Source organism: Ceratotherium simum, chromosome 4 (genome assembly GCF_057802395.1).
Source record: "Ceratotherium simum simum isolate JZ-2026a chromosome 4, ASM5780239v1, whole genome shotgun sequence".
Classification (NCBI taxonomy): Eukaryota; Metazoa; Chordata; class Mammalia; order Perissodactyla; family Rhinocerotidae; genus Ceratotherium; species Ceratotherium simum.
Genome location: NC_141903.1, coordinates 54089540 through 54161628, shown reverse-complemented (window position 1 = coordinate 54161628; position 72089 = coordinate 54089540). Strand labels below are relative to the sequence as shown.

At 40.9% G+C, this 72089-nt stretch overlaps 1 long non-coding RNA gene across 2 annotated transcripts; it reads right to left on the bottom strand.

The window, feature by feature from the left end:
* Window positions 1-51247: 51247 nt before the first annotated feature.
* On the bottom strand, window positions 51248-70598 carry LOC147917294 (uncharacterized). Of its 2 annotated transcripts, none has more exons than XR_015552083.1 (3): window positions 70478-70598; window positions 66206-66412; window positions 51248-51368 (listed from the first exon to the last, which is right to left on the bottom strand). It is a non-coding gene; the product is annotated as an uncharacterized LOC147917294 (long non-coding RNA). The 2 variants fall into 2 exon arrangements; XR_015552084.1 differs by lacking the exon at window positions 51248-51368 and adding an exon at window positions 52875-52954.
* Between the last annotated feature and the right edge of the window lie 1491 nt (window positions 70599-72089).

Sequence of the window (72089 nt, the reverse complement as noted above, 5' to 3'; positions counted from 1 at the left end):
CACAGCTGTAATACTACCACCCCAACCCACCTCCACCATGTCACACTAACCTCAAACAACACCCCAGCATGTAACATTTATGTGTGATCCTGTACAAAGGATCAACCAGCTTTACCGCATCAGGGAGGGCCAGGAGCCAGTTTATAGTGACTGAATCCTACTGTGCAGAGACTGGGTGGCAGGCATGGGCCATAGCACGGGTCTCCTAACAGGGCAGCCTGCCTCCACCTCTGCCTCATACAGTCAAGTGTCCACACAGCAGCCAGAGTAATCTCTTCAAAACATACATCAGACCACGTCACTCCCCTTGTCAAAATCCCCTAATGGCTTTCCATTATGCCTAGTATTAAAATCCAAATTTGTCAGCAGAGTGAATTGGATTCTTCTCCACACCCTGCTAGGCACACCCTTAGGCCTACATCAGTGGGTTCCTATCCTCCTGCTGCTGGTTGGTTTGGTCAATGGGAGACATCTATGGGAGCTCTGGAATGTGGAAGGGAATGAAGGGACGGTATTCCCCCAGCTTCCTCCCTGTTGGGTCACTATGCTTTGGCTGCATCCCTCCACCGTCAAGAGCTGTCCCCTCCCCTTGCCCACCTCCCTAACTCTTGTTACTTTTCCTAAACAGTGCCCACATCAAAACTCTCCAAATAACTCAATTTAATTACACCTTTGGTTTCCTGCCAGAACTCTAGCCAATACATATGGACTACCAGGCCCTAAATTATCTGACCTTTGCCTCCCACTCTAGCTTCATATTATTAAACTCACTACCACTCACTTCCCTCACAGATACTCAGGCCTTCTCTCTGGTTCTTAAGCACTCCAAGCCTGTCCCTATCTCCGAACATTTGTCTTTGCCTAGACTTTCCCCTAACCCCACCCCTCATTGACATGGTTGGCTCCTTCCCATCCTTCAGAGGCGGTTCAAACATTCCCTTCTCAGGCCATCACTCACCACCCACCCTGTCACTCTCTAGAACATGATGCTGCTATTTTTTTTTTTAATTATACACAGCACTATCTAAAATGTCCTTGTTTGCGTATTTTGTTTCTGTCTCTTTCCTCGTGCTCTCTGGACAGCAATGATCTTGTCTGTCTTGTTCATCCCTTTAAAGCCTGAACCCAAAACCATTCCTGATACATAGAAATAGTGATGCAAAATCATTTTCTGTTGAATTAATAAATAGCATCTAATATGTTCCATCCACAATGGGAGAAGCAGAATATGACTACAGAGAGGCCAAGTAGAAGAAAAACATTAAACTTATGCTGGAAACTTTAAAGTAGACTTTCAAAAGTAGCAAATTAATATTATTTTAATTATCAATGATTTTTTTCAATCAATAAGTACTTAAATCAATAAGTGCCAGTCATTGGGAAAACAATAGTAAGCAAGATAGATCTGACCCCTGTCTTCAGGGGGCTTACAGGAACTTGGGAAGAAACTAAGGAATCAGGTGTATATCAGATACAGTAACTCCCCTCAGGAAGTACAGTCAGTTATTATCCTTCAGGAGGTATCATCAGTTATTATCAGATACAATAACTCTCCTCAGAAAGTACAGAGTGACTTGGAACACACAGAAAGAGCACTTCATTTCATCCAGAGAGGGTCACGAAGAATCAAAATGCAGAGATTTCTAGACTGAACTGGGCTGAGACACCACGGGTACTCTCACTGGGCAGAGCAGCAGAGGAAACCAAAGCTTCATAGACAACTCCTCTACTGTGTGTAGTGATGCTAAAAGAACTTCTCTATTGGGGCCGGCCCCGTGGGGTAGTGGTTAAGTGTGCGTGCTCCGCTGCTGGCAGTCTGGGTTCAGATCCCTGGGCGTGCACCAACACACCGCTTGTCAGGCCATGCTGTGGCAGCATCCCACATAAAGTTGAGGAAGATGGGCACAGATGTTAGCCCAGGGCCAGTCTTCCTCAGCAAAAAGAGGAGGATTGGCATGGATGTTAGCTCAGGGCTGATCTTCCTCACAAAAAAAAAAAAAAGAAGAACATCTCCACCTACTCACATACCACCCAGTCCTTACCTGGGCCCCTCCACACCTGGGAGCCTCACATTTTTTAGTGAGTAATCTCCTTTGTGTATCATCTAATTCATTCTTGTTCATATGTCTTATCTCCAATACTCTTGTCACTCTTTTAGAATAGAAACCCGTTTTATCTCTCTCACCACATGCCGTAAAACCCAGCACAGGAAAGGAGGCAAAAGTCTCCCTTATCCACCTCCACCCAAAATAATGTTTAAGAACAACAAAAGGTGCATTAAACAGAGCCAACTATACACATAGCCTTGATATCTTATCTAGGAATAATGAGTTGAGTCTGATCATACAGCTCTTTTTAAAAATTAATAGAAATATTACAATATTGTGTTGAAATATTCAATACTTAGAAAGAAGAAGTCCAAGATCTATTTTTTAACTCCAAGAGAAAGTATTCTTAGCTCTACTTCTCTGAATAAGGAATCTGCGTGCAGTTCTGGTCATTTATCGGCAGTGAGAGGCAGGGTAGCAAAGGTGCTGAAACCTGGATGTGTCTTCAGATGCCAAGGCCAGAACTGGCAGTCAAACTACCTTGGCCACCACGGCTCGTTGGTGACATCACAAAGCCAGACCCATAGTAAGGCTAAAAATCACCCACATATCCACTTTACTGTCCATCAACAGAAAAGAAGTCAGAAACCTACAGAATTGTAGCTCATGTGGGCCTCCAGCCTTAGCCTGCATTCTGCCATTTTATAAATGAGGCAACTGAAGAGCCGTCAGGTTAAACGACTTGCCAAGGTCGCACAGCCTGTGAGTTGTAGAAGGGGAACTAGAGTCACTAGGTTAACCTCATGACTCTCTTGAAAAAACAGCTCAGTTATTGGGTCACTGGAAAGCTCTGTTGAGCTGGGAAAACAATTTCCCATCACTCATAGTTTTCCTCTAAAATCAGCAGCCGCACACCTGAGGTAAATTGGCTTAACAGAGCTTCTTCAGGCACGGTTGTCACCTTGTCTGAATAGCATGAGGTGATTCTCAGAAGAGGAAAACAAATGAGGAGTTTCTGGCTCAGTGCTGAGGAAAGTTGAAACCCATTCAACCATCGGCTTTTCAGCATTGCTAGTGTAGCCTTTTAACCGTGATTGCTTCAACAAGCATTGCTGAACCGCATTAAGTTGGGATCAATCCACCGCACAGCTCTGGGCCTACAAATGCATGTTTCAGTAGATTTCAGAAATGACTCACTAAATCAATCTTTTCTCCTCTAAAAAGTACTGCTTGAAAACAGGGGAGTCAGTCTTTTCCTGAGATGCACCCACAATTTCAGCCAAAAACCGATCCCCATTTTATACTGATCACCTCCTCAATTTCTCCAGATATTGTCCCTTCTTTATTTCAGCAAGAGTCCCCATAACAACAGTGGAAAGGAAAACTCATCTTCCTCCCAGGCTGTGGCTTTGACTATGACTCCTGACCCACTATGAATTCTCACTGCAATCCTTGTCATGTGTTAAAGACCACTTCAGGTAATGACGGGAAGAGAGATTTGAGGGTGAGGAGAGGAAAATGGGGTTAAAGTGGAAGGCAGAAAGGAAATAATGTTTACAGAATTTAGCCTTGAGAACGCTAATAGAATCAGAGGCAAGACACTCCAAGGCCTTGATCCTGCATTCCAGTAAACTAGGAAGAAAGAGGCCAGACATGGGTGGGGGGTTGGTCAGGGAGCCAGGTCAGAACGTCTCTGCATCATGCTCTGATCTACCATAATATGGAGCTATTGTGGGGAGGGGTGCAGCTAAAGCACCTCTAGTGCACATGGAAGTTCTACCTTTCCTAAGACTGGCTAAGTATATTTTAAAAGATTACCTAGGGGGCCGGCCCTGTGGCTTAGCGGTTAAGTGCACGCACTCCGCTGCTGGTGGCCCGGGTTCGGATACGGGCGCGCACCGACGCACCACTTCTCCAGCCATGCTGAGGCGGCGTCCCACATACAGCAACTAGAAGGATGTGCAACTATGACATACAACTATCTACTGGGGCTTTGGGGGAAAAAAAAAAGGAGGAGGATTGGCAATAGATGTTAGCTCAGAGTCGGTCTTCCTCAGCAAAAAGAGGAGGATTAGCATGGATGTTAGCTCAGGGCTGATCTTCCTCACAAAAAAAAAAAAAAATTACCTAGGACTCTAAAGCAACCCAGCTATTTTGCATTGGTGTACCAGGCATTGGATAGCAACAGCTGTAGCTGTTTAATGGAACAAGCTACACACCATAGGGTACAAGCAGGAAACAACTGATTCTTTCATTTACTACCCATTCAAACCTCATCTGCAGACTCATCCTTCCCTGCCTCTTGGATGAAATCTCTGGCAGATCCCTTAATTTTTTTCAGTTGGTTTTAGGCACAAGAACAGTTTCATTTTGGAAATAATTGCCCAGTAAACATGAAAATCAAAACTCCATCTCTCATCAATTTTGAGTCCCTTTCCCTCCCCAGCGTGTTAACTGTTTTAGGCCTAGAAACTTAACAAGGGAGGAGGCCTATTGGGCTGCTTCCCTTTCTCCCAGCTTTACTCTTCCATTCCTCCTCCCTCAGCCCATAGGCAAGATATTTGACCCCTTCAGGACTGGGCAGGAAAGAGAAAGGCTTTAAGGGAAGGCACACAGTCTTAGCATGGCTGGTTCTTTTAGTGATCTGACACTTAACAAACATTAACCCAGCTCTTTGTCTCATGAGGCCTTTGGAGGGTAACGTGGAGATGACCCCCTTCTCGTGTCTCTAACCGAGGCTCCCTGGATGTGGGTGGTGCCTCCTCCAGCAGGACCATTCTGACCCTCTTAGCTCCTGGGCCCCCAGCAGACTCCCCATATAGACTCTCCTGTGTTGTCACATCCATGTGGGCTTCCTGGGCCGAGTCCAGGTCAGCTTCCCTCCACCACCATCGTTATAGATGCACATGCCCCACAGGAAAACTAGCGCATTTTTGTCCTGCTATCAAAGGAGGGTGACATGGCTTCCAGTGTAGCCTTTTGTGTGTGTGCCATTGCTGCCATGCACACAGCTCCAGCTGCCTCCTCAGGAATGTGTCAGACATCCGTCCCTTATGCCCCTACACACTCCACAGGAGAGTTGGAAATTCTCAAGTGGACTTCTTAAAGCCCTTCTCTCTCAGCTTGAGGTGAGGGCAGCATGCGAGGAGAGAAGAGAAAGCACAACTCCCAGACAATCTTTTCCTAAGGCATTCTCTCCTTTTCAACCCCAATCTCCTAGGTATCCTCTAGGTAAGGATGCAGAACTGATTTTCAGCCACTTCCTATGCCAGTCCTGCATGGGAGATCTGGCACTCACTTTGAAACATAGGTTCTGAGGTTTTGTTCCAGCCTTTAGGACCTCTGCAAAACCGAGAGGAAAAAAATCCCATTTTGACAAGTGATTACATGATCATGGTACTGCTCTGATGTCAAATGGATCCCTTACTTGAGCCAAGGTGCGAGTGAAAAGGAGAAATCTAACTTACATAACCAGTCCCTTCCACTTACATATGAAAGTTCTTGCCTTTGAAAGGGTTCCAGGCCCTATCCTTTTAGACCTCACTGCTACAGATGTCACAGGATAGCATCGAGTGCCTAACTGAATCTAATGAGATTTTTTTTTTTCCCATTTTCCCAGCTTTAATTACTAAGGACCATGGCTATGAACTAAAGGCACTAAGCAACCCACTTTCTCAGTGCAGAGAACTTTATTACTTGTGGCCAGCCACATAGCACCTTGCCTTGCCTTCTCTCTCTCTCTCTCTCTCTGTCTACACATGCACACACACACAGAGAGAGAGAGAGAGAGAGAGAGAGACTGCTATAACAAATTACTATAAACTTAGTAACTTCAAACAATACACATTTCTTCTCTCCCAGTTCTAGAGGCCGAAGCCCAATATCAGTTTCACTGGGCCAAAAATCAAACTGTTGGCAAGGCCGTGATCCTTTCCGAGGCTCCAGGTGAGAATCTGCTTCCCTGCCTTTTCTAGCTTCTACAGCTGCATTCCTTGGGTTATGGCCCCTTCCTCCATCTTCAAGACAGAAGCATGTCATCTTGCTTCAGTCATCACATGACCTCTGTCTCTCCAGTCAAATCTTCTTCTGCTTCCCCTTGGATGAACACTTGTGATTACATTTAGGTCCCAGGTGGATATCCCAGATAATCTCTCCATCTCAGGATCCTTAACTTAACCAACCATATCTTCTAAGTCTCTTTTGCCATATAAGGGCTAGAAGGATTTAAGGACAGCTCCTGGGATTAGGACCTGGATATCTTTGGGGGACATTATTCAGCTTTCTACAAGGAATAATAGCATTCTTGGGAAGAGAATGTCCATTTCCTGGCACCTGCCCCAAAGCCAAATAAGGGAGACCTCCAAGAAATCAGGCCTGGTGGAAGACACTGTCAATGGTCTCACCCCACAACCAAGCCCAAACCACTGCTCTTTTGCCTGTTCAGTTGTAAAGGTTACAAAGCCAAACACTGACAATCCCAGCTTCCTCTAGAGCTAGAGATGGCCATGTGGCAGAGCTCTAGACAGGGAGACCTACGTGGGAATCTCACAATACCAGTCATCCCCATTCTTCCTCATTTGGAGGGTAGGATGTGATAGCTGAAACTACAGCAGCCACCTTGGAGGGAAAGCTCGAGAGACTGGCAGAGGTGTTGGCACTGACACACCTGAGTCACCAAACTAAGTCCAACAACCAACTACACCAGACAGGAAGAGAATCCATGGGTGAGAGCACTGGCTCTGGGGTTAGATTGATAGGGACAGATCCCAGCCCACTTCCCAATAGTTGTGACCTTGGGCAAATCACTTACCCTCTCTGTGCTTCATCTTTCTCTTCTGTCATCATAAAGACTAACTGAGATAATATAAACAAATGCTACTACATGATAAGCGCTCAACAAATATTAGCTACTGTATTCTTTTAACCCTACCCTATTAATTGTTTGTGCCAATTCCTTATTCAGAAGGAAATTCACAATTAATATAATCCTCTGCGAATGGTGCAGAAACTTAAGACATATGGGCCTGTCCATGGACAAGAGGGAGCCAAAGAGTACATGGAATCACAGAAGTCCTGACACCCGCAGTTGAATTGGGGTGAGAGTGAGGTTTTCTATGTGCAGCAAAGCAACTATGCTTTTCTGCTGCCCACCCACCCCCAGATGCTGAGCACAGCCCCATACTTCCATATGCCACCCAGACCAGTCAGGGTCCCTGAACACCTTCTCTTATTTTGCTCCAACTACAAATTTCATACTCACAGGAATGAGATGAGATTGTTCCTAGGAGGCAAGACCAGTACTTAATTTTCTTGTATTGCTGAGCATCTTGCTCTGCTCAGGACATGAATGCTCTTACTAAATATTATTCAAAAATTAGGGCCAGAAAAACACAGTCAAGATGACTGCCTAGGTCTTAAGGATCATTAGAAGGAGTATATCATTCAGATGCTCTTTCTATTTATGGATTGCTGAGGCAGGGCTGCAAGGATTCAAGGACATGATTTCAAAGACAGAATGGGGACCAAAGGAGGACAAGTGAAAAATCTAATGTGGACCATTATCATGACATCTCACTACTGTCCCCTTTTGGTAAGATTCACTGTAACCCCCTAGGAGTATTTTCGCCCCTGACATCCTGAACTGCATCACACTGGGAAAGACAGTGAGCATTACAGAGAGTTCATGTGTTGGAGTGAAAATACCAACCTGGACCCTCACCTGCAGTGGGCAGGGGCATGAAACCTGACAGTTGAGGGGGTCAGAAAGGGAAGTATGAGCAGAGGCTAGAGTACGGAAGATCATGACAAGTGAACCACCTGGAGAAGAGGACACCCAGGCTGGTGGAGAAGAAACAAGTCCAACGTCAGGAGACATAAGCCTGGACAGATGGGGGGCCAGATGAAAACATGCAGTAAATTACAATAAAAAATTTTTTCAGAGAATGAGGAAGACAGTCTGACATTTTGGGCATTTCTCATGTGGTCTTGGGATTGCTGACATTTTTCTGAGTCTAAAAAGATGGCCAATATTGGTGTGACTTGGTAAGGGTACTGGGAAAGTTCCCATGACTCCAAACCAATATGTAGAACTTCCAGGAACAGCAGAGCACTGTTACTTTGCAGTTTGTTCAGAGAAATTTTAAAGTATCTCACAACCATCCTCTGCAATAATGTGCCCCAAACACTTATTGTTTTCAATATTGTAAAACACTCTCCTCTTATCAAGGGAGCTAACTCAGCATCCACTCACCTTATCTGACTCCTGTCGCTTGGAAGGGCAAGAGTGCTCCAGGTAGGAAAATAAAGATGCTACTAATAGGAACTGCCCATGGAGGAGCGGGATGTACTGGGGCCTCACCTGATTTATCTTCAGTAATAGCTTCGAAGGGAAGAGAGACAATGATGAGAATGAATTGCATCGTATGTAATGTTTTGCTTCAAAGAATGCTTTGCCTCATTTTCCTGCTGCTTGAACATGCTGCAAATGAGAAAGTACCCAGCTGACAACTTTCCTTCTGATTTATAGGAAAGGTCATTTAATCCCAAGTAAGCATTTTACTAAGTATTAAGCTCTCCCATCCTCACCACCCCTTCCCCATTCCCTTTATGTTTTTTCCATGTACCTTGAGATTGTGATCTGTACCCATAGCAAGAGCAACACAAATGTTCTAATGACTATTGCTCAAGGTGATTTGTTGGTGTGAATATGCAAATTTTTGAAGAGAGTAATTCAGGTTATATATCTATGACTTTCATAATTACTTTGAATATAAATATGATGACACTATATATTTGTCATGCATGTAGCTAGAATAGTCACAGAATTAACCAGTAAATACTATTTGAATCAATGATATTTTCATCTAATATTTATGGCATTGCCAAAAAAAGAGCCTGGATTCTGAAAAATACAACAATATTAGGAAAACATAATCTATTCTCCCTTGTTAACTTCTGAATTTTAAACTATTTTCATATCATATTGGTTCAGGTTAAAAAATTGTGCAGAATTATCATATACAACTACTATATTTTTTGAAGTATATGCCTTTAAATGTAAATAATGACCTATTTCTCCTTCCAAGTATTTAATGACATCATTTGCAATTACCAGAGACCCCCAAGGATAGAAAATAACAGAATCCCCAAACAATTATCTTCCTTAGAGGAAGAAGCAAAAAACAACCACCACCACCAGAGATATCAGAAAATAAATTAACAGAAACAGAGACATTTACATCTCCTCAATAAAGGTACATCAGCAGGAAACCGGAGCATAAATAAAAGCAGAGGAAAAACTCTTGCACTTGCCCTCAAAAAATTTTGCTGAAGTGTCCAGACCCTCATACTCTATAACACTTGCTATATTAAAATAGTATATCACACCTGCCAAGAGACCAAGGTGAAAGCAGAAGGTCACTGGCGATCTTTGCTGCTGTGTAATTGTTCGCCCAGTAGCTCGGTTATCAAGGAGTGGGTCCCGCGACTGGGACCTGGCAGAAGAGGTCTGACATGGTGGACTGGTATATGCACCTGTCAAAGTCTCAAGTAGGGACACCAGCCCTGCCCAGGAGACTAGAAACGGTCAGGTGAAACCAGGCTTGCCACCAAGCCTCAGTAAAGCCCCAGACTGTCTGCAGCTCCACCCAGCACTATCATAATTCCTCCTCAGGTTCTAAAGGCTTATTTTCAATTCAAATGGCTATCCTCAAAATTAAATTGAGCCCATTTCGCAAGCAAAATTTCATGAGACACTGCTTCCAAGACGATACTTCACCCTGTACAAATGCATTCCTTCTCCTGCCTTCCCCTGATCCAATTCCATCAAAGCAGTTCAGTTGTGCAATTCTATTAAGACCATTATTTGTCTTATATTTGACATATCCACTTGGCTTGTATATTAGCTAACCTGGGGGGAAGAAACCTTCCCCGAAGGCATTCCTGCCTTCTATAATAAATCGTTTCAGATTTCCCTTTGATATCTGCTCTGATATTTTGTTCATTTGGACCTCAGAATATCTTGTGATTTCTGGGGTCATTTTTCCCTTCATAATAATGCAGTTGCTTTGTATCAGAACAAATAGATTTTGTTCTCTATAGATTTCTAAAAATACGTTCAGTTTTAGCATTCACTGAGTTATGCTAATTCCCTAGCACCTGAGAATTTTGGTTGTTCTCCAAAAAATGGTCATCTATCATGTTTAACTTGCCTCTCAGATATTTTCCATGTTAAAAATATATGAGTTTACTCTTTCAGCCATGGCAGAATCCTCATCTTACTTCAGGTGCCTTACTGCAAGAGTAAGCATCCCAGACTGCACAGTAGAGCACTGCTCATTCTGGTATCCCTCTTTCCTGAGCGTGAGCCTGAAAGAGGGGTGATATTTTGCTGAAATACATCTCTGCCATGTTTCCCGTACTGAACGACAGTGGTCTTCAAAGTAGGGTATGGACAGCCCTGAGGGTAACACAAAGACATTCTAAGGAGTGTGAGGCCGCCGTGCAGATCCTCAACTTCTCTATGTACACATTCCTAAAAGTGATTTTCTTGAGACAGTGCCTGAGGTCGTACTGGTCCTCACCCGCTTCACAACACACCTTTTGTTACTTAACAAAAGAAAAGAATTCATGGCAAATCTTACCTTGATGCATCTTCCCAAGTGGCCAAACTGGGTGGCCAAACAAAGGGCCAAGATGTATGCTCTTTCAAGCAAGGCATCTTAACAATTTCCCCCAATCCATTTCATTACGGGATGCATTCCCAATAAAAATTTTACTTTTGTGTGTAATAACTGGTCATAATTTGTAACAACTGCATGTTGTTTGATCCATTGTATATGAATAATAATTGTTATGATAACTCAGTCTAGAAGAAAAATATTCACACTTTAGAGCCTTAGGGCATAGGAAATTTTTTTAATTTAAATTTATATAGTTATTTTTGTTCTAGAGAGGTACGATGAGGTAAAAGATTTTCAAACGTAACAATGTATGACATTAGAATACATTTCTGTATAGGAAGTGAAATAGAAATATGATTGCTAAGACAAGAAGAAATGATGCAGATTTCCTACTGTTAAAAATGAGCTGCTTCATGCCTTTTTGAAAAAGATGATAGTGAGAATCAAATTAGTATGAATGTCATATTTGTTGGATATATTTAAAAGAACTTTCTAAAAGTTTTATTTTAAGATGTCAATATTTACAAATACTGGAAATTATATCCTTTGAACATCTAAACATATAATGAAAAATTTTGTGACAATTTAAAAATGTAAAAGGTAGTACTTAATCTGAAGATTATTGTCACATAATATCTAGGTATCTGAGAGAGAGAGAAAGAGAGAAAACTTGCAAGCATCCATACCTGCAGAGTGACTGACAGACCATCTCTGACATCCACCTAGAGGTTGAAATACTGTGGCCTTTCGGTCTAGAAGGATTAAATAATTTTACATTGGTATTTTTCTTATATCAAATAACCCAATATAAATATAAATAATTTGAAAAAGCCATATTTGGTCAAATTCCACTTACTACATCCAAGCCAACAGATCCAACGTAACACGATTTGTTACCACCCAAGGTGGGGGTCATCTGCCCACCGCAAGACATGCCAATAGTCGAGAGGCAAGGTGGTAGGAGAAAAAGGGATTTATTACAGCTTGCTGGCAAGGGGGAAGACAGCCGACTAATGTCCAAAAGAACCATCTTATAGAACAAAGACTACAGGCCAGGTATACACGGGGCTGGTCTCCAGGTGGGGGCAGACATCTGATCTCTGGGTGGGGGCAGACATGCAGTCGTAGTTCCATAAGGCTTCCCTTATGTCAACCTTGTGTTGAGCCAGTATCAAACTCACTGTTGGGTTAGACCTCTGTAGTTCTGACAATACCCATGAGGAGACCATACTAAAAGAACAGTGAGCAGGCCAAAGTATAGGTAAAACCAACTGAAACACCAAATTTACAAAGGAGAAATGAGGCTATGAACTTCTGCTTAAAAGGCTATTTAAAGATGCAAAGACAGAAAATATGCCACAGAACAGGGATGAATCCAAGCCTTGCTTCCTTTACTTCTGAACATCTCAGCTTAGCTCTCAGACCCTCATGGTGGAAACCTGAGTGTGTCAATTCAAGTAAACCGGGCCCATCCCAGAGGTTTATTCCTCCTCCCTCCCCACACTCAGACTCATTTGGATAAACACACAGTCCTCATCCCCTCTCACTCCTCCTTCTCTTTCCTTTCTCCCTGGGAGTGATCTATGGTCTGTGTCTCTTCTGCTGGCATCAGGAGGAACGGGGCATCTTGTCCATGAAAATTCTCTGCCCACATTGCCCTCTGCTGAGATGCAATTTGCCTCTTGTGGGTCTCAATATTCCACATTGGCATGCAGTGTGAAGTCTGCAATCCAGTCATAGCCTTAGATGGCCAGATCACGCTCTCTGAGTCCTTCTCAGCCAAGTAGGATTGGGCAAACTTGTGTCTTGCATCACCAGAGAGATGCTTATATGGCTTAGACTCATTAGGACTTACCCTTGAAGTGGGGACTGTATTAAACATTCTTTTAATTTCTGTAAATCAATGCCCTAACATCTACAAAATGGCTAGTAACTTTTCCCAAATAAACCCTGGCTCATTGCAAAACATCTGGAAACTTTAGATAACCCCAAACCATATACTCTCAGTCACAGTGAATGTGAATTTCATGGAGGCACCACTTTTAAATTTAGGTAGCCAATCCTAAGACCACCTATCCTGCCTTTCCCATTCCTTCCCACGAAACCACAATAAAGGCACTTGACCACAGTTCTGCTCCCTGTCTCTGCCTCATGAAGGACCTTGATGCTGGCCCTGAGTATCCCTGTGTGGTGGGCTGTATTCTCCTCAGGGAACTGCAAGTCTAACAAAACTATAAAACTCTTTCTGGTTTCTCTTGATTGGCATCTGGCCTCATCTTACCTCACCCAAGGTACCATGGTTAAAACAGAGTGGGGTCAGTTTTCTTAAGGTCCCAAGGCTGTGAGGGAAGGATGGATCCCTAAAGAAAATAAAGGTTCTGGGGCCAGCCCGGTAGCATAGCAGTTAAGTGTGCATGCTCAGCTTCGGCGGCCCAGGGTTCGCATGTTCGGATCCCGGGCGTGCACTGAGGCACCGATTGTCAAGCCATGCTGTGGCAGCATCCCATATAAAGTAGAGGAAGATGGGCACGGATGTTAGCCCAGAGCCAATCTTCCTCAGCCAAAAAAAAAAGAGGAGGATTGGCATCGGATGTTAGCTCAGGGCTAATCTTCCTCACAAAAAAAAAAGAAAGAAAGAAAGAAAAGGAAGATTCTATTATGAAAAACATGGTGAGGCAGAGGGGAGGGTAGATGCTGAGTTGTCAGACAGTGTCAAGTTCAAGTAGCAGGGAACTGAGGCAGAGACCAATTTAACATTCTTTAAAATGCTGTTAGGAAGACAAAATAAAAGACTGTTGACTAAAATTAAATAGTGAAAAGAAACAGGTAAATTAAGCAAATTGGTCGTTCACTGAATTGTCTTTCAGCAAATTAACCTAGAGTGGATATAATTGGTAATAAAGAAGGAATGGAATTTAACAAAGATTTAGTAATTGTCCCTGGGGGATGACCTAACAATTGCAAATGTTGGATATCGTTGTAAACAAGCCATTTAAAGATCACTTTTAAAGCAATACACTGAGTGGTTAGAGTGTGGTAATCATAAATACATACTCACTGGACAAGGAAAAAAAAAAAGCCTGTCCTAATGTTACACAAATGGGTTCTAGTGGCTTGGTATAAATTTCCAGTGACAGCATCATGCATGATTCAAAAAGTGTTGTATCTCGAACAACTTGGATGGAAGTGAAGGTGACAGGCTTCACAAAACTGCATTAGAAAATTCAAAATGTGACTTTAGTGATGATGAAGACATGATGTCAAAGATGAAAGTAAAGAGTATGGAAAAAAGAAAGTAGAAAAAAGCATGTCTCTAAATTCACATTATTTTCCATAATGTGATTTTAAACATGTAGTACTCCTAAATGAAAGATAATTAGGCTCTTGGTTGTTTCATCTATATCCCTTAGAGTTCACTAATACATGTGTGAAAAAAACTTTTAGATCTTCTCATTGAGAAAATAAAAGATCTAGGTCACTCTACAGATGGATGTTAACAGCAAGCGCTAAGTGGGACGGGACCACAGTCCTGTATAACAAAGCACATGACATGACCTTGGGAGTCAGGAAGGCAGCTCTGGAGAAGCGCTGCTTAAGCTGCCGGCAAGATAAAGGGGGAGTAAGGGGAAAAGAAAAGATATTCCAGATAAAGTCACAGGCAGGTACAGAGTCCTGGGGCAAGAAGAGGCCCAGCACCAGGGAACTGAAAAGAAAAATACGGCTGGCGTAGAGGGAACAAAGGGAAGTCTAGAACAAAATGAAGCTGGAAGGTCAGTCAAAGGACAGACAATGCAGAGCCAGGGAGGGATGCTAACCATTTTGTTTTCATCTAAGAGTGAAATGAAGCCAATAAAGAAGTGGTTCTTGCAGTAACCCAAACAAGAGATGTTGGCACCTTAGAAAGCAATGGCCAGATCCCAGATCACACAGGGCCCTGCAGGCCATGGTAAGGATTTAATGGCTTTTGGTTTTGGTTTGGTTAGGTATTTCTGGTTTTCAAGCCATTGAAAGGTTGTAAATGACAGAGCAAAATGATCTGACTTGTATTTATAAAACAGCAATCTAGTTGCTGGAATGAACAGCAAAAGGGCAAGAATTAAAAAAGGGAGGATGACTGGGTGGTTATTATCCTGGTCCGGTATTACAGGTGGGCCCTTGGTCATTGTGGTAACAGTGGAAATGAAAACAAGTAAATGCACTGATGAGAGGGAAGGAGTTTCAAAGACGCCTCCTAGGTTTCTATATTACCAGGATGCTGATGCATTTCACTGATATAGGGAACACTAGGAGAGAACCAGCTTTGGGTAGAGAAAATCACATGACAGGGCAGCACATATAGAGGTGGAGTGAGATTTCCTTCCTCTGTACTTTTCTTTCACTGGCAAAATGGACAGTAGCATGTTAATGTCCTGTATATTACAGGCATGGAAACTTTCATGTTCCACATACTGCATTAACAAAGGAAAGTTCCAGGATACATTGTAGAATCACCCAATTTGCTCCACAGGATGTGGAGTTTAGAATGATTGTCACCTGACCTGTTTGGGAAGAAGGAAGGTACTTACAGTGTACTGAAGGAAGCCCCGTGGTCATCACCATGTGTTGGTGCTCTGTTGGACACCAGTGGATTAAGAAGCTAATCCTGGGATCCTGAATCCAGGAAAAGGTGCTGAAAGGTTAAAACCATTGTGGCTAATTAGAGAGGATGTCCTCATACTCCTAATGACCCTAAAAGATAGTATCTTTTTTCAGAAGAGAAAGCTGGTTTTGATATAGAAACCTGATGCACAAGAAGGAAGTTCTCATGTTTGTTACCTGTTCTGATGACCTCTCATGTGGTTCAATACTATTTCTCCTCCATTAAGAATATTGTAAGATGGAGCCTTAGGAGCAATGTTATCTACAACATTGGAGCCACAGGGCAGTCAGCCAGCACTAACACCGGGGACCAGCACCATTCAGAACCCCAGGCTATATCACCTACACTGATGCTGAGCAGACAACTTCCAATGTGGATTTGGGTAAATACCTTCTCATGTGGGAGAAGAAAGGGAGAAAATACATCTCTGACACATCCAGCAAACAGGGAGTTAAGTGTTCTGGGCCATCTTCCCTAATGAGTGGGTAGTGAGACAGTCAAGGAGGTCACCATGGATACATCTGGCTGCATCTGCCTGAGTTATTTGTATTGAACAGATTGCTACAGGGTGTTTTTTTCTGGTCTCATTATGTGTGTGTAATGCCAATTAAATAACAGGAATGAAAATTAAAAAGGAAAATATCTGCCCCTGCTAGGTTTAATCTCACTAGTGCAAAGTCAAATGATTAGTCCTAAAAAAGGCTCCAACAGGCAGGAAAGACAGCATTAAAGTTGCAAGTATCTTTTGCATCATAAGAAAATGAATCAGAATTACTCACTCTGTTGAAGACACCAGAGCCATCCTATAATAAGAGCACACTATGGCTTAAGTAGTATTGAACCTAAATGAACAGCAGGGAGACAACCATGACACATCCCAAACTTCAAATCCATAACATAAAATTACCATGACAGGCATTTTAAAGACAGGTGTCATGTTTCCCTGGGTTGATTGTGAAACATGGTAGATGCTTACTTTACAGTGCTCAAAGGCTTACATAATCTTCAAGCATCAGACTTTTTTCTAATTAGCCAAACCATCCAGCTATAAATTTGCCACCAGCACTGGGTAGCTCTCGGAGAAAAATGCAAAATGGAAGAGTCTGTCCAATTTAAGCCTCAGAGTGCATTTAAAATGAAGGGCTTGAGCAGCTGGAAAGTACACCAGCAGGCAGCTAGTCCTTAGCTAAGCCTTAGGTGGAATACCAAATTTTTCCTTCCTTCAGAAATTTTGAGAAATGTCAGCTAAGCTGTTTTGAATCAAGATGATTCAAGAAGATTTGGAATGGTAGGCTTTGCAAAAATGGCCAACCCCAGAGGATTTTCCTCGGTGACACACTGACATGTAGCTTTACTTTCAAAATGTCCTTACATCTTATTCCATTTTATCTTCAAACTGAGAAGCATAGAAAACAGGAATCATGCCAATATTTCAGGTGGAGAAAGTGAAGCACAGATACGGACCCCAGCCGTATTAATCATCTTCAGTTAATTGCCTCCCTGAGCTTGCCAGTCCAAGGAAGCCAGGCACACGTGTGCAAACATCAATGTAGAAAAACTTCACCTGGGATGAAGCATGGACACCATGTCCTTGCATGGTGCTGAAAAATGAGTTACTTCACTTACCCAGGATACAGAAAATTGAACATTTCCCCAGCCCCTGACCAGTGAAAAATAATCTTTCTGATCAAACAACATTTAACAGGGTCCAGAGTTAGGCTTCAAGGGGCCTCTGAATCCCCTGTAATTATTATACAAAAGTGTGAAGTGTGTGAATTCACAAGGATAACTTTCAACAAATTGTCTACCTCCATGATCTGTAAAAGGTTAAGAATCCTGATCTCTACAGATGAAGGGATCCCACGCTTATTTTGGCGAGGCTGAAAAGAAAGTTAGAACTGTCTAGCTTAGTGTGGAATTAGAAATAGTGAAGAGAGAAGGGCCCTCTGTGAGGCACCAAGATCCTACTCATCAAAGCTAGAACACAGTGGTCAACTCTTCAAAGCAATGGAAACCTGGGAGGCAGGACACTCTCAAAGGGAGGCAATGCTCTGCAACAGGAAGATCATAGGGTTCTGGACTTAGATAGATGTAGGTTTGCCAATATTAACCATGTGACTTTGGCAAAGGCATTTAACACCTCTTCAGTTTCCTCCTCCTTAAAATGAATTAATAAAAATGATGAAAAAATGAAAGTAATTGGTCCCATTGCTCAGCATTGTTGCAGGGATTCAGTGACATGATATAGGTCAAGTTCCTGGCAAATAGAAGACCCTCAATAAATGTTGGTTCACTTCTTCCCTTGTTTGGGAGCCTTGAGCAAGGATAATAACAAAAAAAAGAGAGAGAAAGATATTGACCCTGCCTCTGGCCTGGAAAAATTATAAGGAATCAAAGGAAGAGGGTCAACATGTGGCCTAACAAGAAAATAGAAAAACGACACACAGGGACTTCACAGAATGAACCAAGCAGTGGACAGAGCTTCAGATATTCTTGGACCAGCCCCAGCAGATGGAAACCTGGACAGCCGGACTTAAAACGCAAACCTTGGGATTCCTAGTCCAGGGATCTTCCCGTTGTTTCTCCCTAAATCCTGCTCCCCCACATCTTTGTTGTTTCATGTTTGTATTCTGTCTCTCTCCATTTACTTATAAGACTAAACATAGTTTGCAATTAAATGGTAGATCTATTAGCTCTAAACAACAAAATGTAACGTACCTGTATAAAATAATATCCATACCTCAAGCCAACTGTCAGAGCAAAACGAATGACCCAGCAAAGAGTCTGTTAGCACCCGTAAATAATGCCACGTGGAATGGTCAAGGCACAGTGACTGAAGCACTATCGGGAAGGACTCCTGTCAAAAGACACATGACAGGTAGCCTTCCTCCCCACCCCAGCTTTGGTGGCTAGCCATAATCTAGTGCAGTACATTCCAACATTTCCTAGCTTCTGTGTCCTGGATTCCCTAGGACAGCACTGATTTTAAGTTACATAGTGTGACAGTTCCCTTGAATTCCTTGACAGAGCAGTAGAAGCTAGAAGGTCCTTCACATTGGGCCTCACAGCAGTTGAAGGCCAAGAGGCTGCCCCTGGGTGGGTCTCATGAAGAGAAAATCTCACCTTGACCAGGGGGGAGAGATGGTGCAGAGCATGCCCAGCAGCCCTGGCTTCATGGCTTCTAAAGAGTATAAACTAGGGTAAGCACTGAGACACAGACCAAGAGCGTGTCCCCACACACTGTTGGGGTGAATTTACTTTTCTTGGTCAAGATAACCATCACTTAACACAATGCTATAATTTATAAAGCTTTTTTTAAAGAAATACAGATACAGATCTCCCTTTCCTTCCTCTTTCCACGTTCTGATGGTGATTTGTTTCAACTCGTGCATGTTTGTATACTTTTACTTTATCTGCACATCTCTTTAAATATTTCTTACCAGAAACAATCAAATCAGCCCATCAAATAGAATAATGGATAAACTGTTTCATCATAAAAAAAAAAAAATATATATATATATATATATACCCAGTCAACATTTACTGTCCTAGCTTATTCAGAGGAAGAACAACAACAACAAAAGTAATAGCTAAGGTGCCTAGATTTATTGGAAGCAACATAAGAGTTACTCACATTCTTCCCTAAATATATATTGATCATTACCTGTCCCAACTCATACAAATGCATAGACACACGCCTACCCTGGAATTAAAGTGACCTCGAGGTAGCCAGTGTAACACTATTCATTTCCCTGGTGACTGTCAGAGAATGAAGACAGCAGAGGGACAGAGCTTAATAAGGTTTGGATTGACTGGAGAAGAAAAAGTCTGAAAGCACTGGGTTCCCCAAGAACCGGGGTGGAGACAGAGGACAGAATGGCGGGCAGGGTCTGAACCCTCAGTCTCCTCCTGGTGAGTGTCAAGTTGACAGAAACTACAAACCAAGGGGAAAAGGATGAAGGGCAGCCCTATTCCCTGTCTCCATACAGCCTCTAAAAACAGTGCAGTCCGGACACCATGTTTTTCTCCCCTTTCTCGAGCTGCCCTATTCTTGGTACTCTGATATACTTGGATATTTCCTACCAGGTGAAACTGAGAGAAATTTACTGTCTTAAATTTTGTTTTGTGTTTTCAACACAGTACTCAGAACATTCCCTTTGGACCTATTCTGGTGCCTGACACGGAGAAAATTTGACACGCGATGCTTTCTAATTTGGAAATAAATATTCTGAGGGTAAACGGGTATTTTCTCCCTTGCACATAGCAGGTGCTAAGGAAATATTGACAGTCCTGGTGGAATGGGAGGTAGCTCTTGTATCAGAACACTGACATCAGTTCAGTTACAATCTATCTAGAGCCAAAGAGGATCCTTTAGACCCTGTATTAGATTTTTCAACAGAAATTCCACACTCAGCAAACCCGCCACAGATTTGCCTCCAACAAGAAAATGATTGTGTCACATTTGTTCAGCCAAATGGTAGCGGAGAACAATGAGGTCTCTGTAGACAACTGTAAAACGACCCCCCAGGAAATGCCAACGCAGCTGGAGGACTTAGACCTCTAATGAACACTTTGAATCCTTTTTGGAAATAGGGAATACATTATGTACAAAGTAAATAAAGGGAAATTTATCCAACGTGTAGCATTTGGGAAAGAAGCAGAGGTCTTGGGAATTAGCTGAGGCCGTCACGTAAAGAATCACAATCATTCCACGGCCACTAAAAATGTTTCCGGTTCACAAAGTCAAGCAGCCACTGACAGACATGAAGCGTGGTGGCCTCTGCATGATATAACAGCAAATGTCTAGGGTTTGAGATAACGACAATCACAACCACAAGCACTTTTTGAGCACTTGCTCTAAGGCAGGAATACTCAGGATTATTTCCAACACATGTTAAACACGTACTAGATATACAACTTAAATTATCATTAACTTATTTAATTCCCACAACCTTACGAGTTAGACCTTTAAAGCACAGAGAGGTTAAGTAACTTAGCCAGGATCTCACAGCTAAAAGTGTCAGAGGCAAGATTCAAAGCCAATCTGGCAGTCCGATTCCAGAGGTATACTTTTGTCTACTATACTATTTTGGGGTCATTTTGTAACACCAAACTTGCATTTAGATCCTATTTAGCATCCTGTTTATTCCTCTAGAGCGATCCTTTCAGAGGTTTAGCTGTGAGTAACTTCAAAGAAACTGCTTTTTAAAAAAAAAAAAAAAACTTATTTCCCAGTCCTGTTTATTCTTCCCAGGAGCACCATCTTCTAGAAGAGGAACATTGGAAATAACCATACAAGAGACACCTGAAGCAACCACACCTCAGAATGTAACACCATTAAACAATCTCACCGTGGGTTAGTACTCAAACATTCAATGTTTCATTACCGGCAACTTTAGTCTCTATATAACCTTCTTTGGAACAAATATGAACATTTTGTCTCCTGGAAGTATAAAGTATTATGTTTAACATGTATCGAATATAGCCCCATTTTATCCTTCATTTCTTTCATCTGCCACAATGATCTTAAAATATAAAATGCATGTGCTCACTAGGGAACTGCAGAAAATTAATTCCCAGCAAATTTTGTCAATGACTGCCACTCACTTTCTCCTGTAAAGGATTGTTCTGTTGTTGCACAGACACATCATTAAGCATTGCTGTGAAAGCAGATAGCTAACACATTCCTATTTTGCAGGACTCAAGTCTAAAGGGAAATCAGATCTTGCTTAGTATTGTCATAGTTGCATAATTGCCCTTAAAATCCAGCTGTGAGTCGTGTTCTTACATGTAGTTACATGTGACCCAAGTCTTTTCTGAGCTGAGTACATGAATACCCTCTCCTCTGGCTTGTTTATGTGACAGCTGCTCACAGGCTCTGTCACTGTTCCCACTTCAGTTCATTTGCTTCACAGACAGCACTATGTCTTTGATTAGACTAAATCACTCCTAGACACATTCTCCTTGAGGGCAGGAAACCTATAGTTTACTTTATGTATCTCATGATGTTGATATGTCAATACCACGCACTCAATAAATAATGATTAAATGAGTAAATTGTTTAACTGTACGAACAATGGGTCAGTAATCTATCATTTCTTCCTATAAGTCCGTGGAAATGCCAGAAATTTGTTATGCTTCAACGAATCCCTATATTTTTCTTATCCAGTGATGTTCTGCTAAACATAAGACAAGGAGCACCAAGTGCCTCATTTCAGCCTGCCATATGATATAGTTGCTTAAAAATATTATCCAGGAGCAAATGAGGGAAGACAGTCATCTGATTACATAATTTTTTTAATAAGAACTACTCTGAGTTCTCTGACCCAGTTGTTCTAGCTTTGGCCCTCAAGATGTGAGTTCAACTTCTATTCAAGTCAAATTCTCCCCGATTGACTAGGCAAGAACACCAAATCACAAGGGAACTAAGTCTTCAGCTTTGACTGACAGTCTTGGCTACCATCCTCCGGAAATAAACTGACTGCAAAGGTTTCAAGGTACCCAAGAGAGAGACTGTGAGGCAGACGGGACACTGTAGGAGGGAAGGGCAGTCATAAGGAAGGGCGCTGGGCATGTGAAGAACAGATGGACCTGGACATTCTCTGTTGAGTGTTCCTTATTGATTCAAGTGAACACAGAGAATTCTGTAGCCTCATCAGTAAATCCAGAGCTTTTGAACATCACAAAGCGTACATTAAACTGTTTAGCTGTTTCATTAAAAATAATGGATTGCATTCAACGATAGGCCCCAGAAAATGGCAGGGATTTTGATTTAATCTAAAAGGATTGTTGTCATGGTTCTCACCCAATTATTAATTGATTATCTATAAACAAAGTCCAGAATTACCATCATTATCCCAAACACCTATTATATTGTAACTACAAACCCAAATACAAATTTCATCAGTAAAATCTGCATAAGGACAGAATATGCACTTTGGGAGTTGAGTCTCAAAAATTTTGTTCTAAAATTCTAAACATCACATACATTTTCTGGGAGATTACATTTCACATATCCCGTAAACTACTGAGGAGCAATCTTTACCTTTCTCACAATTCAGGATGAAATGAAAGCAGAAGAAAATACTGACTACTATATAAACTTTTGTTTTAAGCCCTACTCCACCCAACAAAAGTACCAAGTTTATTCAGGAAATACAAAGGGACACAGTTTGAAATTATCCCATCACCAGTTTTCGATATCAGGCAAGCTTCAAAAAATCCATCTGGACATCACCATAATTCTTGCCAACAATATACACACCATTTGGAGGCTCTGATACAAGCATATCTGCCTTAATGAACAGGGAAAGGGTCATACGATCTGAGAGCCTCCTTTTCCTACTCCCATGTCTATAACAAGATAGGGAAAACCAGCCAAGACAGGAACTCCACCTGTGTCTGGATTCTTAAGGTTGGAGCCATAGAGGAACACTGATCCCAGTTGGTGACTGGGGGTGGCAGTAAGTCACCTAACAATACTGCCAGCAGGAGGAATGCTGAACAGTTAATTATCAGGCTGGCTTCTGAACCTAAGGGGAATCTTAATAGACAGAACTAATTAAAATCAATACTTATGTGGTAATTGTGAGAAGAAAAAAAAAGCTCAAGATAAATTTTAAAATAGAGAAAAATGAGCAATCTAAGTTCTTCATGCCAACCTTGCAATCTGGCTCACCAGCAAATGTGTGCCAACAGGTATTCTTTCTGGGAAGGCCTAAGCACGTGGAGGGAGAGAGAGTGTACACAGAAGCCCACCTAAAGGCCTTCCCGAGCCTCTGGGATGTGTGGTCAGAAGCGGTTAGAGACACTGCATTTGTGAAGACAGGGCCACGCTAACATTAAGTGTTCTGATACAGGAAATGGGAAAATCTGACTTTTCTTCTAGCTGTGTGACCTCGGGAAATCTATTTAATTTCTCTGGGTCCCAATTTTTTCATCTGTAAAATGAGAGTAACAAAACAGATGACCTCTGAGATCCCTTCGGTTGTGTGATTCTGGAATACCACATCTCAGAGATGCAGATGGGAGCCTAGAATATATGTTTAAAGACATAAATGCAAATAATGGCCATCCCTTTTAAAAAAATAATGTTTCTTGTTCTGATTTTCCTTGAAGACAGTGGGAGTGTGTTCTTCGTTGATAGCTTCCCCAGCTTCACACTAACACGTGACCTTCAAGAGAAACATGGAGTTTGGTTTTGTTTTCAAAAATATCTTTTGAAAGTAATTAAAGAAAGCTTAAAATCATGTCCCAAAACTTAATTATAACAGTGTATTCTGGTTTCTCTCCAGATTGTTGCAGTACTGTTCATTACAGGGCAGATTCTGGTAAAAGGTAAATCTTCCCAATACAGCAAAAATTGTCCTAGCACAAGATTCCAGTGTAACTGGAACAACATTGCAGTTCTTTTCCTTTTCAATTTAACGATATGTACTAGTGCCAGCCAAGGACAGCTTTACACGGCCATATAACAGGATGAATAGGAAATGAATTTGAGGGGCCGGCCCCGTGGCTTGGCGGTTAAGTGCGCGCGCTCCGCTACTGGTGGCCTGGGTTCAGATCCCGGGCGCGCACCGACACACTGCTTCTCCGGCCATGCTGAGGCCGTCCCACATACAGCAACTAGAAGGATGTGCAACTATGACGTACAACTATCTACTGGGGGGCTTTGGGGGGAAAAAAAGGAGGAGGATTAGGCGATGGATGTTAGCTCAGAGCCGGTCTTCCTCAGCAAAAAGAGAAGGATTAGCACGGATGTTAGCTCAGGGCTAATCTTCCTCACAAAAAAGAAAAAAGAAATGAATTTGACATGTAGTGGTTGTTTGTGGTGGAAGGAAAAGAAATTTTTTTACTGTATTATTTATCTTTTAATTGTTAATATTTTCACTGGTTATATATACTTATGGTAAAACATCTGGATAATGCTAAAAGAAACACAGTGGAAAGGTAAGTCTCCTTCCCACTTCTGTCCTCTAAAATCCCCCACTGTGATATGCCCCAACTGTCATTAGTTTCTTACGTGGCCTTCCAGAGATACAAGTCATATGTATATATCGGACTTCTTCACTTCTGAAAACACAAATTATAGCATTTTTTACGGTTGTTTTGCACCTTCTTTTTTAACTTAAACTTATATCTTAGTGTGACTAATCATTACATGCCTCATTATTTTAAAGGCACATTTAATTTTATGGATAAACACACTTTATATAATTGGCTCCTTATTGATGGGCATTTTAAGATTGGATTGTCTCCAATCTTTTGCTATTACAATCATTGCTTAAATAAATATCTTGGGACATACTACTCTGTGCATGTGTGAATGTATCTATGGGATACATTAGAAAGACAAAATTGCTGGGCCAGAGGTATATGCATTTGTGATTTTGAGAGATAATGGAAAATTGTGTCTGGGAAGGTTATACCAGTTTACATTCTCATAACTAAAGGATGAAAGTGCTGTTTCTCCTTTCTCTGTCAACATAGTGTATTATCAAATAATTTTAATATTTTACCTATATGAGGGATGAAAAAAGAATTTGAAATCGATTTATAAGGAGGGAGATTGTCCACCTCTTCATGTGTTTAACCTCTTTAAGTTAACAGTGGTGATCACAAGAAGGTGTCTTGCAGACCTCCAACTACAGGGAGTGTAACTGACCAAGGGTCCCCGCTGCTGTCCTCTGCTCCCAGCCAATAACTGAGTATGGCAGAGATACTCAGGCAGGCCCATTCCACTGTACTTCTCCAACGGCAATTTTGGCTCAAGGACTCCCCAACAACCTTGCAGAAGTTTCCTTAGACTGCATGGTGATTTAGGACACTTTTACTCAAACATCCTCTCCTCTCTCCTTCACTTAGCGTCAGACTCACACTGTGGTCTGAGAACTGTCCAAGCCTCTCCCAGGCCCTTCCTCATTTCCTCTCAAACATATTTCCCCTTACACATTTAACCCTGTCTAGGCATTTACTTCTCAGAAGACCTGGACTAACACATTAACTGTTCATACCCTCTGTACATCATTTTATTGTTCTGTTGGACTTTTTCTTTATTGACTTATAGATGTTCCTAATATAACAATGGCTTAGCCCTTTTCTGCCATGTGATGAATATGCAAAGGTGAAATGAGAGAAAGAATGGAAGACCTACAGCAGTCACTGGTCTGGAAAAATTCTGAAATTCCTCTGGGCAGGCATAGCAAGGGTCCCCCACTCTGACGGTGGAGAATGCTCCTTGAACGGCCCCATTTATTCTCTCTTGGGGGAGCTCTCCAGTCTCTCCTCTCCATGTGCCTTGGCTCTCACCCTCTGGGAGCTTCTTCTGTTTCCACTATCATCCTTGGAGATCTCTGATATGGGTGTTGAAGGACATAGCCTCAATGAGGACTGAGCAGCTATCTCTGTTCACTTCTGCCCAAAGTCATTTTAGGTTTTCAATAGCCCTAGTTTCCCTTAGTACAGGCTAGCAATTCTTTTGACAATACAACTCTCCTGAAAACTTAACTTTGTTATTATTTGAGGCCTGTCAACTCCTTGTGCCAATAGCCATGCCCATGGGTTCTCTTCTAGACACACTTAGACTTGCTGGATTTCTTTGCTTTCTCACCTCCTGCCTCCACCTCCTTCTCTTTCTGTCTCAGTCTCTTCCTCTCTCTGTTTCTGTCTCTCTCTGTCTCTCCCTCTCTGTGTAGCTCTGTCTCCATCTCTTTCTCTTTCTATATCTCTCTCTCCCTCTCTCTGCCTCTGTCTCTCCCTCTCTCTCTCTCTGTCTCTCTCTCTCATCTTCATTGTGGAGACCATATGTCAATCAGACTACAGAGCCAGAGCCACACCTTTAACCTCTTTTCCATGAACCATTTTGTCCTATTAAAAGGACTTTTTGGGTACCACCTCATCAGTTGGACCCTCATTCCAAGGTAGGTAAATCCATCCAAAGGTTTTAACAACATATGACAACCATACTCTTGATTTGCTATTTGCTGTGAGGATGGGTTTTAATCAGCCTTTGTTGCCCAGTTTTCTCTTTTACCAGTTGGGCTTGAGAATAGTTGTCCCTTCCAAGCCCACAAGTTTCCAGACTTCTGGACTCCCTCTCTTCTCTTTCACTCCTGCTTGTGTTAGCCAGTTCTTTTCTGAGCTTGCTAAGCACAGTCAATGGCAACCAAAACATACTAAAGATTCTGTTTTCCAACCTCTTTTCCTGGGGTTACAAATTTATTAGGTAAATGAATTGCCTTCAGAGTTACTGCAAGCAACACTTCAACCAACTGTTTTGCCACTATATAATATGGATCATGGTCTTTCCAGCTTCTGACAAGTTTCTTTGCTATGCAGCAGCTAGGCCAATGCCACCTATTTCATAGTTTTGTTATACCAGCTCCGTCTTTATAGGTCCTAATTTCTGTGTTAGATGGGCTAAGTTAGGTTATGCTATGGGAACAATATCTCAATACCTCAACGTGGTTCACACGACATGTCCAATGCAGGTTGGCAGAGGGCCTCTGCTCATTATTGTCACTCAGCGATCAAGCTGACAGGGCTTCATCTCAGCAGGCACTTCCACGATTACAGCAGAAAGAAGGAAACGTGGAGAACCACAGTCTTTATGTTTTTGCCTGGAAATGGCACATATCATGTACACTCATGTCGTATTAGCCAAGTAAGCCACAAGGCCAAGGCTAACATCAAAAAATGGAATTGCCTTTCCATTTTCTCAGGTAAGGAGACTAGAAATACTTAATCAACAGGACTCTAATTACTACAACAATTATTGTCTCTTTCTATTCATTCTCCTTGCTTCCTCTCCCCCTCCTAGATTCCTCTCCCACCCCCACTCTATTTTCCCTCAGCAAACTATCTCTCCCAAGGCTTCATTGCAAAAAGTCTTGAGCTGACTTTAATATAACCCTCAACATCCCTTTCTACACCAGACCCGAGCTCCCTCTTCTTATAGTAATCACCCATATGAATAGCTTTGCAATTCACAGGCTCTAAAACCAAATGTCTCAGAGTTCAATAAAATGTGTCAGAAGTTAATATGGAATAGGCTGAATTTCACTTAAAGGAAACCTGCAATTTGGTAGTTTGGTCAGATCCTTGGAAGGAAAGGATTCACAAGTCCATTGTATGAGCCAAGAGTGAGAGCGCTTCCCATCTGCACAGAATCTACATCCCGACCCCACAGGAAAGTCGGGTTGTTAGGGCTGTCCTGCCAAATCCAAAGCTATGATTTCAGACACATTTACTGACAGATGCAGGATCTGCACAATGCATACCCCGGTGAGCTAACCACAAGCTCACAGAAGTGCTTTTAGTTATCACTTGCAGTCAAAGACAGGGCGCAAGGTAAACTAATTAGGTTTGGCAGAAATGCTATCTCATTCAATAAGATATCACCATTCCAGGTGACCTGTTTGACCCACTGATAAAAAATTTCCTACTTAACTTTGAGAAAAGTGGTTGCTACTCAACTTTTTAAAAATTTATCCAAAGAAATCCTATTATGTAAAGTACTACCTTTAGATCCACAGAGACTTGGGCACTTTGCAATCAAATTCATTTGATTTCAGCAAGAGATCAACTTCTGTGGCCGCTGCCGTAGATGCCATGTCGTAGCCTATAATGCAACGTTACGGTACCACTGTTTTATGGCCTTTCAGAACAAGGACAGCACCAAATGCCAAGACAAACAACTCACGTGCTAGTCTTGGTTGTTCTATAAAGTCATGGTAAGGTTTTTGGAAATCGAACTTCTCTAAGATGTGAGTTCCACAACTGCAAAGTGTATTAGTTGGACTGGACAGTGGGTAGAGTGTATCCCACTGTGAAGCCATGATTTCTGTGACTCAGATAACCACTTGAGCACCTGACACCCACAGATTTAACATTTCCATCCATCTTACCTCAAATTGTGTCATAAATGTATCAAAGTTGAAGCATTTTATAATTTGTTTCAGTTAGTCAAAATAAACTCTCAAAAGACTGTAATACTTTCTAAGCACTATTTTTAAAAACAAAAAACATCACTATCATGACAACTCCCCTTCCCACTGCTCCCCATCACCTCCATCCCACCACACCACCGACCCAATTTAGTATTGAACTTGCAAACTAATCTGGCCTTACTCAAGCAAGTTCTGAGTTTTATAATCATCTTCCTTGATCCCCCACTTCTGGGCTGCGAGCCAGAATGTGAACAAGAAATGTGAAGGGTCATTTCCTGAGATGAATGCTGAAAGTTTTTCAAAGTGATCGTGGGTGGCTTGAACTGCCTCTTCTTCAAAACCACTTTTTCCTGTTTCCATGCTTGATTTTGTGTCACTGACCAGCGTGTAGGAGAAGTGAGATCCTTCCAGCTCTGTTCCAGTCCCCACTCTATGGGTCAAGCCCTGGTTCAGACAACTTTTCAAAATTAACCACTCCCATATTCAAATCTAGGTATCAAAAACTCACAGCTCTTCCTTCTTGCAGCAACCCTGCACTCTGAGAATTCACTTCTACAGAAACGGACTCCCTCAAGTCTTCAACTAACTAGCCCTTACCTCTATTACCGTAAATAAGATTTTTTTAATAAAGTATTTACTGAAAGAAGCCCCTTTTTGAGTTTTCCTCATTTCTTTAAAGAAATCAATTTATTTTCTCTAGATTTATCCAGAAAAATAATCATGGCTATATGTCTGGTATTTCAATTCCTAGAAACCCTTACTCGCACAATTTAGGCATATGTTGTCATTATATATATTGGAGACAGAAAACTCCACACTCAAGAAGATATCTATTTTTGCTTAGATATTTTGTCTATTGTTTGGATATGCAGCCATCAGAAAGAGGAAGGGTGCACACTTATGGCATTAAAATTTGTATATTCAGTACTGCCATAAGTGTGGTGAACTGAGCAGGAGAAAAAAAGAGAACAGAGAAGAAGGGATATTTTTGCTACTCAATAATCCTTTCCACCTAAAAAAATAATAATAATAAAAGCCTCAACATTAAGCCCACGAAAATTTATTTTGAACAGTATTCTTAGTCTCTATATATTTTTAAAGAATTCAATTAAAACGAGATGTAAAGAAATAAAAATATCTGGACTACTATTAGTTTTGTTATTAAGTTTCAGCAGCTAATAACAAATGCTGTTTCTAACTCTAGGTTCCTATTCCAGGCGTGGACCGACTCCTCTTCTAACTTGCCCTGAATTCTTAACTTGGAAACCAAATCTTCCCAGGTGTCCAGGGTTCTAGCTCCTCTAGTACTGTTTTACATCAAAAGCCCTTCAAATTGCTTTCATAATGTTAAATCATCCTTCCCCCGAGCTTGGTTGTTTTTATTTTAAAAAGAGACCTAGCCAATTTAAAACGAGTCCTAAACAAGGTGTTTAATTGCCTTCGGGTGGAATGAGAACCTAGGCATTGGCGTCCCCGCCTCAGATGAGGGGGCCCACGGTTACCGGAGTGAGCATGCGCAATGACACATCCCCCTTGGTAGCCGTGCTGAGAGCTGCAGTGTGCCTGACTCCAAGCGCAGGAACCCATTCTATTCGCATATAGTAGTGTGCTCTTGATTTGCTTTCCCATCAACACCAGGCTGGACATCCTTTCTGTGGGAAAAAGAACCATAGAAGCCAAATACTGTGCCCTTATAGTCATTAACATGAAATCTCATGATCGCCGTTTTTATAAGCATAAGGCAGTCATTTCCATTTCTTTTCATCTCAGTTATTTGTAGCTAGAGCTTGTTCTTTGTCTGATTTAGAGTGAGTAGGTCCTTACTCACCACCATAAACAAAAGATTAGATACATAACTGCTTTCTGTAAGAGTTTGGAATGGTAAAAGCAAGCTTTCCAAAACTTAATTCTTAAAAATACAGTGAGTCATGAATTAGAAGTCTCTAAACAGTGAGATGATCTCAGCACCAAACAGGGACTCTCTGAGCCTTTCTTACTAAGTCTCAGATGTTACTGGAAATACTTCTTCCCTACTCCTGACATTTCCCTCCTGTGAAGGGTGCTAATCAGTGTAATCCCTGATCTCTTGCTGGCCCAGACTCACTCTATTCCTAGAGATCAGTTAATTTGCAGAACACTCAGAAGCATGCTAGGCTCAGCCTCATCCTTCTTTTGTAGAATGGGCTTTATCTGTGGAAAGCACACATTTTTCTCTACTCCCACATGGCATGAATTGTGCAGAGCCTATCCTTGCAGGGAGAAGCCTGCCTCACTCTAATGCTAACTTGAACGGAATGGTTAAATCTGTCCAATTTTGGTGTTCAATATTAACCTGACCATTTAGCTAACAGACTTTAAACCATATCTGTTATATTTTGTGATATTTTGGTCTCCATATTTTCTCTGTGTTTTCCCAACTAGTCTAAAACTTGAAATGAGGAAGGTTTGTTTTGTTTTGTTTTTAATGGGGGGCCCCAAACTTATATGATACAAAATATAATTAAGACTTTAAGGGAAAAACATGCATTTATTAATAGTCTTAGAGACTTTACAGATACATGGAAGTAAATATGTATTCTTATATTCTAATGACTAGAAGCATTCACTTGCAAGGAGATTGTCAATAAATTCTAGATTATGTTACAGACAGAACTCAGCATTAGTATATTGGTAACCCAATAATACTACACAGATGATCCATAATTTAACCATAGTGCCTTACAGAAAACCGGTATGCAAAAGAACCAATTTAAAACAGATTGGACTTTGCCATAGATATAATATTAGAGCTGGAAGTTGTAATCCTACCTAGAAGACAATATCAGATAAATCAGAGACCTGATCAACAAATATCTACTCAAATATTAATTCAAAAAAATACAGGTTAAAAAGATCCTTTGGAGCTATTTTTCCCTAAGGGTATTCTATGAAACATGAGTCTCATAAACTGTTTCTTTCAATATAAAAAGTTTCCTTGGTCAACGAATCTTGGAGAACACATAACGCTATTATTTCTCCTCTTGAAGCTTGACAGTGTTCACTACCATATTAAAGGCTCAATGAAGCCTTGCTTAATTTGTCTTAATCCGGTATTCATCAAACATACCTAACTACAGAACATTATTTTTAAATAGCACCAATTAATTCCCATGGACACACTTCCGGAAATGCTATTTTAGAACAGCAAATACTATTAAAACATAACACCTGAATCCTATAAGGAATGCCGACAGATAACATATCATCCCTTTCCCTGTACTTGTGGGGTTACATGAAATGCAGGGAAGAGAACCAAACTCACAAACTCTAGTGAGTTTAAGTAGCATGAAATTTTTTATAATGCACATATCAAACATTACACTGAGAAGCTCTATAGACACTTTGACTCTGCTCACTTTGTGTGTGTAAAATTCATTCTCCTCGCCAGCAATCACTGAGGCTGGACACTTGGAGTGAACTTGGCTCTGTCTTCCTAGGACTATCACTGTATTCCTCGAGTCAGAATAAGCCAAGAATTTTCTCTCAGCTCCTTCCCAAGAAAGCCATCATCCTTTCTCCTTGCTAATACCACACCTGCCTTCCTGGTTCCTCAAATTTAATTCCTCAAAGTAATTTCTCAACTTCCCACCATCTGGACAGTGACAGGCTGTGGAGAAGTTGTTAGTTGTTTAACTAAATCTCTACTGCAGGAGAATTTCTTTAAATTCCACTTTTTAAGTTCCATTATCTAACCTCAGAGTCACAGTTCCCAAACTGTGCACCAAGGCACCCTGGGACACTGCAGTGATCTCAGGTGTTTTAAATTTTTGAAGAAAACATTCTGATATTTGACGTCTTTCAGACATAGCATAAAGTCCTAGCTGGAGATAGTTCATAGTTTCAACATTAGGTCACTCTATATTCCTTTTGATGATGGTTACATCTTTGCAAAGCTAAGTTTGGGGCAGTTGCTATGATAAAAAGAAAGTAATTCATGAAAATCAATATGGAACAAGAAGTGAGCGTCATTCAACCTGATTCCAAAGTTTGAGAAACTGGGAATTGCCAAACAGATACACATATCCTATTAGTAAGTAATTTGGTTATTTAAGCATAAAATTTTTAAAAATTTTCAATTCATGTATATTATTTTTTCAAATGGCTATTAAGTTGTTGAGTATAAATACTTAAGTTGTTTGGACCTAACTATTTAAATGGAACTGTTAGGTCTTTCTTTTGGCCTAAGTGTACTATAAAAAGATGTACTGAAACACTAAGGTCACCTTGATCGGAGAAAGTTTGAGAACCTCTGCCTCAGAAGTTTAGAGTAAGGAAATATCGAAGAGATTCCAGCCTAGGCAAGGAAACATCCCTCTACAGATTTTTTTATCTCTCCCTTTTGTTAAAAAAAAAATACTATAATACTGTGAAAAATCTAAAAAGTATTATATAACAAAGGATTACTCTCTACTGATATACTGAAACCAAACCCCCAAAAAAGTGCATTTTAAATTTATAAAAATTATATCCCTATGTAAAAGAAAGTAATTAGATGCATTCTCCATTTTATGAGTCTGAGGAAGAAATAAAACAATGAGAGATAAATATCCACTTTTGATGTTCTAGAGAAGAGAAATCAGTGAGAAGACGGTTCTACTCCAATGCACAGAAGCTGGGAGAGTCACAGTTGCTACAGCTGGCATGATATCTATCCCCTGAGACCCATTTCTATTCCGTGGTTCTCTTCAAGGTCACAGTTATATGTGCCACTCACACAGCTATAACCACAGTCCACAAGGAGTGATTAATATCTCTTCATTCTATGCCACACGCCTCCCTAAAGAAAGTATTTCTGGATTTGTGAACGCCTACATCCTGGAGCCAAGAACCTGGGGACCAGGAAGCTACGAAACTATTTCTGCCACTCTTTCCATCGTTTCCCTTTTGTGCAGGCACCCAATGCATAGCTTTCTATTCTTCTTTAAGTTCTCAGGGTTAAGAAGATCAAATAACTTAAGGAAAACAGAAATAAGCTGTAAATTATTGAGTTTAGTCCACAAAATATCATCCTGCAAATCCACCCAAGGCACAAAGATTTCCAAACCCCTGCCTGATGTCACCAGAGGGTAAGGACCTTAATTATTTTCTCTAGCAGTCAACATCCTGTTTCCATTCTCCAGCTTATTGTTTTTCCTTCCTTGACCAACTTGTTACCCCCATCCCCAAAGGCTGCTCCAAGAGCCTCTTGCCTTTTATAAGCTGTCATCCCAGTCAGTCTGCAAATCATAGCCTTATGTTACAATCTTGCTTCAAAGATTTAACCACGATCTTCCATAAGCATTCAAAATCATCAAATTGAGTTCTAAGTCACAGAGTATTCATAACTGTTAGAAATTTTTTACATCATCTTATAATCCAACCCCTTGATTCTTCAGATGATGAAAATGGGTAACATACTAAATGACTTGCCTAGGTTCACACAGACTTAGGGAACTATAAGTATAGAAACTACCTCTTCTGTCTTGCTATAGGACATAGTATACTTTTTTAAGTCTGAAATAAGAACAAATATACACCAAATATTAATGCACTGTAGGGATCTTTAACCTTGAGCTGTGAGTTTATGAGGCTTCAATTCAGCTCCACAATATCACCATCCCACCCCTCTGAGTGATCAGGGCCTCGCTACTCTTTCTGGTCTTATGCTGGATTGCTGTGAGAAGAGGATGGATGTACACATGGAGTAGGTCAGTCTCTGTACTGTACTGGGCAGGTACCTCTCCGGGTAGAAGGACTGCTCTAGATTTCTAAATGAAATCTTCCAGAGATGTCCATGGAAAGGAGAGCTAGCCTAGTCCTTATGTGCAAACATGGGCAGTACGCCCTCTAGTGACAGCTGTCCAATCTGCAGGACACGACTCGAGTTGGAACAGTGACCCTACTTTGATGGTCCTTTGATGTTTCCATGATGGAAATCTTTCCACCAGGAATCTTTTACAAAAGTGCCTATGATCTCATGGGCCCAGAAGCACCAATCAGTCATTTCTCTCAGGGCAGTGCTGCTAGGAAGCTGGACCCAAGGCCACTCTCCTACCACAGCCAGTCTCTCACACCAACTTAGGGGATCTTTTAGATATAGGGAAAATTCTTCTCCATCATGTTTATCTAAGACATTTCTTCTATGCCTATTAATTCCTTTTTCTTTCTTCTTTCTTGACATATACTAAAAGTGTCCATGCAAAGTGCCTAGAAAAGAGCCTGACACACGGTAAGCACTCAACAAGTTTGAGCTGTTATCATTCTCTCTCTTTAGTCTTTCATAATAGGTTTTGATAGCACATTATTCCAAGATCTTGAGTCTAAGATCTTGAGATATTATTATTAGTCAAAACCGAATAATAATATATGATGTTAATTGAACATTTACCATATGTATGCATTGTCCTAATTGCTTTATATATATTAACTTATTTAATTCCCACGTCTACTAGAGGCTGGTATAAGTTTTATTCCCATTTTACAGATTGGGAAACTGTGGCCACAAAAACTGAACAATCTGCCCAAGACCATGCAGCTACTAAGTGCTGGAGCTGGGATCTGAACCTATGCAGTCTGTCTCTAGAGCTCACACTCTTAGGTATTACACTAAACAAACTTTCCAAATTCCCTTTTCCTTGCAGGCAGACAGAACTTGTGCTTTAGACCCTCTCAGGGAAACTAAGAATGGAAAGAACCGTAAAATGGTTAAGCTCCATATTAAAAGGATGTTCCTTTTAATGCTAACACATTACTTCTATGAGGGGCCTCAAAGTACGATAGCATATAAAATACACAATTCTACTCCATCATAATTTTGATAAATATAAATTGCGAGTTATAATAAACATTAATTCAACAGTTGATTAACAATCATTTTTCTTGTCTTCTCAGAATTCATACAGTATTATAGAATTCATACTTTCACAATATTTTAAATGCACATTTATTATGGAAAAAATTTATTTCTACATAAAATAATAAATTGTTATATGCGGTTTTGTCCAAACTCTTTAACTTTTCCACTCTTCCTAAAAGATAAGTTAGATGTGAAATCATTTCCCAAAGCACATTTATCACAGAAAGTTTTATGCTTAAATGATATAGTCCAGCATCTAGAGTCATTACTTTGAGAAAAATATTGATTTTAACTGTAAATGCTTAGCATTAGAAACATTAATGAGAGTTTAAAATTTATTCATTTAACTTTGTCATGATCTGATTAACCACAGCTTAAAAAAATACTTAATCATATGTATTTTAATTTATGACACCTAATTCTCCTGTTAGACCTAAAGACGTGTATAATGCAAAAATGTCTGTCAGCTTGGATAGGCAAAGTCTGCCTCCTATGGACATTTCCTACTGGCAAGATGTCAAAATGAGGCCCATCCAGGGTTCAGCATCCCAACAAGTACATGTGCATCAGGGAGCAATGCCACCTGGCATTAAGATTACGCATCTCGGTTCTCCCACTCTAACAGACGCCCAATGGGCAGATGTAACATATCCTAAACTGAGGCACCCCTTTCTCCCAAATCTCCTCAGCCTCCATCTGCTCTATCATCACCAGCGCTTGTGGCCCATGGCAGAAACCTGCCAGATACGCTTCACCTTCCCATCAGCGAGTGTGTAGCCCAACGAGGTAGAACTCACAAGTCACCAACAACTAAAGCTTATTTCTCCCTAACAGCCCCCCAAGCCAAACCCTCCTGTCCTGATCTACTCTCTCTCTGCTTATGCAGATGCTTACAGTTTCTACATGTATTACTGCAAAAGCCACCCAGTCTCCCTGACTCCAGTCTTACCCCAGTTGATACATCTACCAAGTTATATCCCTTTTCATTGAAAATACTATGAATACTGCACAGTATTGAAAAAGAAAAATTTGTGCAGCCCAGAAAATATATGAGGCAAAGTGAGTCTCCACCTATCCACACATCTCAGCAACTTCCTAGAGGCCATTCTTTCTGTATCCCTCTCACAGATTTTTTCCTTCTCTTTTAACACAGATGCAAACAAACATTTGAGTTTGCCTTTCTGGTCTTAACCACCCTACCATGGATGGGAGGGCTGGTCAGATGAGTGTATGTCTGATGGCCAGAATGGCCATTCCTTCAGAATATACCTATGGTGCCACTTGTCACCATTCAGCAATCTTAAAAATTTCATCTGGGGCCGGCCCCATGGCATAGTGGTTAAATTTGGCAAGCTCCACTTTGGCGGCCTGGGGTTCATGGGTTCGGATCCTGGTCACGGACATACACCACTCATCACCATGCTGTGGCAGTGACCCACATACAAAATAGAGGAAGGCCGGGAACAGGGATGTTAGCTCAGGGCAACTCTTCCTGAGTTAAAAAAAAAAAATTTTTCATCTTCCTCTTGGGCATGGAACTTTTCAATTGAAGTGACAAGAATGGCCTTTTTCTTTAGGAAGCAGTCTCTCAGCTTTAAGAAGAGAACACGTGGATCTGGGAGGCATTTTCCTAGAGAGGCAATATACACAGTGGTGAGGTACACAGGCTCTATTGCCAGACAGCAGAGGTTAGAGTCCTGGCTGTATCATTCATGTGCTGTGTGATCTTCAAGTTACTTAACCTCTCTGTGCCTTGCTTCCTTGTCTGCAAAACAGGAATGATAACAATAGTATCTACTTCATTGAGTGGATATGATTTAATGAGTTAATATTTGTAATGTGCTCATAGCAGTGCCTGGTACATACTAAGTATTATTAAAATGTCCGTTAATAAAATCAAAAATAGTCCATGACACTAATTATATAAACACATTCCCTGACTCCACGTGTTCCCACTCAGCTTTACTTCCAACTCCTTCTCCACATCCTCTCTTTGCAAGTATTGAATCTACATGCAGCGACCACAACTTACCAAGTCACTCATTTCATTTTATAGGTAAAATTTCAGTTTAAATCTTCAGTATTTGGCTTTCAAATTAAGTGTATGATCAAGCATTAATGGTGTGATGATGGTTAACCTTAAAACTGGAAATATTTTTACACAGAAATTTCCCTTCCTTTTGAGGCAGTGGAAAATTATTTATTATGTATTAAATTTTTGCTCTGCAAAGCAACAGCAGATTGATGAGCTGTTGGGCCTGAATTATTCTCCAGGTTGAAGATGCCTTTTGGTTATGTTAATCACCTAGTCCAGAACTAAAGTAGGCACAGGAGAGCCTTGCTTCTGACGATCCCCTGCCCTGCCCAGCCCAGCCCAGCCCACGCCAGCCTGCACTTTATGGCAGCAGATCCTTTCCCTGCAGCGTTGGATAAACCAAAGGTTCTCTACCCAGGTTGTCTCATCCATCCTGCAGGGTCTATCAAGTTTCCTCATTTACATTGAATTTAAGAGCTTGAATCAAAAGTTAGATCGAAGTTAAAAAACGTCATTTTAAACCAAATAGAAGCCCACTTCTCATTCTGAAAAATCCTTGTGTAAAGAATGCTCCTCTCAGGAGCCCACTTCCACACCACTGACCTCACTGGGCTCCTGTTCTTTCTCTTTCTCCTCATCTCTTCCTCCACCTGACTGCCTTATGTGGTCACTTATAAGGAGAAATTGCCAGCACCCCTCACATCTTAAGTAAATTACTATTTCAATAAAAGTGATAAATGCTGGCTTTAAAAACTGAAGCATGGATACTTTGTGATTGGTGATTAACTTTTTACAGAGAAATGACACATTCATTTTCATTTACCCAGCACTATACAGACTCTGAGGATACAGGAGTGGATAAGATAGGCATGGTTTGTGCCTTCACAGCGCCCATGTTCTGCTAGGAGGGACAGACAAAACAAGGTATCAGACAATAAATAAAATGTTCACAAATAATGATTAAATTAAGTGATGAAATCAAATGAAAGTCTAGAGAAAAACAGAAGAGAACTTACTCTAGAGCAGGAATTTTCGGCTTGGCCACCATGTTAGAATCTCCTGGGGAGCTCTTAAAACTCCATGTCACACCCCAGATCAACTAAAGAATGTCTGGGAGGTAGGATCAGGCACCAGTTTGTAAAGCCCCCAAATGATTCTAAAGCAAAGTCAAGATTGAGAATCACTGCTTTACTCTTCCAGAAAAAACTACAGAGCTACAAACACCTAAGAGCAATTTGGTTCCTTTTTGATTAAATTTAACTTATTATTAATACTAGTCTTGTGGCCTTAAGCAAGCGATTTAACCTCTGTATACTTCAATCTCCTCATTTGTAAAATGGGTATAATAATATCATCTTTCTGTGCCTACTGTATTAAATAAGATTATGCATATCAAATGCTTATCACAGTAACCTACACCTAGAAATTGCTCCATAAATGTCAGCTCTCCATACTATCATTGCTGCTGCTGCTATCTCTGTCATTTTTATTGTTATGGTTACTTGCTCTATTGCAGAGGACTGGAATTTCCTCAGGACCTCAAGCTGTCCACCACACAAACTTTTCTTGGGCCTTTAACAACCTGCAAAGATTTACCTTCAGATTTCTCCGTGTTGCCTGTACCTCCCTGGCACCATTTTTCTGTTCCACACATTTCCTTCTTGCCTTGAGGAAAAAGAATTGTGACTCTCTGCACAGAAGAGACAGGAGGGTACATGATTTCCCTGGGGCCATGAGACACTCTGAGGACAGTCCTCTCCCCACCTTTATCCCATCCAAATCTTCTGGCACCTAACTCTCCCAACTCATCCTAGAATCCTCTTCCCTAACTAAAGCCCAACCACCATTGAATCTATTTCTTTGCTAATAAGTTAAGTGTTTCTACTTTTCTTTCTTGACCTCTGAATGCAACCTCAGAAAAAGAAACTTGACCTTTTCCCTAAACATGCAATTTTGATATATATATAAACAATGACATGCACTATTTCCACACAACTTCCAACTTACTCATCTACAAAATGAGGACAATGTCAAGAATTATCAGGCCTTTATTTAAAACATGTTGCCACCCATGGTAGAGGTATAACACCACCACACCCCAAAATCTATCTCTATGACAGTACTATGACCCTGTCCCAGTGGATGATATGCTTATTTTTGGTGATATCAGACACAAGAAAATAACGTTCCTATAAAAGATGTAGACAGACACACGTTCAAGCTTGCTGGGATATAGTTGTGCACAGCTGCTTTTGTGTGACAGAATCGGTCACATTATGAAGACTCTCAGGCATGTGTTCAGAGTCCTCACCAGCTTTACTCAGAATGAATTATAGCTAGCAGGCACCTATGTGATAGATTATTAATATTCATTTTCATTTCAAATCACTTCTCTTTGTTTCGCAGATAAGGACTGAGATCCACTGTGGTTAGCAGAGTGGAGGAAGCAAATAACCAATATGTCAAATTGATGTACTGCAAGTAGTAAGCACACAGCCTCTACCACAACTGAGGAAGCCCAACCTCGGATGCCTAGCAGACAATTATGAAGCATCTCTTACTAAGTCATGAGAGAGTAAAGCATACCATTGCTTTCAATTTCAAATTATAAAGATGAAAAGGAAATATCTGATGGAACTGCACTGGTGGGTGTCGACTTAAATATCCACAACATAGCTCTGATCGCTTGTAAACAGCTGGTACAGTCATACGGGCCACTGGATTCAGAAAATCTGGAGACATGGAAATTTTTTCTTTTCCTTCTTCCTTTTGCTCCGTATCTCTCTGAAACCCAGGACTGCTCCCCTCCTGAGAATAAGAATAGGCTCAAAGCTCTCTGATCCAGCAATCAGGCTCCAGAGGTGTGATCTCTCATTCAATTACCCTGGGTAATTGGATTGCGTTGGACTGGGTTGGAAACATCAAAGGAACTGCTAGTCAAGACCTTTACTTCAGTTCGTAGATACAATGAGATGGGCATAAGCAAAACAAGCAAACAAACAAACAAACAAAAATCAAAGACAATGAGAGCATAAGGACATTTTCCAAATCTCAAAATATTGTCAACTGCAGTTTAGGATTAAAATTTGGCTCCTCCATTAGACATTTAAGTATTCGTCCCAAATCAAAAACAAAGTACGGCATTCTATACTCTACTAATTTTCATTTCTCTTTTTTAAGTGATTAAAAAAATAAAGGATCTATTTTTAAAACCAATGTAATAAATATAACAGATGCAGGAGGACCAACCCAGTGGTTGGTGCATGTGTTAGTGAGGGAAAATGCAACATATCTGAGACATACATTTCAGGACATTCTTTAACTTCATTGATTTCTGTTGTTTGGAGGACGCACTTGCAAAGAACAGTTGCCTCTGGGCACATATTACACAGTGAAATAGAAAAAGACAGTACCTGCCAAAAGAATTTATAATCCTCAGGAAGAAAATAAACATCCCACACTCACACCTTGTTAGTATGCATAAGCGCACAACCTAATTGTGGAAAAAGGATTTAATATTCTGGGTGCTGATGCTCCATCAAGTTAAGCATCAATGAGCACAGAGAAGAGAGCTCAGTTATTTAAGAAACTTTTTCTGTAACTTTCTATTAAAATCTATTGTTTACAAATTATCAGCAGGAAATGCTCTACATGCCAGGGATTTGAGTAAATATTCTAGTTCATCTTGACCTCAGGCATCAGAGTATACCCAAGGACCAGCAATAATCTTTGAGAAATGCGCTGATAGCTAGCTCACATTGCTTAAAAGTAGAATGTCCTTTCTCACAATGAAATGCCTCCAGGTAATTTTGTGTATAACTTGGGTCCAAACACTTGGTGCTTCAGAATCCCCTAAGCATGTGCTTCTCTCCCTTTGGCTTCAGAGAGAATGTGTGGTGCAGAATTCTGATATATTCTTTGTGAATCCAGTTTTTGATAACATTAAAATATCTCAGATAAATAAGCAAATAGGGGAAAGCAAGTAATTCTAATAAATTACCAATGGCACAGAGTTGGTGCAGTTCCTGGAGATATCAGGGAATGCATCTCAGTGCACAACTCCAGGGGTCATTCTCTGCAAGGAATTCGGGGTTCTGTTCACACAGGACACGATGTAAATGCTGCTTGGGGAACTGAAGACTGAAAGTGCCAGGTGCCTATGCAAGCTCCATTTTATCTGTTTTATAGAGAGCTTTCAGGTAAGATTTCATGAAAGTTTGAAAAGATTGATCTAGGTTACTTTGCGAGAAATCATATTGCTTTAAAAAACTGTGTTTCCTCTACTTGTGGTTTTTCTACTTGTTCAGCAAAAGTAAAGAAAGAAAGAGGAAAAGTACATTGTGCACGCATATGCATCACACCCCACGGTAAGGGCTGGGCACTTTAAACATGCATAATTGCAATTAATCATCAAAACAACCCTATGCTTTGGTTGTTAGCACCCAGTTTGCAGCATCTCAGTGAAAACGGGAGAGGTGGAGGGGCTTCCTGAAGATGCACAAGCTAGGAAGTGGAAGAGCCTAAGTATGAAGCCAAGACTCTAACTTCAAAATTTGTGCTTTTGCGACTACATCTTGCTTTCCAAAATGGCAGGACTCATGACAGCAGGGAGGTCTCTCAGAGCACTGCCCAATGGCAATCTGTTGACATTAAAATGCTGTCATTTGGGTTTAAATTATACACCATCTTGTTCTAGATTCTACTATAGATAAGCAGCAGCAAAAGCCAAAGATTTGACAACTTAAATTTCTATTCGTTAACTTATCTTTCAATAGAAATTAGGGAAACCATGATTGTTTTATTTTAGCATGGGAACCCTCTTATTTAAGAGAATGAGTAGGAGAATTTCAGACGAATCCCAAGGAACCTTCAGGCAGCCCCAATACAGTTCCTTCCCTACAGCAGCACTGAGCTGAGGTCATTTCTTCCTTCCACCCGGCCTGGCCTCCCCTCTTCTCAGCAAACCTTCGATTCTATAACCCGGCTTCACTGTAGAGAAACAGGCAAAAGCCTAGAGGGCTCAAGGGTCTGTGTCTTTTTCCATTTTAAGTGAGGGCTCCATAGCAGCATACTAGAGTTTCGTGCTCAGTATTTTTCATGCAGTATTTTTGTGAAGTCACTCTCTTTTCATATTTTGTGTTTGAGATAATTCTGAATCGGCTCTGTTAAATTTTTCTACTCTCTCTTCACCCTGCAATCATGACTGTATCCTCAAGTGCCATCCAAAGTACAACTGCCACTTGATCCATGTTCAAGAGGTACCTTTTGATGTAAAAATTCTTCAGCTGTGCCAAGTTTTAAGGCCTTTATGCTACTTCTTGCTGCCATCTCTCGTCCTCCTTTCTCAATGCCATTCTTTGGGACCAAGTGCTCTACTCCATGACAAGCAGGGAAGAAGGAGAAATAACAAAGTGAAAATACATTAGGACAAAGGGGAAGAAAAGAAGAGAACAGAAGGGTGGTGGGTAAGGTTGTAAGAGCATCTCCTTTGTGCATAGTATCTGAAGTGGATTGTGTGTGTGTGTGTGTGTGTGTGTGTGTGTGTGTGTGTGTGTGTATTTGAGAGAGAGAGAGAAGTCTGGCAGCACTGAGTATTCGGGATGCAGGTGCTATCAATATGAATAAATGCATCCAACATACACATATGAATAAGGCAGGAACCATTAAGGGTGAGGGGAATTAGAATTTGGCGAACACTACCTTGTGCTGGGCCCTAGATATACTTATGAAATCAGTCTAAACAACTCAGTAAATATTTATAAAACGAAGAACAATTTTCTTTCACACCCAAGAATCTCAACATCCTGAGAATCTAGTGTGTCCACTCTCTGACCCATTTGCTGCTTCTTCCCCCTAGCAGGCAGAGAGTGGGTTGAACAACTCATCCAAATGAGGTTTGAAATTACAAGCGCATTTTGATTATCGTTGTCACTCCTTCCTCCCATTTTCATAAATAATCTAGTTGACTGTACAGAGTCATTTTAAAAATAAGTTGGCATCCTTAACTACACAGCTGGCATAGATTGTTACTCACCCTTGGTTACTCTGACTTGCGAAACTGATCTACATGTAGATGTAAAAATCTCCATTTATTACTGTGACATTCTTAAATGGTCACAAACAGGCTAGGAAAGTACATCTAGCAATAAGGGCCATCTTCAGCTAAAAGGTTAATTCTTTTTAGCAGCTGAAAAGTCTGCCCTCCAGGGCATATCTCAAAGCTGAGAACTTATTACATAAGGTACAATCTCATTAGGCATGCAGAGTAAATAACCTCGTTAAGAATGTAGCTAAAGAACTGCTGTTCAAACGGGGTCAAAGGGGGTGAACAAGGTAAGGGGAGGAGGCAGTCAAGTGTAAGGCTGCTATGGGATGTAATTTATGGCACTTCAATAATGTGGGCATGTCTGGTGTTAACAGAGCTGTTTGCTTGGCACCAGGCAGGGGCTAATGAACGCACCCAACGAGGAGACCTCAATGTAAGGATGCTACAAATCCGCCCCAATGAACTAAGGGGATGATGGCAAAGGGGCTCTGCAGGGTCAGCCAGCCAGGCTAGAGGCAGCTAAGAAAGAGCTTAATTATCTAGCCATTTTTCATTCAGATCAGGGCTAAACAGCAGGAGGAGTGTGTGCTGGACCACCAATTAGGTTAGTTAGGAGGTTATTCAGTCTATGAGCAGAAATAGAGGTGAGGCAGAGCCTGCGAGGGCAAAACATCAAAGGTCCTCTTGGCCAGCAGGGGGTTCCCCTTCCTACCGTGGACCAGGCCGTTCCCATGACCTAACACTTCAGTAGGTCTTAGTTTCTGGCATGACTGAAATGCTGACCTTCTTTCTCAGAAAAGAATGCCATAACCCATCATGCCTACTGAACTTTAGTCAGTGCAATTTTAAAATATTTTGCTGCATATTGAGTTTTATTGCCAACTGCTATTATTATGACAATATTATTTTCTTTTTAAGAAAACTACGCTATAACAAAAGCATGTTTTTCTAATGGTTGCCATTGTCAGAGCTCACAGAATGAACTTCAGGGGCAGGATCACTCAACAAGACATTTCAGGCAGGAAATATTCAACCTGGCTCCTACTTCAGTAGTGTTCCCAGAGAAACCCTTCTCCACACTGAAAATATCCCAAATACTTGATAATAAAAGTCTGAGTAACTAAATATAGTAGCACTACACCATACTCTAAGTCACTAAATCACAATCGAGAATTTGGTATATGACAGAGGTTAAGAGAATTTTAGCCACTCAACTATTTAGAGGGTCTTATTTTACTGTAGAATTAAGTGCAGACACATGTCCAGTTGGCTAAGCCTGAAATACAGAAACTCTCCCTGAAATACACAAACTCTTCCTAAAATACACAAAGTCACCTGAAATACATAAACTTCATACCTGAAATACATAAATGATCCTAGCTGAAAACAATCCCAGAACCTTACATCCTTACTTTCACTTTTTGGTTGAAAGATATATTCATACTAACCTACAACATTTCCTAAGATGTTTTGATCGCCTACTTCTGGCCATAAATAAGTAGGCAGGAGAAAATTAATAATTTGATATTATATATCTCTTTAGTAACTTTGAGAATTTATACTGTAAATATTTGGATTTAAATTGGATTTAATTAGCAAAGATTTATTTGTGCAAAAGTACTTAATTACAAAAATATGATGTATTTTATTAAGATTATGCTTAAATTTAAGATAAATTAATAACTTAAAATTAATAATTGATAAATAATTATTAATAATGCTTTCAATATTTCATACCTTAGAGTTAGCCAATGTCATGGGTCTTGCTGTTGTAATATAATATATTCTGTTTTTAAATATACTCTATTTTAATTTATATACATATTTTTCTTTCTTTCTTTACTATGAGTTGTTTCTTTCTTTCAGTTTAAAATACCTTTTGAGTTCAGTGTTCATCTGAGGGGAAAGAAAAATCCATGTTGCCTCAGTGAAGCTCACCGGTGGAAGAGGATGTGGATAAGAATGAACTCCTATAATTTTACCCCTTCATTAAAATTCACCATTTTAGTATTTGGTGGGGTCGGGAGTAGAGGGGAGGAGTGGCTCTGACCTCTGCACCACAGCAGCTTCTTTCTCAAATGGAGAATGAGCAGGTACGAGATGCGGCCTGACCCAGGACAATAGCTCAGGATAATACATGCCACTTGGTGGATTAAAAATTTATAAGATATTTTTCCATCTCTGCTTAGAATACAAATGAACATATTCTTGTCTCATTTAAAGTGATTTCTCGGGGCTGAAGAGATGTGTAACACCTTAAATTCTATGGGCTTTGCTTTTCTGATTATATTACCCAGGAAACAGGCTAAACAACTAGAGTGCTTGGCAAGAGAGTCACATTCCACACACCAACCACATATAAATAATCTCCCTTTACATAAAAGTCCCAGGAGTTGGGAATGGTACAGCTTCACCATCACACACACACACACACACACACACACACACACCTGCACCATGTCAATGTAACATTTTTCAGTAAAGACTTCATTCCACATTAAGTGTATGTGCGTGTGTGAGTGCATGCACTTAACACGCACTATGTAACATAACAGCAATTTCATGCTTCCAAATGTCACCTTCACGTTTTCTGCCAGCCATGTGGCAGCACCTTGATGGAATGCTTGGGGGACGAGGGTGGTGGAGAGTCGCCCACATGAACACAGCAAAAGTCTGGATCCTGTCTTTTGCCCCATCAGTTACCTGGAGAGTAGGAAATGTTTTGTTGTAGGTAGTCAGGTAACCTGGTTAAATACATCAATAGGGAAAATTCTTTTTCCCCCTTAAGGCAAGAGTTGAAGTTAATCTATAAATATGTGTTACCTTTTAAAAGATTTATATTACTTCGGTTTGATCTCTGAAAGTGTTAATTAACAACACTCTTCCTAATGAAGGTGTGCCCCTCCCTCCAGGCCCTTCTCTTCCTTTCCTCGCCTTGTACAGCAGTGGCTACTATGAGACAATGCAATGGCATCATAACTTCTGCAATTAGAAATCATTCTGTATATAAGTAGATGCAGAGATGACTAAAATCATTGTAATACTTGAGCAATTTTGGGCTCAAAGACTTTTGTTAAAAATAAACTATTAGTTTTTAATGAAATAAAAGAAAAATGTTATTTATGCTACCTGAAAAGAAAGAAAGCAGTTTAAAGGCATTGGTAAAAGGACATGGGCAGAGAGCAGAAAGGAAAGATGTTTAAGACCAAATAAAAATTGAATTCCTATAGTCATGTAGCAAGAATGGAACTTGAGCCCCAGGCTCTCAGAGATCCAAGAAAAAGGCTGAGAGTTTCAAGGTGAAATTCAAATTGAGGAGATATTCTGCTAGCCATTGTAACTATCTCGGGTGATGAATGCAACTTCAAACACCCAGCAGAAGGCAACTCTCAGAAGTCAACAATTTTTTCTTACAACTAGTCTTATACACGCTCACACGTGCACACACTGTCCTAAGTGCATTTACTAGCTGTGCTTTCTGAATCATATACCATTTTCCCTAGTCCATGGATCAAGTCCTTGAAAATAAGAAAAGACACACAAGAAAAACATTCTACCTCTGTGATTTCCAATATTACAGATAAGTTCTGATAAAATTCCACCTAAAATAAACAACAGGACTTTATACCTAAACATTCTACTTTTTTCAAAAATTAGATTTCTAGAGCTAGAATTTTGGAGAGAACTATAGAAGGTCATTTGGAGCGTACTGTGATATGGCGTTTTAATTTGAAAGGAGAATAACTCAAGAGAATCAGCTGAAAAACTACTAGAATTAATTTTTTAAAAGCTCAGTAAAAATGGTTACAAGGTACATTTTTAAAGGTCACCTTTCATAAACCAACATAAACCAGTTAGGAAATGTATTGGAATAACAACTCACATTTACAATAGCAATAAAAACATGATACCTAACGATAATCCAAAGAACAAATGTGTATAATTTATATGAAAAAAAACACAAAGTCTGCCAAGACATGTGAAAAAAGAAGACAAAAATGAAAAGAGAAGCTATTTCCTTGGGGGAAAATGACAGTCTTGTAAAGATGTCACTTCTTTCAAAATCAATGAACAAGTTTTGTGTGATTTAAAACAAAGTCCCAGGGAGATTTAATTTTCTTGGAACATAGCAAAATGTTTAAATTATCTAGAAGAATCAACAAGCAAAAATAAACAAGAATAAAGTGTATAAAGAATAGAAATGAAAGAAACTAGTTCAACCAGATCTGAAAACATATTATAAAGCTACAATCATTAAATCTCCAAACAGCATTGAGAAAAAAATCAATTGTATAGAAACAAACTGTAATGTATAGAGCAGTGGTCCAACAGAAATGTAATATGAGCCACATATATAATTTTAAATTTTCTAATATCCACATTTTAAAAGTAAAACATGAAATCAATTTTAATAATGTTTATTATATTATTTATATATTATTAATATATTATATATCATATTATAGATATTTTATTACACCCAAAATACTATCACTTCTACACATCATAAATAATAAAACATTATTGTGTTGTTTTACATTCTTTTGTTGTTGTTGTTCTAAGTATTTGAAACCCAGTCTGTATTTTACACTTACAGAACATTTCGGTTTGGCCTAGCCATATTTCAGTTGCTCAAAAGTCACACACAGCTACAGGCTCCTGTACTGGACTGTGCAGGTATAGAGTAAATTAATACGTGATAAAAGGAGTACCATGAATTCAGTAAATGGTATTAAAACAGTTTCTCCTTTGGTAATAAAAATAGCTTCTATAAATATCTCAAACGATGAGCAGTATAAGCTCCAAGGGGATAAAAGAATTAAATGCTTTAAAGAGTCAAAATTTACAAACTTTGGAACAATAGAAGTGACTCTGCCAAATCTCTAGAGAGAGGAAAACTCTCCAACCTTAAACGCAACATAAGAAGTCTCACAACACGTGGTCAATAGATTTGGTTATGTAAAAGTTCAAAACTTTTTCATATCTGAAATCAAAAGACAACTGGTAAAAACAAATATTTGTCGCAAATACGACAAACAAGGTTTTAATAATTTTGAGGAGCTCAGGTAAATCAAAGTGCAAACCAGTATGAACCCCAACGGATAAACAGACAAAGGACAGGAACAGACAATTTAGAAAAGAAAATAATCAACCAGTGAACAAACAAATGGGAGGAGGACCCACCTCACTGGTAATCCCAGAAAAGCAAATTTAAACAAGAAGATGGTTTAATGCTCCTTCCTTCCTCCAACAGCCAACATTCGCCTCTTCTAACTTTTCTCATCTTTAATACAACCTTTGAGGGTGCCGCTACTATCAGCAAATACCACGACATTGTATCTTCTGGCATTTGAAAGAATTCTGTACATAAATAGATTCAAAAATGACTAAAATCATTGTAATGCCTAAATTATTTAGTGCTCAAAGAATTTTGAGAGAGAGAAAGAAAAAGGCAGAAAGAATCGTGGCACTCCTGAATAGATAGGCCCTTAGATATCTAAAAAACAGTAAAGGAATGAAAATGAACCTGTACATAAGGGCAAGGTACTTTTGTTTTCCAAACCCTCATAACTATCACAGGTGATCTCAAATGTTCAGCTGCTGCAAGGACATATAATAAAAACTAATAAAAATAATAATCAAAAAGATTAATTTTAATACCCATGTTTGCAGCAGTGAAGGAAAAGCATCAGTTAAAACATTAAGACTCAGCCTACCCAAACCATAATGAATGCAGCAAATGGTAATATAGTACCTACTATGTGCCGCTACTGTTCTAATCTAACTCGCACAATAATTGTATAACGCAGGCATTATTAATACTCCCATTTTACAAATGGGGCATCTTAGGTACAGAGAGTTAAGTAACTTTTTAGGAACACATTGTTAGTAAGAGTATGGATTAATTACTATCCTGCACATAGGAGACTTAACCATAGTCTAAAAAGTATGCTAAATTTTAGCTAAGTAAATGTTTAATGAATGCTTATTGTTAGCGGATTGGTTTTAAAGAGATCCAACTTACGACACAGTTGAGATTCGTTTTACATGCTAAAGTAACAGTTATGATACCATGGAATTTCTTACACATACCAAGGTATAAAGTACATTAAAATAATTTTGTAAGATTTAGAACAGCTTTAGTATGCAAGTTTTTGTAGGGTTTTATGGTTGTCCTATCTTTCCTTCAAGGGTTGTGGTGGCTTATATCAACTGCGAAGTCTTTGATCAGAAACACAAGCTTCCATCATTAGTATCACCAGAATAATAGATGTATTTTCACCTCCCTCTTAGCTCTAGGAAATGAGAACAAGGAAGATTACCTCTTTAAGGAAGTGAATATGACATGGAGACTGTCCCACAAAACAAATGGGGAGTTGAAAAGCCTGTTCTTTCCAGCCCTTTTGGATCTGGAGAAGAGGGAAAAGGAAGAAAGGAAAGCAGGCAGCAGACAAGGCCTTCCTGACCACATACTCCAGAGATTCAAGTCATGGAGAAGAAATTATAATAATTAGGTTGAACAGAAAACTCAAAGCAGAGAGGAGCTGTGGCCACATTCTCATTTGTGACTAAGAGAGCATACACCCTTACACGCCCACCCCAACCTGCTGCTTCAGATTGGGAGTGATAGCCCAGTATTTGGGAAGGAAGAACATCAGAGTTAGTGCTCCCCAGCCACCCTGGGCTCCCTTGTGGAATGGAAGGGCCTGGATAGTCTCCCTTATGGTGCAGTTGCAGAGTGGAAGTCAAGGATGGTCTATCTCAGGAGCTTATCTGGGGGTTTATGATGATGGGGTGAAATGATCCTGTGGCTCAGGGCTACAGAACAGTTCACCCATCCTGGGGGTTGAAAGGAACCACAACTAAACCTCAGGCAGTGGGCAAGAGCCAACAAGGACTAAGCTGAAGCTTGACCAGGCTGACAGAATCCATCATGGATTCGCCAGCCGTAGACGTGAGGATTAAATGGCAACACCAGGCAGACAAGGGTGACCTCAAAAACCAGAGGCCCAGAGGGAATGATAAGGCCACAGTGGGTCTCAGGCCACTCTCTTCCTCCCACTTCAAGAGTGTCCAAATTCCACCCCCAACACCACACACCCAGACTCCATCTTGGAGATGAGTTTGGAAGGGGAAGAAAATCTGAAAGATGTTAGCATTGATCCAAAAGAGACTGAGTCACCATTGTTCAAGTTTCTGAAGAAGACTAAAATTTTTTACGTTGGATTAAATTTGTTTTCATGTACTCAGCAGGGCAGGGCTCAAGAGGACAAAGAAATTTACAGAAAAAAAATGAGTGACATTTTTGTGTGTGTGTATCTGAATGTATGTACCAGTTATTACTTCACTTGGATAACACCTCCTGTGGCAAAATGGGATCTGCTTTACAGAGACCTGCTTTATGAACGAGTTTCCTCAGAAATATTGTCACATTATGGCAGAGAAAGAAAGAGAGAGAAACGGACAGAGACAGAGACAGGAAGAACGAGACTGTTTTGGAATTAAAGTTTCTTTGTTCTCCCCTATGTTTCAGCATCAAAGAGCCGGTAGCAAACATTGCTTTCCCATCACATTGCACAGTCCAGTTACTGCCCGAAGAGAGCAATCCCCTCAAATGGCAGCTTGGCTTGTCACCATGCTTGCCCCCAAAAGGCCCACTGACCTCGTGAAAGTTGTTAGTCTGTTATCCTAGGTGATCAGATTCTGTTAATAATTCTTTTTTTTTTTTTTTTTTTTTTTTGGTGAGCAAGATCAGCCCTGAGCTAACATCCAATGCCAATCCTCCTCTTTTTAGCTGAGGGAGATTGGCCCTGAGCTAATATCCATGCCCATCTTCTCTACTTTATATGGGATGCCGCCACAGCATGGCTTGACAAGCGGTTTGTTGGTGTGCACCTGGGATCCGAACCCGCGAACCTCGGGCTGCCAAAGCGGAGCACGCATGCTTAACCACTGCGCCACCAGGCTGGCCCCTCTGTTAATAGTTCTAAGCAATGGAAACCCAAAGTAGGGAATACAGACCTTAGAGCAAATTTAGTCTTCACAGTTGCTAGATTCTTTATTTTTAGTCCCATCTCCAGCTCAGGCGCAATGATCTCTGTAAAATGTCTTAAGAAATTTACAGTAAACAAAAATGATAAATGTTGACCTTCATGGTCTCCTTCCAACCCTAAAAATCTATGATTCATTTCTTCTCAAGACTTCACATTTTCAAGGCCCAAAGAAGTTTAAGTAACAAACCAATGTAAATAGCAGGTAATGGGCCCTGATAAATGACCTGAACTGAAAGAGTAGCCAAAAGGGGAAAAAAAGTAAAAAAATTTAATAAAGCTGCAAATATCTTTATAGCTGCATCAGAGACTGTGGGAAGCCTCAAAAACTGCCCTTGAGGGCAACTCAAAACTAAGCAGGCTGTTAACACAAGCAGATACCATTTCTTGCCTTCTCAAAATTGTTCTTTCAGAAAGTCAATAGTTTTAACTTCACTATTCCAGTGTCAAGATGAGGCACTAGGCAGCCAGCTGTCCCCAATGCACTGTACTATCAAGACCTGGGTTTGCTACAGGTATACAGATTGTTAGCAGTCAAAGGGGGAGTTGTATTCTGGCCAAATGTTCAGCCTGGCAATAAGAAATGTATTTTCATCTCTTCCCAGAGCAGAAGGAAGTTTTACCTAGAAACTGGACAAAACAGAAAAGTCAAATCTATTTTTGGCTCCTGGACTCTCTTCCCACAGCTTCCACATCTTTCCTCCAGCCGTCTTCCTGGCCAGCCTTCCGCTTAGATATTCTGGGACCAGATCCATAGCTACCATTTTCATTCTACCTTTTTGAGTCAGCTGAAAATAAAATTGCCCAAAACACAGAACAATTTCTCTGAAATTCCCACAACATCCTTTCTTTGCTATACTTCCTGCTTCCATTTTCCTGAACCTCTCACACTCAAAATCTTTATCTAATACTTCAGATTTGGGGACATCTTTTAGTCTTTGCTCTTCAATTTCCTTCATCATCATGTTTTTTGTAGACAGCCCGCCTCAAGTACTCACTAACGGGCAGCTCTCATGGAACTCAATAAAACTAGTAAAACTGTCATTGTTTATATTGAGTGTTCACACCAGAAGCCTGGAAGGATCTAGGACGGGAAAACATTTGTCCTTTTGGTTCCCTGTCAGGTCAACAATGAAATCACAAGCTTACAGACCAGTGCTTTTACATGCTGGTCTGTGATCTCTGTTTAGAATTATCAGTATGACATCCAGAATATTGAGTCATTTTTCTGCCATAATTTTTATTTAGAGAGCTAAAAAATATAGTAAGTGATTTTCATTTGGCAACTGATAGAAATGACTAACATTACAAATTCTGTGTAGTTTTGTTTCAACAAAGCAAATATTTCTCTTGCTGTTTTTTGGTACAGCACATACTCAAAGGGCTAATGTCCTTGGTGTTTAATCCACTGATAGCATCTAGATTGGTCTCTTTTTATCCTCTTGTATATTCTTTAGGTCAGGGACAGCATGATGTTCTGTCTTCCACCTTTTAAAGTTGTGTTTCCCCAAAGCATTAAGAGTAAATAACTTACAAGAGAAAAGCTTGCCACAGCATCTTACTAATGAAGAGGATTTCGGCTGTTTCCAGAATGTTCTTCACAATGCGACACATCAGGGTAAGTATTCCACTTCTGAATAAGTACATAAATGGAGTCTAGTCTTATTAATCCTAAAAACAGTAATCTATATTTTCCTCTTTCAGTTTCCAGGCTTCAGTGCATAACGACGTTGTATACATAGCTGTCCTTTTTTCATGAGGCCAATTTCCTCCCTATTAATTAACCCCAATGCTAATTAGGTTAGTTAAGACCTACTTGTAACGTTTACAGAAAATAACAACATATCCATTGTGTCAGCAATCAAAGCCAAACAAGATTGGGATGATGCCAGGGATCAAAACTCATCAGTGAGATTCAGGGACAAGGAGAAAAGGGTGCTGTGACTTCAAAAGACTTTGCATGATAATGTTGGCAGCCATTTGCTTATTTTTCAGAGCCATTTCAGAAGGAATCATCTGAAGAATAAACTAAAGGGGGAAGCTGTAGCCCTATGCCAGCCCCACTTCACCTTGATCCTTCAATCCATTCACCCTCCACACCTCCCAAATCACCACGCCTGTGAGAGAGGTGGAATTGTTTGGCTTACCAGAAATATCTGATTTGCTCAGACTAGAAAAGAAAAAAGACAAGTGCTACTCATGTTTACTGAGGATCCAATCATGGTGGACAGATTTTAAAGAAATTCCTTCCCTTGGTAAGATGTAAAGCACTGATGTCTAAGCAGGTTTACATGATCAATCAGGTGGTATTACCTAATAGTCCTGGGTGAGTTTGCCTGCTCATTTCCAGTACAAGGTGGGGTGGGGTAGGGAACTATAGCAACTATCTTTCAAATCCCAACCCCTTTGAACGTCTGGAAAAAAATGCTCCCTGTACCACCAACCATCCCCAAACAATGTTATCGATTTCGAGTGCTGACTTACCACTCTAAGTACCATGAGGCAAACCAGAACAGTATAAAATATGGTCCCTACTGGTCCTGATTGGGCATTAGAGGAGAGTATGTGTGTGGCTGTGCTACCCCATACCCTTGGATTTGACCTGCTTCCCTGTTTCTAATATTCCTACAGTTATTCCTTCTAGACTGCCTCATCTACCATCATCCAGCCACAACCATTATTACTCAGAGAAGTCCAGCACACACAAGTCAGATGAAAAGCCAGAGAGTGAGGGAATTTCACACAAATCATATTCCACTCAAGTACCACCATACTTACACTTTCACATTGTACGGTCAGCACAGCTCAGATTTAATTAAAGCACTCAATCGCACCATTACCATTTTTGGTGACAGCTCAGGTATAAATATATTAAGCACAATTCTTTCCAGGCACTGCTTGTCAGCACTCTCCTTAAATGCCCTTTTGTCTTCTCTAGCCTCTTCCCAAGCCCTGAACTTTTAGCTTATAATGATTAGTACCTACACACTTCCACCTCCAATTCCCAAGTTAAATTACCATCTTTAGCCGTTTTCTGGATTCCTCAGGAGTAATAAGTCTCTTCCATTGGGCTATAATTCCTCCCTTTTAACTTTAATCAAAACTTCATTGACATCCCAACCTCCTTCCTCACAGCTGACTTTTCTGTGTCTCCTCTCTCACTGGCCTGGAAGTAAGTTTTCGCTCTGTCCACATATCCTGGACATTGCATCCTGTTTTCTCCATACCATGCTCTTACTGCCCGGTTCCCTAGTTTTTTCCTCCAGCCTCAATCTCTGTATTGCTCTAGTTTCTCTACTTGCTGTTGGAATCCCTTTCTCCCACACATTCATTCATTCAACAACTATTTATTGAGCACCAACTATGTGCCAGGAACTGTTCTGGGGGCTTGAGATAGATCAGTGAACAAAACAGATTAAGATCCCTGCCTTACATTCTAGAAGGTGGAGACAAAGAAATTAAAAAAATGAGTATCCTACTTAAATGTTACTATATTGTGGTTAATACCTTAGAAAAAAGAAAAAATAGATCAGGGCAAGGAGGACGGGAGTATGGTGGCAGCAACCTTATGGAGGAAGACTTGGACTTGGCAAGGGAGTTAGCTAGCAGATATCTTGGGGAAGGGCATCCATGAGGAAAAAATAGCCAGCTGTACAAAAGGCTCTCAGGCAGAAGGGTACTTGGCCTTGCCTGGAACATTCAATGAACAAGGCGGTGGCCAGTGTGGCCAGAGCAACGTGGGTGAGGAGAAGAGCAGGGACTCGCTGATTCCCCTTGAATATCACCTACCCTTCTCTACTTGCTGATGGACTCAGTGTCTCTCACTCAAAGTAAAATTATATCTCTTTAAAACTGCACAATATGCATTTGTGTATAGGTAGTCTCCATACATTTTAAAAAGTAGCTGCCCCAGGTTAGTAAAAAAATCTTAACACAGACTACTTTGCATCACCTCCCCTAGATGTGGGCTATCTTCTTAATCTTACAACACTCACATTTCTGGGGAATACGGAATATCCTTGCTCTGAATGAATAGACTGTATCTCCCATAGGATGCACTAGGAGAAGGCAGAGGCTGATGGAGCACAATAGCAGGGGAAATGTGTGAAGAAAATGGGTTAGCCACCAGGCAAGTGAGATGAGGGGCAAGGCAATCTCCCTCTCCCACTGAAATGACTCAGCCCTTCTCGACCCCTTCTTGATACCCCTAACAAGTATGTAAGGGTCCACGGACATTAGACAGATTGCAAGCAGCTTGCAGTAGACCGTGTTGAGGTGAAGAATTATATAAGGAAGAGCATTTTTTAAAGTGTTTATTTATGCATTAAACAAATATTAATCACATATTATCCTGTGGTGACAAAGATAAGCAAAACATGGCCCTGAACCCAAGGAACTCACAGTCTCTCTAGGTTAAAAAACCAACACGTGAACAGAATATAAATTAATAAACCCTCTTAGTTTTAAAGGGAGGAATTCTAAATCAGGGTGCTCTTCAGATTTCACCTCTGGAGATGTTTTTAAACATACTTCCTAGATCCCATCCTGGCACATCTAACCCAGTGGATTTTTTTGTTTTTTGTTTTGTTTGCAGAGAAGGAGTCACCCTGAGCTAACATCTGTTGCCAACCTTTCTATTTTTTTTTTTTCCTCCCCAAGCCCTCCAGTGCATGGTTCTATATCCTAGTTGTAAGTCCTTGTAGTTCTTCTATGTGAGATGCTGCCACAGCATGGCAACTGACAGACAAGCGGTGTGGTCCCGCTACCAGGAAACGAACCAACAACTAGACCATCAGGGCTGGCCCTCTAACCGAGTGTTTTTTAATCTTCACTGCATGCACATTAGAATCACCTGAAGAGCTTTTTTTTTTTTTCTTTGTTTTGGTGAGGAAAATTAGCCCTGAGTTAACATCTGTTGTCAATCCTCCTCTTTTTGCTTGGGAAGATTGGCCCTGGGCTAACATCTGCGCCCATCTTCCCCTACTTTATATGTGGGACACCTGCCACAGCATGACTTGATAAGCAATGCATAGGTCCATGCCTGAGATCCAAACCGGCGAACCCCAGGCCACCAAAGCAAAGCGCGTGAATTTAACCACTATGCCACCAGGCCGGCCCCTCACCTGAAGAACTTTTAATATAAGCCTGCCTGGGTCCCAGCCCAGAAATTCTGATTTAATTGTTCTGAGATGCAGCCTGGTTATAAGAATTTTTAAGCTCCCCACGTGATTTTAATGTTCAGCCAAGGTTGAAAACCACTTGTGGTAGGCGGAATAATTGTCCCAAAGACGGCCATGTCCTAATTCCCAAAACCTGTGAATGTGTTACTTTACCTGATAAAAGGACTTTGCAAATATGATTATGTTATGGATGTTGACATGAGGAGATTACCTGGGTATCCAGGTCGGCCCAATGTAATCACAAGGGTCCTTATAAGAGGCAGGCAGGAGGGTCAGAGTCAGTAGTAAGACGTGATGATGGAAGAAAGAGGTTGGAGAGATGCAAGGAAGGGCCAGGAGCCAAGGAATGTAGGTGGCCTGTAAAAGTTGGAAAAGGCAGAGAAACAGATTCTCTCCTGAATCCTCCAGAAGGAATGCAGCCTTGCTGACACCTTGATTTTAGACTTCCGACCCTCACAACTATAAAAAAATACGTTTTTGTTGTTTTAAGCTATTAAGTTTGAGGTAATTTATTACAGCAACAGTAGGGAATGAATATACCACTGCTCTAACCCACTAGGTCTGGAATGGAACCCAGGTATTAGATATTTGTGTATATATGTGTATTTTAAGTTCCCCAGGTAAATGAGAACACTAAGTTCTCATTTGAAAACTACCGAGGGAAGAAAAATCTCTCCCATCTCCTTCCTGCCCCCTCCACTGGTGTACTAGTAAAAGACCAGCTTTCCAAGCCAATGAGTAAGGGGGGAGCATGGGAGGATGGGGAGCACTGATTTGTAGAGTTTGCCACTTTCTATGCTATAAATACTCCCACTATGGCCAAGTTCAAGTTTAACAGCTAGCTTGCAAATTTCTTGAAAATTTAACAACGGTCTTTCAGGAACTGGTACAAACGGGCTCCAGCACACCACTGGTAGGGCACTGAGGGAAAGACAGAGCAAGTCTCAGGCCTATTTGAACTGAGCCATCTGAGGCCTAACCTGCCTATGAAAAAGGAATCCTCCACGTGGAGCAGCCTAGCTCACTGGGTTTACTGGAGTTTGAGTCCCAAATTTAGCTAATAATAAGATGTTACTTTCATTCATTCAGCAAGTACTTTATTCAGCTCCCCTTCTTCCAGGCATTGTTCTAGGCACTAAGGACACAGCATTTAACAACATATCCATTTTTCCTTCAAACATGTAATACATATGTATCAAGACCTACTCTATACCAAGCACTATTCTAAGCCCTGGGGATCTAGTATAAAAAAAATAATTTTTTAAAAAATCCACTTATGGAGTTTCATTCTAGTGGATAAAGACAGTTTATAAACAAGAAATTAAGATGTAAGAACATCGTACGTTTTATAGCTATGGAGAAAATGAAGCAGGGAAAAGACATAGGGAGTTGTAGAGGGAAGGTTAAGATTTTAAACATGGGATCATGGAAGGCCTTCTAAAGAAGTAACATTTGAATAATGATCTAAAAGCAGTGAGGGACCAAGCCCTGATGACATCTGAAGAAAGAGCATCTCAAGTAGAGGGAGCAACATATACAAAGGTCATCAGGTAGAAGTGTACCTGGAGAATTCCATTTGGAAGTAAAATGATCATGGGGGAAGAGCAGTGAAAAATGGAGTCAGAGAGGTAACAGAGGCCAGACCACAGGGCTTTGTAGCCCTTAATAAGGAATGTGGATTTTATTCCAAGTGCCATGGAAAGCCACTGGAAGGTTTTAACCCATCTGAGTCTTTATGTTTAAAGTGGGTTTCTTGTAGACAACATATAGTTCATCTAGTTAGGTCTTCTTTTCTTTTAATTCGCTCTTTGTCTTTGTCTTTTAATTGGTGTATTTCTACCATTCACATTTAAAGTGATTACTGATATAGTTGGGTAAATGTCTACCATGTTTTAACCGTTTTCTATTCATTGCATTTGTTCTTTATTTCTTCTCCCCCCTTCTTTTTCTGCCTTTTTTATTTATTTTTTTTTTTTATTAAAGATTTTATTTATTTTATTTTTTCCCCCCAAAGCCCCAGTAGATAGTTGTATGTCATAGCTGCACATCCTTCTAGTTGCTGTATGTGGGACTCGGCCTCAGGATGGAGGGAGAAGTGGTGCCTCGATGCGCACCCGGGATCCGAACCCGGGCCACCAGCATTGCAGCGCGCGCACTTTAACCACCAAGCCACAGGGCCGGCCCTGCCTTTTTTATTTTTAATTGAGCATTCATATGATTCCATTTTACCTCTTCTCTTAAAGTATCAATTATACTTCTTTTTTTTTAAATTGTAGTGACTTCCATAGATTTTGCAACATACATCTTTAACTAATCTAAGTCCACCCTCAAATAACACTAGACTACTTCATATGTAGTCCAGATACATTATAACTGACATTCCCAAATCTTCCCTTCCATTCCTGTGACATTACTGTCATTCATTTCACTTATCCATATGTTATAATCACCCAATGCATTGTTTTTACTATCACTTTAAAAAAGCAGTTATCTTTTAAATGAAATATTTTATTTTACCTTCATTTATTCCTTCTCTAATACACCATCTTTCTTTACGTAGATTCAAGTTTCTGACCTATATCATTTTCTTCTCCCTGAAGTACATCTTTTAACATTTTTTGTAGGACAGGTCTGCAGGCAATGAATTCCCTCAGTTTTTGTTTATATGAGAAAATCTATTTCTTTTTCAATTTTGAAGGATAATTTGACTGGACATAGAATTCTAGGTTGGTGGGAGTTTTTCTCTCAATACTTAAAATATTTTACTTTCTTCTCTTCTTTTTTCATGGTTTCTTATCCTTGTTCCTCTATAGGTGAGGTATTTTTTGTTTTTTGTTTTGTTTTTTAATTCTGGTTAAAATTTTTCTCTTTGTTTTGGGTTTTCTGTAACTTGAATATAATATGCCAAGATATAGGGGTTTTGGGGGTATTTATGCTGCTTAGTGTTCTCTGAGCTTTCTGGATCTGTGATTTGATATCTGTCATTAATTTGGAAAGCTTACAACGATTATTGCTTTAAATATTTCTTTTGCTCCTTTATTTTTTCTCTTTCTGTTATTCCAGCTATGCATGTTATACCTTTTGAAATTGTCCCACAGTTCTTGGATGTTCTGTTCTGATTTTTTCATTTTTCTCTTTGCATTTCAGTTTGGGAAGTTTCTATTGTCCTACCTTCAGGTTCACTGATTCTTTCCTTAGCCATGTTGTGTCCACTGATGAGCCCATAAAAGGCAATCTTCATTTTCTGTTTTTACTTCTAGCATTTCCTTTTGATACTTTCTTAAAGTTTCCATCTCTCTGTTTACATTACCCATCTGTTTTTGCATGTTGTCTACTTCTTCCATTAGAACTCTGAACATATCAAAGTTATTTTAAATTCCCTGTCTGATAATTCCAACACCTTATGTCATATCTGAGTCTGGTTCTCGTGATTGCTTTATCTCCCCAGACTGTTCTTTCTTGCCTTTTGGCGTGCCTTATCATTTTTTGTTAAAAGTTTCACATGCATCAGGTAATAGGAACTGAGGTATATAGGCCTTCAGAGTGAGTATTTCTGTTAATCTGGCTGGGACTTGGGCTGAGTTACAGGTGCCAGAAGCTTCAAATTCTTCCCGTGTTCTTGTTTTTGTCTCCCCTCTTGACCTTGGCTTCACTAAATACTCTCCTCCCCAGAAAGAGTCTTTGTCTTACAGCTCTTCCACCTATAATTGACGGTTATCACACTGGATCCATATTGATGTGTGGTCAAGTCTGTGAGAAGGGAAGTGTACTGTAATCTTCCCAATAAACCTCACTAGTCTTCTGGTTGGTCTGCATCTTAGGGCTGTAATCTTCACAGTGTTTCTCCAGAGATATAGCTTCTTTATCTCCCTGACCCTGTCAACTATGTCCACCACTACCCTTACTCCATCCTTAGGTGAGACAGAAAGGTTAGAGGGAGCTGAAGTGAGAGGAATGCTCCCACTCCAGCTGGAATATGGTAAGCCTTTTCCCCTGGAGAGTGTCTGTTGGTTATGGAGAAGGCTCTGGGCATATTTCACAATAATTACTATTCCCTTGTCTGTCAGAGCCATAAGAAGATCTTTCTCAGATCTTCACAATAAGAACCTGGTGGGGTTCCTGAACGTAAAGCCCATCAAGTGTGGTCCCCCAGTTGTTTCTCACGGTCAAATTAGTCCATACTCAGCCTCTGGCAATTCATCAAAACTGCCACATAAGTGTTCCTTCCAGTCTAAGGCTTCAGCAGCTTCTGCTCAAGGTAAACAGATCTGGGCTATGGCTCTCTGGATGCACCTGTCTCTCAGATTTCATGTTGGTGGTTTTCCTGAGACCTCAGTTCTCTGATGGGTCCCATAAAAGTCACTGATTTTCAGTATGTCCAGCTTTTTCTTGTTGTAAGGTTGAAGGTGCTGACTTTCAAGCTCTTTACCTAATAGAGTAGAGCTGGAAGTCCTTTGGAAGATTTTAAGCACAGGAGTGATATTATATGCTTTATGTTTTTAAAAGACCACTCTGTGCACTATATCTCCCTTGAAGACCTCAAAAAGAAGTAGGCTGGGCCAAAGTATGTCTCAGATATTTTAGGTTTCCTCAACAAACACCATCTTAATTGCAACCCAACACTTACAAAATAAGTGGAAGAAGAGCATGCAGTGACACTTTAATTCCATCTGGGAACATATGGAAAATGTTCCATAGAGGAGGTAATCTTGAGACATGAGGATTCATCCTGCACACACTCCCTGGTGATTTCTTCAAAACACCTTGTCCATGTTAGCCACTACTTCAAGTCAAAACACCTTCATGGTGGTGTCCCATAGTAATGTGGTTTGTTTGTCTAAGTAAACTCCCTCCACTCGCTTTCCTCTGCTCATAGCATGATTGGTATCATCTCCATTCATTTGCTTATATGACTTTCTTCCACCCTTCTACTGGAATGCCCCATACCTTGCCCAACCTTCAGGGACCAATTCATGTGCCACAAACCTAATGAAGCTTTCTCTAACAAGAACCACTTTCTATTTTTTCCTCTTTCTTAAATCCCTATTATGCACACAATTAATACCAAAGAATGTAGCACTCGATTGTTCTTAATTGTACTACATTTTAAATTTCTTCAATTGCCCTAGAGTTCCTAGCACAGTGTGAACACATATTGGATGCACAATAATTGCTTGTTAATTGAGAAAGGGATTGATAGTAGTTGGCTTTGGTGGGCTACTAGTTTTGCAGGCTGGTGAAATTTATAAGAGGGTCACAAATAATTAGGCTAATGAAATGAAAATTTACTGCAAAGTTCAGTTCAATTACTAATAAAAAAGACTAGTCTTTTAATGTGTTGTGTATATGTATGTTTATGTATCTGTATATATGCAAACATATTTTCCTTTTTTATTAACGAAAATAAAGAGAAGTACAACATCCCTTTCCCATATTCTTTACCTATTTTACATTTTAATTTATGTGATTAGACCTAACCTGTTTTAAGAATGGCAGCAGCATATAAACCATAGACTAATGGAATTGGAGAGCTAGAAAGCATGTGAGAGTTCATCTGGTCCAATCTTCTTACTTCAAAAAGGGAAACCACGGTTCAAGAGAGATTCAGGGACTTGTCCACAATCAAAGTGCCAATGTTTGGAATCCATGTTCTCTAGATTGTTTCTCTACTCCAGAAAGAATTCCCCATCAGCAGGTTCTAGGTACACCAGAGGCCTAAGGTGGATACAACAATGTGATCTTGGAGTACAGGTATGTACCTGTTTCTGTGAGTTCTTGCTGAAATGAGATACAGTGAAATCCCTTCTGCTGTCTGTTCCCAAAACTAAAAACACAACCTGTGGACAACTACTTCAATATGCATAGGAAATATTTATAAGCCACTTGGCTTTTCTACAGTCCTGCTGTTAATTCCTCTGTAGAAATATCTACAGCATAAAGGGTGTTACACTAAACTAAATTGTCTGTTAGTGCCCTAAGGAGGTCAGCCCAAGTGGGGGCCAATTTAACTATAAATGCACAATCTAAAGAGTGCCTCACATAAGAAAGGTTTGGGCTTTGCTTTTTTTTTTTTAACAGAACACTAATTAACATCAATATCTGCATGTATCCACTGATTAGCATACAGAAAAGCTAGCATCAATTAATAAAACTATATGGCAACAAGCACACAGCCTAATAAGCCATATTAGGCAAGCATACGGCAAGAAGCTTTGAGCTCTGGCTCTGAAGGACTTCTGTTTCAGTCTCCCCCAGTACTTTTTATTTTATATTTTTTAATTAAGTTCTTCAAATAAACACTTGTACCAAATAAAGAGGGAGGGTAGAAGGGCAAAAATTCCAATAATCCTGAACCCTTTGCTTAAACCATAGCATAAATAGTGTTTCTAAACTAGAGCAGGTTTCTGATTGATTGTGCTATTGGCTTTTTCTTTGCCAGCCACCTGGGTGCTATTTAAATCCAATTCATTGATAGGGACTTTATGCCATTTTCCTGTGAGGTTCTTTTTTCTCCCTCACCAATCACTAAAGTACTGAATGGAAATAGGATCGCTGATCCAACGAGGAAGACAATAAGGAAGAACAGAACGCAGGTACCTGCCCTGAAATTTGGACTTCAACTGCGTCTGACTTCTTCGTCTTCCCTCTAGTCTTTTCACTTTCGTGTGCCAAACAAAGACTTTTTAAAGAATTTTAAAACGTGTTCCCTTAAGGGTTTTCTTTCAAAATGAAGCTTTGCTTTAAACATCTCTTTTGTGCAGCTCCGCGGGATGGCTGGACAATTGGACAATTTCCAGTGTTGCCTCAGCCTGTATACCCTCTGTTATATTTTCTTTTTACAATTTCCACCCCAAACACACTACAGAGGCAGCTGGCACACAAAAACCTTCAGTAAGGTGTAGTTTTAAGGAGAGTAGCCATGGGCAGAACTTTGATTCTTTATCTCCCAACAACAGATAAACAGGACCACAGAAAGTCACCACCAGCCCTCGAGTAGGGCAGAACAAAAACATCGTATTCAAAGGCTTCCTGCACTTTGGAAAGGGGTCTTTTCCTCTCTGTTTGTTTTTATTTTCTTTTCAGTTCCAAGTCTGTGCACTACCTGCTTTGGCCATTCTGGGATTACTTAACTATCACATTTCTTATAAAATTTGTTCCTTGGTTACAAAAGCAGAAAGCATTGAAAGACAACTCCTCTGTGCCATCTCACCCAATTCATGGATTTAGCTGTGCTTGGTGAAATCAGAACTTTGAACCTTGTAGGTTTCACATATAATCTTAGTATTTTTCTCCCTTTAAGATTTCCAATTGATTTTTTTTTAGTCTCTCTGTTTAACTATTTGAAGACCTGTTAGACTGTTTTCCAAAGCAGTTGCATCATTTTACATTTCCACCAGCAATATACGAGGGTTCTGATTTCTCCACCTCCTCACCAATACTTGTTATTATCTGTCTTTTTTACTATAGCCATCCTAGTAAGTATTAAATAATGTCATTGTGGTTTTCATTTGCATTTCCTTGATGGCTAATGATGTGGAACATCTTTTCATACACTTGGCCATTTGTATATCTTCTTTAGAGAAATGTCTATTCAGATACTTTGCCCATTTTTTAATTGGGTTGTCTTTTTATTATTGAGCTGTAATAATTCTTTATATATTCCAGATTCAAGCCCCTTATCAGATGTACAATTGGCAAAACTTTTCTGCCATTCTGTAGCTTGTCCTTTCACTTCTTGATGGTGAAGCACAAAAATTTTTTATTTTAATGATGTCACAGAAGCATCCTTGCCCCCAGGCTCTCACTGAACTTGAAGCCAGAAGTTCACATTCACACCATTCCAATATATCCACTTCTTAGCTAAGAATCATTTTAATGAGTGCAAAAGAATGGTTAAGAAGCACCCCATAGTAATCTCTGAGCAAAACTTTATTTCAAGATATCTCAGGAGCACAGCTGTTCTTCCCCTTAAACCTATGTCTGAGGTCTGCTGATTACTGGTCTCTACAGAAGAGAAGGACAAATTGCAGATTTCAAACCCAGGCCACAAACGGACATTTGCCCTTAAGAGTTGCTCCAAATAAGCCCTGGTTGCTGTTAACTACTGCCGTTCAGAATTATGGGCTTGATTCCGTTTGAAAGGGACTTCAAGATAAGAGATGCCGTTTGTAAAATGCAGCCAAAATTCAATCAAAAAGTTTGCTTCACATTTATTTGTTTGGTAAGGTTAACTCGTGCAATTTTCTTTAACTGAATTCAGTTGAGTGAGTTGCACAGACACCAACCAAATAATACAGATTCTCAAAAGCCAAGTTACTAATTTGAGTTGTTTCAGTCAGTAGTGCTATTGAGAGCTTTTTCAACAAAGGACAAAGAAGACTGAAACAGATTTAATGAGTCTAGGGTATGTGGTGAGCCAGGACTGGGTCATTATACTCGAAAGTTTTCTCTCTGTAAACAGATCAATTTCTCACAGCACTAGTTTTGTTAGGGGGAATAGTAGTGAAGCCAGGGAGGGCTATAATCATTTGTTCTGCTGCATGACCACGATACATCTCTTTTGTTTTCTCCCTGTCACGGCGGCCTTGATCATGTAAGAGCCATACCTAAAAGTGACCACTCACAGCCTCACTGGATGAATTAAGGCTGCCAAGATGAAAGGGATGACTGTATGCTCACTATGCAGGTAGAATTCAGTGCTGTTGGCAGATTACCCAAAAAAATTCCAATTATTTCTTCTGCCAATTTCTAAGAAATTATGGAAATCAGGAAAATGGCTTTAATTAGATTGGGGGTTTGTTTTCCAGATCCTTTCTAAACAAAAATGCCCTCTCCCTCCCACTAACAAAAAATAACAGAAACAGATAAATCAAAGCTACATGCTCAGTTCTATAATTCTACCTTCTAAAACATAGTCCATGGGAGACTTTGCAGAGGAGAAAAGGGAACTTTCACTAGAATTATAAATGTAATATTGAAGAGCATCTTTTACTTTTCCAATAAAAACTTCAGAATTTTTGGAAAATTGTGTTTCAACTTCTTGACCATGTTCACGAGAAAATATCAGGGTTGTTGGCAGAGCAAAAATTGCTACATTACAGTAATAACACCTTGCGTTCACACAACTCTGCCAACTTCAAGCGCATTTGAGAATATTGTATCTCCCATGCACTTACGACCCCAAGAGGAAGGAATGATTCTACCTGTTGTAAACACTCAGAAGCTACAACACAGAATATTTCAACAACACAAGTCATTAGTGGCTCTTTGATTGCTTTATTCCTTGCTGTTTCTAGACTTCCTGACTTCTACACCTTCCCCTTCCCTGCTGCTTCTCCCCTCCAACTCCTTAATCTGGGTAAACCATGCAGAGAAACAGCTCTCTACTCCATAGCTTGTAGTTTGCTGACCCTCCCCCCCCCCCAGTAGGCTATTCCTTGAGTCAGTAGCTCAAATGTAACTATTTGATAGAGACTAGGTACCATTTGTTCAGGTCACCTGATTCAGAGTCCAAACAAACTCACCAAGCTCTAAGGTTGCTGTTTATGTCTCTATAGCTGTCAGCCAGAGGGCTCAGAGATCTGCAGTCAGCAACAACCCCCCAATAGACACACATTATTGCTTTCTATTGTCTTGCCCAGAAATGACCCCTTTGCCAGAATCACATCTCTCTTATTTCTGTTCTAGATAATACCCAGACATACCTGGAAGTTACGGCAACCACCTGTCATTATCCTTGGCCTAGGAGGAGGGAGTTTGGAGTCTGTGGTCGTCTTCCACTTGCTGTGGCTTCTTCCAGGAAGTAAATCCTGCACACACATGCCAATCCTTGGTCCTCCAGGATCAGTGAAGCTTCCAGGGATGCTGGTCCACTTGCCCAGGATCCAGTCCCACTAACATAACCAGTGAAGCTGTGCAATGAAAGGAGAAGAAATTGGAGTCAGGCGGATCTAGGTCTGAGTCCCAGCTCTAACATGACTTAAGCTTGAACAAAAGATATAATATCTATGGGCCTAGTGTCCACACCTTAAAAATAGCCTTACTACTTTCACAGGTTGTGGTGAGGATTAACAGAGATGCGAGGTGTACAGCACCGAGCATAGCAGAATGACACTGAGGCTTGGCATGCAGGCAACATGTTGTGATGTGATGATTAATGATCAGTGAATGGTCTCCAAGGCCATTGGGAAGACATGAAACTCTGCTTTCCATAGACCTACCCATGGCTGTGGGCTGTGAGCCCCCCAGAAATTGCTCTTTGTCTGGGATCTCGTCTATCTCAGGAAACCACCAAAGGTTAAAATCCAACAATTTAAAACACGTGATTGATGGCAGCATACCCTGACTACATGACCTCCCTTACCTATTAAACTCTTAGAAGTTGAGTGAGCAAGGGCTGGCCCGGTGGCGCAAGCGGTTAAGTGCGCGTGCTCTGCTGCGGCGGCCGGGGTTCGCCAGTTCAGATCCCAGGTGTGCACCGACACACCGCTTGGCAAGCCATGCTGTGGTGGCGTCCCATATAAAGTGGAGGAAGATGGGCATGGATGTTAGCCCAGGGCCAGTCTTCCTCAGCAAAAAAAGAGGAGGATTGGCAGATGTTTGCACAGGGCTGATCTCCTCACAAAAAAAAAAAAAAGAAGAAGTTGAGTGAGCCAACCTTAGCACATAGTACAGAGTCCCTTTTATTCCAAGAAGCATTTATTGAGCACGTACTGGGTGCAAGGCACTCTGCTTAGTGCTTCCAGGAAAGCCAGGATGGATGAGTGCATTTGCTTTTCTCAAGGAACTACAATCTATTGAGGGAGTTAAACATATGGTTATATGTAATGGTGACAGACAAAATGCAATCCAAAATAACACATCCACAGAGCCCCTTCAGAAAGCACAAGCCTTCTGTGGGCTTCACACAGGCTCATATAAGGACCGACACCCGAGGTTATGCCTCAGGACCAGCAGTAAAGCACAGCAAAGAAGAGGTACAAGCACTGATTCCTCTGGCCAGAGAAATTGGCAACCCTCATCCCTCAACCCCAGCACACCTTACTGAACTTTCTGGTCTCCAAGTGTGAATGGGATGTGGTACAGCTGCCAAATACCTGTGTTCTCCCACATGTGTGCTTCTATTTACCTGGACTCAGGAAGGCCTTGAGACATACAGCCAAGCCTGTTTTCCTTTGTAGCCCCGCATCTTTCTGGGTGGGCCCTGCAGCCCTTTGCAAGCATGACCAAGATGTCTGCTTCCAACAAATGAGGAGTCTGCACATTCTTTGGAAAGTCCAGATATCGTATGAGTCAATAAAGTAAAAGCTGAGAGTGACAAGGTCATTCAAGGGCATGGACAGGAACTGTGGGGCATATGGGCCCATTTGGACAACTCAGCCAGGCAATGAGCAAATCCTGACTGATGGTGTCCCGTGGAGCCTCAGCTCCTACCTATTAGCCTGCAAGGGAGTTGGCTCTTCTTTCTCCACTCCTGGTGAGGCTGCAAATGCCAGCCCCAATCTGGACAGGAGACATGCCTCAGTTAGCACCCAGGTTAGAAAAGGCAGTGAGCAGCTCCTCTCCAGCCTGCTGAGGCACTCACAGAAAGGGTCCACGTTTAGAGAGCAGCATCTGGTGCCCTCTCATCATTCACTCTTAGCTCAACAGCCTCAGGATCTGCATCTACCAGCCTGGAAAACTCCTCCAATTACACAGCTGGTGGCCCTGTCAAGAAATGGAAGCATCTTCACTGGTTTTCCCCTCCAGTCCAGCATTCCCCAGCCAAGCCCCTTCCCCCATCCCTGCAACACCTTCCACACACAGCAGCCAAAGATCCTTCTAAAGCAAAATGCTGATAGCTTCACTCCCTGATTTGAAAGGTCCCGTTTCTCTGCCAATATCCAAACTCCCTGGTTCAGGCACAATACACTTCATAACCTGCTCTCAGCCCGCTTTCCAGCTGTCTCTTGCCATTTCCTCCTTCCTCTTTATGCTGTGGCTTTCATGCTGAATTCCCTCCAGTTCCACAAGAAACCATTCATTCTCTCTCTGTCTTGCTGTCTTTCTTTCTCAATCCTTGTACAAATGTTTTCCTCTGATATGACCCACTCTGCAGCTATAACCCCTCATCCTCCTGCTCAGCAGCACTCTTTCAGGTCTGAATTTACATGTCATTTCCTCCTGGAGGCTGTCTTTATCTGCTTCCACCTCCAAAGACTAAGTGAGGTATCCCTCTCTGTTTTTCCAAAGCCACCCTATACTTCTCATAGATTATCATGCATTACATCATATACCGCTATTGATTTTTCTGTATCAATTATCATCCCCCACTTCCCACAAGCATACTATATGTTGGGCTTCTTGGTAGCAAGACTCTGCTATTCACCATTATAGGCAAATCCCTTAACCTAGCATAGTGCTTGAAATATAAGTACATAGTCTATAAAATCTATTGAATGAGTGAATGATAGGAAAGTGAACCAGCATCAACAGTGAGTAAAGGACTTTCCTATAACTAAGGCAAACTTTGGACCAAGAAGAGATCAAATAAAGCATCCAATTCAACCCTCTTTCCTTTAAAGATAGGGAATGGAACCCACAGAAGTTAAGTGATTTCTTGGTTGACAATTAGAATCCCAGCCTGAATAAAACCTAGACCCTTAATTTCCCCAGCAAGAGCTCATAAGCACCAAAAAATTCAAGAATCTACCATGAAGGGGATAATTTCTCCTTTTGGGATAGGACCCTTAAGATACTAGCCTCAAATCAGATTAAAATTCACTAGCACAATGTTAGTGTTCTCTCCAGAGGAAACCCCAGCTTTAACCTCTCCTGCTGGGTATATCATATTATGGAGAGACTCACTCTAAGGATTTCACCCTGTTATTTCAAGTTCTTCTTCTTCGGTGTTGAAACAATGGGCATGGACAACCAGACTATTATTCTGCTGCAGTACCCTCAAAATCCCTTTGTGGTTTAGCATAATGAAGAGGAAAGAGAGAAATCTTGGGCTCTCCCATCTAAGTTCTATTGCTGATTTATTGGGTAATTTATGACAAGTTGATATATGATAATATTATTATCTGTAGGACAATAACTGACATAAATTCATAATACTGCATTTGCTTCCTGTGGAAATTTATTTTAATGGTATATTATAATCCAAATTGTTGTATTTGGTGAAAATGAGTGGATTGGATTATACAAATATTCCACCTGGAAGCTGAACTCAACTCCCAGCTTCCTTCTATGCTGCAGTGCCATGCAAGCAGGGGAGAGTTAGTGCCACTGGTACTGGGCAGAGGGGAACAATCAGAGGCCCCTGGTTGTTCAGCAGCAGCTGGCTGAGGGGTCCCGCCAAGAATGAGCGATGTTACTCTGCCCTTTGGGTTCAGTAGGAAGTCCTCAGTGATTACCCAGGACTCCACTGAGCCCAGTTCCTGGCCTCTAGGATTGACAAGAATGATATTTAAAATTTATCATCGGAGGCGGAGTCAAGATGGCGGCGTAGGCAGATTCTGAACTCACCTCCTCCCGTGGACACAGCCAATTTACAACTACTGGTGGAAAAATTACCCCTGAGACAGAACTGAAAACTGGATAAGAGGAACTCCTGCAACAACGGACAATCCTAACTGGGGTAGAAGAGGCAGAGACTCCCTTCCGGAGAGGAAAAACGCCGCCTTCACAAGCCGCCAGCGTCCCAGCTGCCGGGAGCAGCTCACAGGTACGCAGCCTCCCTGGAAGCATGGGGCCCTGAGCCGGGGAGCGCCCCCGCTGTGGGCATTTTGTGGACCCAGCACAATCGAGACCAGCGGCATAATATCTGACTTTGCCTGCTAGTAAAGCATTGGGGAGCACCCCCAGAAAACCCGGTTCACAAAGAAACTAAAACTGGCTCTTAAAGGGCCCACGCACAAACTCACCCGTTCCAGAAAGCATCCTAAAATCACCAGAAAGAAAGGTTCACAGTGCTTTGGTGACAAGAGACTCACCTAATAGGCCCTGAGTGCATCTCGGTGAGGGGTGAGACCTCTCCAGGGACTGGGACATTGGCGGCGGCCATTGTTGTGGCCTGGTGTGAGCGTGCTGACACAGACGCCATTGGAGTTCTCCCTGAGGCCTGCTAGCCCAGGGTCTGGGCCACCCGCTATAGCACCAATTTAATCCAGCTCAGCCAGGGCAGGCAGCCCACCCTAGAGACTGGCCCCACCCAACAACAAGCCCTCAGGCAACTTGTGGGCCTGCATAGATTGGTGACTGGATTCTCTGCAGCCTGGCAACTGAGCCGACTTGAGTGGGGCAGGGTGTGCACAAGGAGCGGGTGGAGAGTGTGGGGTGGTGGCGGAGTGTGTGGGGCTCCGGCCCTGGAGAGACTGGGTCTGCTTGGCGGTCGGGGCACTCACACGGGGCAGGACTGTGTTGACTGTGTGTGTGGACCTGTGGGCAACATGGCTTGTCAGCTGCAGAAGACTTGTGCTTCTCAAAGACCCACATAGGAGGTTTGCCCCACCTTCCAAAGCCTGAAACAATTGGGTGCTCCCATGCCTAAGGCCAGCCCCACCCAGCTGCAATCCTCAGAAAGCTGACAAGAGACATAATAAGCTAGAGGCTTACAGCAACTGTAAGGCCCTGAGCCTAACAACCTGCCACGCTGGGGGCCTACTCACTTAAAAGAAATACTGCAACACAAATGTGGTATGAGAACTTACAGCCAACTGTGCTGGGGATCCCCACACCTGATAAAGAGACTGAAGGGCCCACAACAACTACAAACAGCTGAGCATTACAACAGCTGGCCAGGAGCATAACTCAGCCTCCCTGGGCGCCTATAGGGAGAGCTAACAGGCCACAATAGAAGGACACACGTAGCCCACATAGGGGTCACCCCTGGAACACTGAGAACTGAGGGAAGCACACTGGAAGCCTGCAAAGGCATCACTTACATAAGGTCACCTATCCAAGAGCAGGAGACGTAGCTGACCTACCTAATACGTAGACACAAGCACAGGGAAAGAGGCAAAATGAGGAGGCAAAAGAATACATTCCAAGTAAGGGAACAGGACAAAACCCCAGAAAAGGAACTAAGTGAAACAGAAATGAGCAACCTACCTGACAGAGAGTTCAAACTAAGAGTGTTAAGGATGCTCACTGATCTGGGGAGAATAATAGATGAACTCAGTGAGAATGTAACAAAGAAATGGAAGATATAAAAAAGAACCAATCAGAAATGAAGAATACAATACTGGAAATGAAAAATTCATTAGAGGGACTCAAAAGCAGAGTAGAGGATACAGAAGAACGGATCTGTGAACTGGAAGAAAGACTAGAAGAAATTACCCAAGGTGAACAGGTAAAAGAGAAAAGAATTAAAAAGAGTGAGGGCAGTCTAAGGGACCTCTGGGACAACATCACGCGCACTAACATCCGTGTTATAGGTGTCCCGGAAGGAGAAGAGCGAGACAAGGGTCAGAGAATCTATTTCAAGAAATAATAGATGAAAACTTCCATAACCTAAGGAAGGAAACAGACATCCAGGTACAGGAAGCACAGAGAGCCCCAAACAGGATAAACCCAAAGAGCCCACACCAAGACACATCATAATCA